Source organism: Henckelia pumila, chromosome 2 (genome assembly GCF_033568475.1).
Source record: "Henckelia pumila isolate YLH828 chromosome 2, ASM3356847v2, whole genome shotgun sequence".
NCBI lineage: Eukaryota > Viridiplantae > Streptophyta > Magnoliopsida > Lamiales > Gesneriaceae > Henckelia > Henckelia pumila.
Window position 1 is genome coordinate 141650020 of NC_133121.1, and position 72089 is coordinate 141722108.

Sequence of the window (72089 nt, forward strand, 5' to 3'; positions counted from 1 at the left end):
TGTCATCAACTTTTTCTTTAACACTAAAAAGCTTTTCTCACACTGATTAGACCATTCAAACTTCACACTTTTGCGAGTTAATGACGTTAGTGGCAGCGCTATCTTGGAGAAATCCTGAATGAATCTCCTATAGTAACCCGCTAATCCCAAGAAACTCCGTATCTCTATAGCATTCTTTGGAGTAACCCAATTTTTAATTGTTTCTATCTTTGCTGGATCAACCTCTATTCCCTTAGCCGAAACTATGTGACCCAAAAATGCAATCTGTTCCAGCCAAAATTCACACTTACTGAACTTAGCAAACAATTGTTTTTCTTTCAGAATCTGCAAGACTGTAGTTAGATGCTGACGATGCTCATCTGAACTACGAGAGTAAATCAGTATGTCATCTATGAATACTATGACAAACTGATCTAAGAAAGGCTGAAACACTCTGTTCATAAGATCCATGAATACTGCCGGTGCATTGGTAACTCCAAATGGCATGACTAAAAACTCGTAGTGGCCATAACGAGTCCTGAAAGCCGTCTTATGAATATCTTCATCTTTCACCTTTAATTGGTGATAACCTGATCTCAAATCGATCTTGGAGAATACTACTGCCCCTTGTAACTGATCAAACAAATCATCAATCCTTGGCAGTGGATATTTGTTCTTCACTGTTACTCGATTCAGTTCTCTATAATCGATGCACAGTCTCATAGACCCATCTTTCTTCTTGACAAACAATACCGGTGCACCCCAAGGCGATATACTCGGTCTAATAAAGCCTTTATTGAGTAGCTCTTGTAGTTGCTCCTTCAATTCTTTCATTTCAGTCGGTGCTAATCTGTATGGTGCTTTGGAAGCTGGTTGGGTTCCGGGCATTAATTCAATCCCAAATTCTACCTCCCTAGCTGGAGGTAATCCTGCAATATCATCAGGAAATACTTCTGGGAAATCTCTCACTACCTCGACGTCTTCAAGTTTCGATCGAGGTAATTCTTGGTGTTGGTGTTGTTTCCCCTACGTGATGTCATAGTCCTAAAGTCCAATATTATCCACACCGCTCAGTCACGATTCAAAACGTGAATATACTTTAACATATAACAAGCAAACATATATCTCATCGCATTATCATACACATAATTAGGGGTGGGCACGGGTCGGGTTTTTCGGGTTTCGGGTTATTCGGGTCGGGTACCCGATTAGTCGGGTAGTGTTTTACACTACCCGAAACCGAACCGAGATGGTCGGGTACCCGACTAGTCGGTTACCCGATTAAATCAGGTTCGGTTCGGTTCGGTTTCGGTTTTTCGCTTCAAAAAAAAATGAAAAAATAGATACAACCTACAGATTAATGTAATAAGAAAGAAACTCAAATGTTATCAAAATATATTATTTTTCAATGTTCACAATAACAAACTAAACAAGAAAATAATAAAATGACACAACAGAAATCAAAAGCATCAGTCTTTCTGTGAATAATTCATATTTGTTCAAATTCCTACAACAATATAGAGAGGCTTCTGATCTTCAATATCTTCCGATTCTTCCAAGATACCTGCTGCCTGCAAACCAAATCAGTGGAAGATACCACACGAAGCTACTAATGTAATGAACAAATTCCCTCAAACGATTTGAAATTATCATGTTGGCCGAAAATATTTTTCAGATTACACAAATATCTATCAAATATATAAAGATTCTAACACTTGAGCACACTTACCCGTTACCAGAGCAAGAAGCAAGCCGATAGAAGCAGAGGAAAAATGAACTCGAACAGTCGAAGTCCAGAAAACTCTTCAAGCCGATCAAAGCTGAGGAAAGACGAACTCGAAATCGATTGCTTTGGCCTTTGATTAAACTTTAGAAGCTGAGGATAAAATAAAGAACTCAATTGCTTTGAATAATTGAATCGATGAGTGAACACTCTCAAGATCCCATGGAAGAACGAGGGCAGGCTGGCAGCGGCGGCTCTCTTGAAGAGAGTCTCTTCTCACTTCTGCTACTAGGTTACAGACACTCTCCAAAAATAATCGGATAATGGCCCAAATAAAACCAAATAATAAAAGCCCATACCATTTTTATAAAATATATATAAATAGTCGGGTACCCGATCGGGTAGTACGGGTAGTGTTAAACTACCCGAAACCGAACCGACTAAATATATATCGGGTTCGGTTACTACCCGAACCCGACAAAAAACTCAAACTACCCGTTTTATCCACCCGATCGGTTTCGGGTCGGTTCGGGACCCGAAAAACCCGACCCGATTGCCCACCCCTACACATAATAACATAAGACACATAACTTACAGACATGAAGACGGAGCGTTGGAGTCGTGGCGAGTATGCATGAGTGTTTCAAGAAAACCCAGAGCGAACTGCTCTGATACCAAACTGTAACACCCTCAACCGATGAAGGTATTACCACACTAACATGACCATAAAACCTCTGTGCGGAAAAGAAAATTTTTGAAAGATGTATGCATACATCAAACCTTACTTAAAACATTTCAGAATAGTTTACAAACCAATTCATAACAATTTGAAACATAAAGCGTATTTTCTTCAATCAACATAACAACATTTAGTTCATTAACTTGACATAACACACTCATCACATAACACACTCATCACATAACACACTCATGCATCGCCCGCCGGTCCGACTCCTTGCTCTTCTTCATGCCCGGCATTGAACTCATCGACATATGCATAAATGTCATCCTCATTACCTGCACCATTTAAGTATAGTGAGTCTAAAGACTCAGCAAGAGTATGCAGTAAAAATCATGAGATTTCAATAATCATTTAAACTTAACATAGCATAACATAACATAACATAACATAAGCTTATCATTTGGCGACGAATTATGCGAAATTGTGGCAACCTTCATAATGGGCACATTCATCTTTTCTTGTTGATCAACAATCATATGGCATTACGCCTCATAACTTTCGTTCATTTCTTTTCGGAAGCTCCTCCGGAGCTCATCCCGGAGGACCTAACCCGTACATTGAGCCGTATTTGGGAGGGCTACTCCGGAGCCCAAACCGGAGCACCGTTCCCGTATTGCCACCACAAAGACACATAAGACATCAAAATATTTTCATGCATCAACATATTATATCTTCATAATTCAACATAGCATTATTCATTCATGCTTTATCATTTTCATTTCATCAACATATCCTTTCATCCATCATGAAGCATCATTGAAACATCATAATTTTCATCTTAACTTTTGTTTCATGAACATAAAACTTTACTCGATAACTTCGTGCATGTAATAAATGATAAAAATCATACTTTCATATTGAACATAGGTTTCATGAAAGAAACTTAGATATGTACATGCACCACATAACGTAATCGATCCACGTAAGTCGTTCTTTCCGTTCTTGACTTTAAACTTGAAACTTTTTGCATAAAAACTCTTAAATATATTTTAGAAGCCTTAATAGGTCATAACCATGTATTTAGGACCTTAAAATAACATAAATAAAGCTTCAAATCAGAAGGCCATGCGCGGGGGCGCTACTTTTCGGGCGCGGGCGCGCATACCCTGCTGATGGGTCTGCTTGTGCATTCTTAAACTCTATTTTGCAGTCGGAATTCGGAAAAGTGGTAAACATAAAAGTTTTATCCCTTGATCTTGGCTTTCTAATGCCGAAAACTTCACCTTAATTGAAATTTTCAATAAAAAGTTATACTCATTCTCCCAAGACTGGTCAGTGCAGAAAAATCAAACCAATCAATAAACTTTGGATTGATTTTGGCCAAACTTCAAAACCGATTTTGGAAAACTTCAAAACATGAAAGTTGCAGAAAAATTAGTTATCTTTCAAATAAAATTGGCCTCATCTAATTTGGATTACTACAAAAGAATTTACTCACAAAATTGCAACAAGTGTCGATAATCCGAGGCAACCCATCACATGCAACGTTTCAAAGCTTTAACTCAACTAACTCAACTCTTTAAAATTCAACACATACCTTCAAAATCAGTACTTTCCCAACTCTAAATCATAAGAATCTATCATCACACATTATTTATCAATAATTTCACAAGAACGACTTACATATCACGACTTATGCTTCACAATTTCAATCAAACATAGATCATGATTTTAAGCTCTAAAAAAATCATGCATAAACATTACATAAATCATAATTTTCATATCAAAATACATACATCTTGAATGGTGGTTTAAAATTGCTTTAAAAAAAACTTGCCTTGAATGGAGGAGGAGTTGATCCGGAACTTCGGAGACGAACTAACCACGAAGAGGAGCAAGATTGAAGTTTAACTTTGAAATTTCTTGAAGCAACCGTGTAGTGTTCAGAGAAGAAGAGAATAAGAATGAAAATAAAAGAAAGAAGAAGAAGATAGGCGTGAAGGAGGGCAATCATGGGGAGACAAGTCCATAAATAAGTGGGGAACGTGGTAGAAGAGTGTTGCTTTCAACACTTAATTCGCATCGTGGTGACTAATTAAAATGAAGTCTACCACTCTTTCTTGACTCGACTGATAAAAAATACTATCTCCCAACTCTTTTATTCAAATTATATCAATATTATACTTAAAATACTCGTGAAAATACGTTCTAACACTTCGTTCGTAAGTTAGCCTCGTCCCGAGAGTCTAGAATCAAACTCAACCTGAAATCATTTACTTAATCAAATTGTTAAACGTAAAATAAACATAATCATTAAATCATAACTTAAACAATTTAAGGCATAAAATCATTAAAAATTTATGTTTAAATAATCGTGAGCAATTTTAATGGATTTTTGGACTTTACACATTATCTGGCTTAACTTCTCAGATTGGATCATAATGTCTGCCTTAACTCCCCAGACTGGATCATAAATATCTGGCTCAACTCCCCAGATTGGATCATAGATATCTGTCTTAACTCCCCAGATTGGATATCTGACTTAACTCCCCAGTTTGGATCATGGTGTCTAATTTAACCCTACTAGACAAGGTCATAAAGAAAGAAAACACTATACAAAGGATTTCTTTAAAAAAACTTTCCACAGACAATAGAACACATAGATCAAAAGTATAAACCATCTAAATCCACATCAGTCAGATATCAAGAGAATACTCGGACCACTTACTGTTTTTTACTTGGTGACGAAGTCTACTTGACTGCAAGAAAGCTGACTAGAATCCTTCCAATCGAGACCTCACGTTTGTACTAGTAGAGAGATAGATAACCAGAGAAAAAAGTTTTTTAGCCGATATATTTTCTTACGTATCAGATCCTCCCAATGCTGGAAAAAATGAGTTTAAATACCTAGTAGGGTATTGGGCCGGGGAGATACTTGGGCTTGAGGGCATGGGCCTCACATCCCTCCCTCCTTAAAAGAAGTTTCGTCCTCGAAACTTGGCTTCGTGAAATCCTCAAAGAGATATGGGATTGGGAACGGGTAATCGGCACATCCTATTTAAACAAGATACATCAGGCACTAAATTAGGAGTTAATTAGGATTTAGTACCCATTTCATATGTTTCATTACCATTCAGTCCCTGTCAGAAATTTTATTTTTTTGCACTCCCTAATTCAGCAAAAAGTTTGTATTAACTCCCTGGGTCCACAAAGCATTTTCGAAGTGAAAAATTGGTATAGAAATTTAAAAATCAGGTACAAATATTTGAAATTTAAGTACCAATTATTTCAAATCTGATATAAAAACAAGTGTTCTTGGTATAAAGTTTTTTGTGTTATGTTTCATCTCTCTAAAATCGAAAATACAAATCATAATTTGATACTCAATTTGAGGCAGTTGATGGCATAAATATATAGATCCATACTCAAATTAAATATGTTTGTACTCAAATATTTTAAATTAGTACACATAAAATTGTTGATTTTCGTGATTCTTGAAATACTAATGTATGTACTGAATAATAATGAACAAATGCTTTAATATAAATATTTTGTACATAAACATGTATGTACAATATGTTTTTGATGTTAAAAAATTTGTTCGAATGTTATACTCAAAATCTTAATTTTTGTATCAGATCTAAAAGTGATAGTACTCAAACATCATATATTAGTACCATATATTTAACTTTTTATACCAATTTTTATATATGAAAATAAATGTGGGACCAGAAAGTCAAAACAAAAATTTATGACACAAAGACTGAATCTTAACTTGTTATTGAACTTAGGGACTGAATCCCAAAAAGCCCCTAAATTAGAGTTAATAAGGTGCATATAGTTTGTACTATTCGCTAGCCCAGGGATGATTGGAAGTAAGTTGCACACGTGGTTTTTTTAAAAAAAACAAAATTTAACTAATTAAATAGTCTTAATAATTTAAAACTTAATAAAATTATTCGCTCATTCCATAGTATAAAAAAAAACTGATTAATTAATTTGCCTAGCTATTTCCGAAAGTCAAAAAATAAGCCCTGTATTCATGCTCATAATTTATTTTATTTATTTATTGATTTATTATTATGGAACGTTTATGTACGTATTTGACTTGGTTCCTTAATCTTCATACAATAAAGGTTTGAAGTTACTAGAATAGAATAACTTAGTGTAAATATATTTACTTACATTTAACTAAATCAATATTTTAGATAAGATAAATTTGATCGATTCATTATCCATTTAATGATCAACGATATAGATTTTATTTTATTTTATTTGCAAAGATTTGGTTAGATTGAAAGTTTGAACCATCCTAATCCTAATCTTCCAAATCTAAATTTGAAACCCTACAAAATCAAATCTTAACTGCTCACCACTAATTCAAAATTATTATTATTATTTTCCATCAAGATCATGAACTTAAGCTATGATACCAATTAAATGTCACGCCCCGAGTCGTATGGCATGAATATTGGCAGTGTTTTTGCAATATACAGTTCAACTTAATTTTCAAAGAACACTAAACCTAAAATAAACCGGATTTATTTCCCAAAGATAACAAAACACAAGGTCTGACAATTCCTTAATACATAAATTCAGCAACTAACTTATTTCAAACTAATTAAAAGAAAAATTATTCAGAAATTTAAATAAATGTCTCAAACTCAGCAGACTCTTGGTTCTCAATTATATCCTCGTCTGAAAGAGATGTAGATATAAATAATACTGCTTATAATATTCAAAAAAATTACGAGTTCAAAATGTTAAACACATTATCTGGCTTAACTTCCCAGATTGGACCATAATGTCTGACTTAACTCCCCAGACTGGATCATAAATATCTGGCTCAACTCCCCAGATTGGATCATGATGTCTAGTTTAACCCTACTAGACAAGGTCATAAAGAAAGAAAACACTATACAAAGGATTTCTTTAAAAAAAAACTTTTCACGAACAATAGAACAGATAGATCAAAAGTATAAACTATCTAAATCCATATCAGTAAGATATCAAGAGAATACTCGGACCACTTACTGTTTTCTACTTGGTGACGAAGTCTACTTGACTGCAAGAAAGCTGACTAGAATCCTTCCAATCGAGACCTCACGTTTGTACTAGTAGAGAGATAGAGAACCAGAGAGAAAAATTTTCATCCCAATGCTGGAAGAAATGAGTTTAAATACCTAGTAGGGTATTGGGCCGAGGAGATAGTTGGGCTTGAGGGCGTGGGCCTCACATTAGGTGCGCTTTAGATAAACTCTTGGACTAACGCAATAGCCTGCAAACTACGCTAGTCAGGTAAATCACATTGGGCAAACCCTGTGTGACAGGCTAGTCCAAGAAAGTGTTGTTGGCAGGAAAAATAGAACTCCTGATCTTTGGCCAAGAGTTTACCTGTTCCACCAACTTGGATACCCTTGAGGATTAATTTTAACTATTTTCTTATATATATATATATATATATATAGTATATACTATTAAAATATGGAAATTTTTTAATTCGAAAAAAGTTGATCCCAAAAAATTCGTCGATACTATCTCTGTGACACCCGGAGCCAAAAAGTCCTAGGGCGGTACATGGTCCGCAATATGGGTGGTTAATACCTGAAAGATGGAAACCCCACCAAAGAATGGGCGACGGGTGACATGAATGAACCGATCCCGTGCCGGAATGAGAGGGGATTCTGAGACTGTGTAGGTATGGGACTACATAGTTAAGGAGAGCTTAAAAAGATTTCATATGTACTGCTCATATCAAGAAGGTGCATCTTCTTTTCGGAAGCTCATCACATAAGAACTTCAAAGTTAAGCGTGCTTGACTTGGGGCAATTATAGGATGGGTGACCCCCTGGGAAGTTTCTCAGGGTGCGTGTGAGTGAGGACATAAGCACGCTGAAAAGACCCGTCTTGATATTGTGGGTCGTTACAAATGGTATCAAAGCCTGGCCTCTCCCAGTACAGTGTGGTTCGGGGACGAACCAAGCGGAAGCTGGTGGGCATGTGACACCCGGAGCCAAAAAGTCCTAGGGCGGTACATGGTCCGCAATATGGGTGGTTAATACCTGAAAGATGGAAACCCCACCAAAGAATGGGCGACGGGTGACATGAATGAACCGATCCCGTGCCGGAATGAGAGGGGATTCTGAGACTGTGTAGGTATGGGACTACATAGTTAAGGAGAGCTTAAAAAGATTTCATATGTACTGCTCATATCAAGAAGGTGCATCTTCTTTTCGGAAGCTCATCACATAAGAACTTCAAAGTTAAGCGTGCTTGACTTGGGGCAATTATAGGATGGGTGACCCCCTGGGAAGTTTCTCAGGGTGCGTGTGAGTGAGGACATAAGCACGCTGAAAAGACCCGTCTTGATATTGTGCTACCATTGCAAGGAACCGGGACATATTATGCTGCATTGTCCCAAGAAGAATGCTGCTGGACGAGTCTTTGTGATGCAGGCAGAGGAAGCAGCACCGGATACTTTGCGCATCACGGGTAATGTTATTTAATGCATTAAATTTGTCATTTTTGGATTGCTCGATTGGGAACTACACGAGGAAACTTGTTCTTGCCTAGAGTTCGTTTCAATTTCGAGGACGAAATTCCATTTAAGGGGGAGAGAATTGTAACGCCCAGAAATTCGGCACGTAAATCCGCATGCATAACTAGGGGATTTAATAATTTTAAAATAATGTGAAAATGTGTTAAATTAATTTTATATGTTATTATATGAATTATGTGATTTATTGGCATGTTTTAAATATTGGTTCGGCATTTAAATCGGTATGATGTGATTTATGAATTAATCTTAGAAAGTTTATTTTATGATCGCGTAGTCGGGACCGTGGACGGACGAGATGCCAAAATATTTAGCCAAAAATATTTTATGAGTTTTATGAGCCTTAAAATAATATTTTAAGGTATTTTTCAAGAAAATTTTAGTATTTAATAATATATTTATTTAAGAATTTATTTTTAGCCAAAATAAGTCATTTTAATGACTTTTATTGATCTTTAAAAATCCTTTAATTCTATATTTCGTGATTTACTATTATATATCAGATTAGTAGATATTTTTAAAAGTTAAAAATATTATATTTAGGTTATATTATCTACCTAATCAATTTATATTGGTTATTATCCTATTTTCTACCTAATCTACCCAATATTAAACCCCAAATTTCTCCCTACCCTACGTCTCTCCCCACTCAGCCGACACCCTTTCTTCCTCACCACCATTCTCACGACTTTTGACAGAAAACACTAGCTCTTAGCCGATCTCTTCAAGGTTTTGGTGTTATTCGTCGTCCCGTCGTCCCGGCGAGCCCGATACGTGTCGATATCAACGTTTTGTTCAAATCTTCAACAAGGCACGTTTGATTTCCATTCTTGAACACCATTTAGATCATATTACATTGTTTTTAAGATGAATGATCAGATTATGCATGTGTTTACAGATTTGAATGAGATGATTCATTGTTCATGCACAGTTCACGTTTTTTGGTTGTGTGCTCACGTTTCATCATGTTTCTGAGTAAGGACGGTTCGAGGGGCTGGACCACTGGTTTGGGGTCTGATCTAGGGTCCTTAGGGTCGGTTTTGGATGGGTGGTTCACGGCTGGAAGGGCTGGAACCAAGGGAAAAGGGGCTGGGACAGCAGCTAGGCGGGCAGAGGGAGCTGTCTGGTTTAGGGGCCTTGACCGAGCCATGCAAGGCTTGGCTCGGGCCAGGCCTGGTCCGAGGGATGCACTTGGACCCTGGGGTGGTCCAGGTGCCGGAGCTCCGGCCGTTGGTGGCCGGATCTGGTCGGAACATGCAAAGTATCATGGGCTGTCCAGAAAAGGGGCCTGCGCAGCTTGCATGGGGTTTAGGGGCCTTGGCCGAGCCATGTAAGGCTTGGCTCGAGCCAGGCCTGGTCCAGGGGTTGCACCTAGACCTTGGGGTGGTCCAGGTGTCGGAGCTCCGGCCATGGGCGGCCGGAGCTGGTCAGAAAGTTAAGGGGAGTAAGGGCTGTTCCATGGGAGGGGCTGCGGGGGTTTCTTGGGATTTAGGGGCTGTGGCCGAGCCAAGCAGGGCTTGGCTCGAGCCAGGCCCTAGGCTGGGGTTGCACCTGGACCCTGGGGTGGTCCAGGCGCCGGAGCTCCGGCCAGGGGTGGCCGGAGTTGGGCTGTAGCAAAGGGGAAAAGGGTCATGGCCGTGAGGTGTAGGAAGTGAGAATGGGGAGTAAGTCACGTGTGTTCTTGGGCCGGGCTTGGGTCCTTGGATCCGGGTCCGGTTCGGGTCTAAATTTATGGGTCAAATAATTTTAGTCCGGGTCTAGATTTTTATTATTTGGGCTCGGGTGTTTTTATTTTAATTAAATGAGAGATTAATCTATAATTAATGGGTTTGGGTGTGATTAATTAATTAATTGGACTAGTTTAATGGGATTAAATAATTATGAAAGCGAGCCTATTAATTTGTCATGGACCGTGTGATCCATGAGAATTATTGGGCCAAGTGGAGTCGGGTTTAATAATTTTATCGGTCTACTTTATAATTAATGGTTAAATAATACTTTTATTAATTAAGTGTTAAGTTAATTAGTTAATGGGCTTAAAGTATATTTTAAGTGAGCCGTTAGTTTCTCTTGGGCTTGAGGGCCCAAGAAGCTTAATGGGCCAGGTCAGGTTGGGCTTTTGGGTTTTTGGGCCAGTCTAAGAATTTTTGAGTTTAAGTCTAGCGGTCAGCAGCTCGAACAAGTCCTTGGAAAAAATAAATGTCCGTAAATATATATTTAATTCATGCATGCATTTTTATTAGATATATAAGTATTATTTTTAAGAAAATAAATTAAATATATATTTACGGGCGAATTTTCATGAAAATAAAGAAGTATATGAGAATTTATATGTTCATGCATCATTAAGAATTTTTATGATAAGTTTAAATTGCATGTTAAGAAAAATATATTTTTATGAAAGTTGAAGTGAAGGTGGAAAGTGATGTGGTTGGAGGCCGGGATACCTGGGCCCGGTGACCTTCCTAATGATGTATAAGTATGATGAGCTTATGGATCCAGCTGAGAGGGCTGGTGAAGTGGCAGCACAGAGGTGGAAACCCCACCGCCGCGTACGTTGGTTTATAGATTGATCAATCGATTAGTATGATGCCACCGACATGGATACGACCTGTTGAGAACTAAGAAATGATGAAAAGTATTTAATGAGATTTATTAAATATGATGTTTATGTTTAGCATGACGATGAAGCATTATAATTATTTATTCATGTCTATATGCATATTTTTAAGAGCATGCACGTATAATTATTATTCACGTATTTTATATGATGTGTGCTTGTGTGTGGTTTCATTTTGTTATATAAGGATAGAACGTGCTGAGCCTCTAGGCTCACTAGATTTAAATGGTGCAGGTGAGCAGAATATTAATGAAGTTAATGTGTTTCCGACTGGCGGCGAGGGCGTATGAGTATCCAGGCGGCTAGTACCCGTGACCATCGCTCAATTATGAATTTTATGTTGAAACTAGAACATTTATTTCCGCATATGTTTTATTATTAAATTTTTAGTATTTATTTCATAAGTTTGCATGGATTCTTGTCAAAGGAATATTATTTAGGACTTTTATTATGATAATCTTATGGATTATTATTTAGTAATTTATGTTAGGTATTTATTTGCATGCATGTACTTTCGTTATTATTTATGTTTAAAGGGTAAATTTATATTAAATTAAGTAAAGTTATTTTTAAGTATTATATATATATGTATGGGCATATATATATATATATATATTCATATTCATTATTTTATTATCAAAGAGTTTTTTTTTAAAAAAAAAAAAGTCACTAGAAGTTCTAGGATGTTTCAATCTCATTCTGACACAAAAAAAACAAAACAAAAAAGCTGTCAATGGTAAGCTGAACCGCATTACCAAAAGATTGAAATTATTATTCAGTGAGGGTCCATTTTTTGTCAACTTTACCTTTTTCCCTACTGAGCACAGGGTTGGTCTAGCATTCTTGCAAGTGAGTGATACCAGATACCAAATAGCAAGTATCGATTGACGTAAAATTAATAATTATTAGATAAATAAATAATATGACGAATATAATGTGAGATTGGATAAGATAAGTTATACATAGATTAATAATACATTAAATCAAACAATGCTGAAGATGAAACATTAAAAATAAAATATTTCAATTTTAACTTTAGTATAATTTGAAGTAAAAAAAGAAATAAATTAATGTTTTTCTATAATGGAGTTAAAATTTTTTGAATTTAAAATTACAATTCAATCCTTCCCCGTACCACTATGAGTATATGTAATATGTATTTTCCAGCTCACAGGGTCATAGGCGAGTTGGTAAGGCCTGAGGTGACGTGGGAAGAAATTTTTCAGCGTTGCGGGTTCGATCCTCGTGTGGAGCATATTCCTTGCTGAAATATTATGGGGTATGCTCTGAGGATTGAGTCATGTGCTTCCTCCTTCAGGTCCCTGCCGCTCGTGCACATCTCTCGATTTACCCTCAAATGAGCCTCCACTAATGTGGAATGGGATACCTTTCGGAGTCAACATTTTTAAAATATGTATTTTCCAAAAAAAACAAAAAGTTATTATGCCTGCCTAATCAGCCAAATTTGGCCAGAAGAATCAATTGAGTTTAGGATCCCTTCAACAGTTCAACATAATAACAAATTCATCATTCGGCTCTCCGTTTTTTAATTTCTCATGGAAACTCTTCTCAGCGCATCTCCACTTCCTTTAGTTCCTTTTTTAAGGCCAAATTCATCATTCGGCTCTCCGTTTTTTTTCCATAAGATTTCTAAAACCCATGCAAGAAACGATCGTCAACTATGCCAAAGCAGCAAATTTTCTAGTTTTCTTGACTTGGAGCCGATATCCAAGCCTGAAACTTTAGACCTCGACGTCCCGTGGTTTGATCCTACCGTCAGGCGGCCTATCTTCGATGTGATCATAATAGGCGCCGGCCCAGCTGGTTTGCGGCTCGCTGAGCTGGTGTCCAGTCGTGGAATTAAGGTATGTTGTATTGATCCTTCCCCCCTTTCTATGTGGCCGAATAACTATGGTGTTTGGGTTGATGAATTCGAAAGTTTGGGGCTTGAAGATTGTTTGGATAAAACATGGCCAATGACTCGTGTTTATGTTAATGATCACAAGTCTAAGTATTTGGACCGCGCCTATGGTAGAGTCGGTCGGAAGGAGCTGAAATTCAGGTTGTTGTCTGGTTGCGTTACAAATGGTGTCAAATTTCATAAAGCCAAGGTTTGGAAGGTGGAGAATGAGGAATTTGAGTCCAGTGTTGCTTGTGATGATGGCTCCGAGTTAAAAGCAAGCTTAATTGTTGATGCTAGTGGCTTTACGAGTAGTTTTATAGAGTATGACAAGCCAAGAAACCAAGGTTATCAGATTGCTCATGGTATTTTGGCTGAAGTTGATCATCATCCATTTGATTTGGATAAGATGGTTTTAATGGATTGGAGGGATTCCCACCTTGGAAATGAGCCATACTTGCGTGCTAGCAATTCAAGGTTTCCAACTTTCTTGTATGTCATGCCTTTTGATTCAAACTTGGTATTCCTTGAGGAGACTTCCCTTGTTAGCCGGCCTGTGTTATCATACATGGAGGTGAAGAAACGAATGGTGGCGAGGCTGAGACATTTAGGCATACAAGTGAGGACTGTGATTGAGGATGAGAAGTGCTTGATCCCAATGGGTGGGCCTCTTCCACAGATTCCTCAGAGTGTGATGGCCATTGGTGGGAATTCAGGGATGGTGCATCCTGCAACTGGCTACACAGTGGCTCAGACAATGGCCCTCGCCCCCATGTTAGCAGATGTTATTTCCGAGTGCCTTGGTTCGACTAGAATGATAAGAGGGACACAGCTGTATCATAGAACGTGGAATGGGTTGTGGCCTGTGGAGAGGAGATGCACCAGGGAGTGCTATAATTTTGGTATGGAGACTTTATTGAAGCTTGATTTGAATGGGAATCGTAGATTTTTTGATGCTTTCTTTGAGCTTGATCCTCACTACTGGCATGGATTCCTCTCCGCAAGATTATCGCTTGGAGAGCTTATCAAGTTGGGTTTCTCCCTCTTTAATAGTGCCTCAAATCCTTCAAAATGGGACTTAGTAACGAAGTGCCCTGCGCCATTGGTGAAAATGATGGGCAGCATGGCCCTTGATACCATTTGATTATTTGCAGCTGTTTATATATACACATTTCAAACTATAAATTATTGATATTTATGGTGTTTTTAATTTAAAGCCACATGACTCGTGTTGATGGAAAATTTGGATATCCTTTGTGAGAAATATTCAACATCTTACTAAAGATACTTATTCATCATCTTACTAAAGATGCTTGGATGTTTCTATCATTGCTATTTATGCTATATTTTATCATCCTCTTTTTCTTTTTTAAAATCTTTATTCCGATATTTTCAGTTGATGTCATAATCTTACAAACTCCAGATTTGTTAAAATCATAATGACTGATAGAAATAGCAGCAGAGTTAGTTGAAAATGAGGAGATTTCAATGATCAAATTTATTTGAGTCAAACAAGCTGCCACAAAGCAGGAAAAGCGGAAGGAACTCAAACAACAACCTAATGCACCTAAGACAACATTTATCTGAACACGAAACCATGGTATTGTCAGATGCACTGTCAGAACTAATCAACACTTTAATTCATGTGTATGGCGGCGGCGGAGGTGGCGGGAAGCCGTACTGTGCTTTAGGTGGTTGTGGACTTGGAGGGTTTGGACTCGCTGGTGGATTGTAAGTAGGAATTGGCGGTGGACTTTGCTGTGGGCTTGGTGGAGGAGAGTAAACTGGAACTGGAGTTGGTATCGGTCTTGCAGGAGGACTGTATGTCGGAACCGGTGGTGGACTTTGCGGTGGGCTTGGTGGGGGATTATAGACTGGAACCGGTGTTGGTGGTGGACTTGTAGGAGGATTATATGTCGGAACCGGTGGTGGGCTTTGCGGTGGGCTTGGTGGGGGATTATAGACTGGAACTGGAGTTGGTGGTGGTGGACTTGGAGGAGGATTATATGTCGGAACAGGCGGTGGACTTTGCGGTGGGCTTGGTGGTGGGGGTGGTGGACTTGGAGGAGGATTATATGTCGGAACAGGCGGTGGGCTTGGTGGTGGGGGTGGTGGACTTGGAGGATTATATGTTGGAACAGGCGGTGGGCTTGGTGGTGGACTTGGAGAAGGATTATATGTCGGAACAGGCGGTGGGCTTGGTGGTGGGGGTGGTGGACTTGGAGGAGGATTATATGTTGGAACAGACGGTGGGCTTGGTGGTGGACTTGGAGGAGGATTATATGTCGGAACAGGCGGTGGGCTTGGTGGTGGGGGTGGTGGACTTGGAGGAGGATTATATGTCGGAACAGGCGGTGGGCTTGGTGGTGGGGGTGGTGGACTTGGAGGAGGATTATATGTTGGAACAGGCGGTGGGCTTGGCGGTGGGCTTGGTGGTGGACTTGGAGGAGGATTATATGTCGGAACAGGCGGTGGGCTTGGTGGTGGGGGTGGTGGACTTGGAGGAGGATTATATGTTGGAACAGGCGGTGGGCTTGGTGGTGGACTTGGAGGAGGATTATATGTTGGAACAGGCGGTGGGCTTGGTGGTGGGGGTGGTGGACTTGGCGGTGGACTTGGTGGTGGGCTTGGTGGTGGACTTGGAGGAGGATTATATGTTGGAACAGGCGGTGGGCTTGGTGGTGGGGGTGGTGGACTTGGAGGAGGATTATATGTTGGAACAGGCGGTGGGCTTGGTGGTGGACTTGGAGGAGGATTATATGTCGGAACAGGCGGTGGGCTTGGTGGTGGGGGTGGTGGACTTGGAGGAGGATTATATGTTGGAACAGGCGGTGGGCTTGGTGGTGGGGGTGGTGGGCTTGGTGGTGGACTTGGAGGAGGATTATATGTTGGAACAGGCGGTGGGCTTGGTGGTGGGGGTGGTGGACTTGGCGGTGGGCTTGGTGGTGGGCTTGGTGGTGGGGGTGGTGGACTTGGAGGAGGATTATATGTTGGAACAGGCGGTGGGCTTGGTGGTGGGGGTGGTGGACTTGGCGGTGGACTTGGTGGTGGGCTTGGTGGTGGGGGTGGTGGACTTGGAGGAGGATTATATGTCGGAACAGGCGGTGGGCTTGGTGGAGGAGAGTACACGGGAGTCGGAGGTGGTGGACTAAGAGAAGGCTGATAAATTGGAATTTGTGGGGGACTTGGTGGCTGATAAGTTGGGTACGGTGGTGTGGGCAATGGTTTAACATGTTTAGGAAGATGCTTGTGTTTAGGAAACAGAGGTGGCTGATAGCCTGGAACAGAGGGGTTTTGTCCTGGTGGAGTTGGCTGTGGTTGCATGGGGGGAGGACCCAATGAAGGAACATAAGCTGGTGGAATGTGCAGTAATGGTGGAAATGAGTGGGGAAAATGGTGATGGAAATGAGACCAACCAAAGCTGAAACAGAACTTATTCTTCCAGTCACAGTAAGTTGGAACTTGACCAAATGCGGCAACATTTTTCTCTATGATAACACCAGACAGGATCACTAACACTGCAAGAAATTTGAAGAAAATTTGCACTCCATTTTCTGTATTCACCATTCTCATGGTGGAAAATTGGATCTTCAGGTATTCTACTGTGCAAGACTACCTAAAACAAGAAACCACAGAAGTTTGTTGGCATCGCTGCTGAGCACCATGTTCCATTTCTATGATTCTTATAGGTGTTTAGGAAAGAATCTTTTGGAAATAGTTTTGATTCGTGTCAACAAAAAGCAGGTTGTATTGACTTGGAGTCTCTGCATGGTTTTGCATTTGTTTGAAAAGCAAGGGTTGATTGTTGAGGGAAAGTGTCATATGCATTTACTAGTTAGTTCGTTCCCATGCCGTAGTTTTGACTGAATCAGATTTATTGCAGATTACTGAAACTTCTACCTAATTTAGTGCCAGCAAAATTTACCATTTGATGCAAGATTCCAGCTTATCTTTCTCCTGAAGATACAATGGTTTACCATTTCATTCTGGGATTTAAAAATCCACAGAATTTAGTTAAAGGAGTTATGAGACTGATTCTCCTTACTTGAACCATGTCCGGAAAAGGTCAGTTGAGTAAGATACTTACGAACGGTCTTCATTTTGATTTAATGTGAAGGCATTTTTGGAACATATAAGTATTATAAAATGTTTTAAATCATGTAAATATGATAGAAGATTTTTTTTTCTTGAAAAGAAATATGATAGAAGTTATAATAACAAATGTAATAAATATATGCTTATAAATCTATTTGGCTAACCTATAAATTATTCATTGTTCTTTTCCGTGGAGCAAGTAGCAATAGCATCAACTACTCCACCAATTGAATAGACACAAGTTCCCTCAGTACTCTTAGTACAACATTTGATCACCCAAAACTAATCCATCAAACTATTCTCTCAATCCCTTCTATATAAGCTTCTCACCCCATGCAGCCATGATCCCATCCCTGAACATATAAACTTAAAAAATCGATGGCGGATTCGAGCAAGAGAGCCGAGGAAACAGCAATCCACATGCCAGCTCCTCCTGAATCCAAGTCCAAAAAACATGCTACTTACACCTCCATAACCAAGGCAACAGATCCTCCACATGTACGACGAGGATGGGGGAGAGGAGTTGCCATTTTCGACTTCATACTGAGGATCTGTGCTCTTGTTGCCGCGCTGGCTGCGGCCACCACCATGGGAACCACCGATCAAACTCTCCCTTTCTTCACTCAGTTCCTTCAGTTCCAAGCCCAATATAATGACTTCCCCACTTTCACGTTATTCTCTATATCTTTCCTCAGTTTCTGTCATGTCTTTTGTACTTGACAGTTCATATATATATATATAGATTGATCGAAACTGTGGCGACTTCTGCAGGTTTTTTGTGGTGGCAAATGCGATCGCTGCTGGATATTTGGTGTTGTCTATGCCTTTCTCCATTGTGGGCATTGTTCGGCCTCATGCAAGAGGAGTGAAGCTTCTCCTTATCATATTTGACACAGTAAGATCACAAATATGGACCAAATTAATTTATATCTTTCTTTCTTCACATGATCAAAATGATTAATCTTACAATCTTGCAGCTGCTGGTGACTTTTACAACGTCGGCGGCCTCCGCAGCTGCGGCCATTGTGTACCTAGCTCACAACGGGAATTCCAACAGCAACTGGCTTGCTGTCTGCCAACAGTTCAACAACTTCTGCCAGCGTGTTAGCGGAGCCGTGGTGGCTTCGTTTATCGCCTCCGTCATCTTCATATTCCTGGTGTTGCTCTCTGCTGTGGCTCTTAGCAGAAGCTGAGAGATGGAAGCTGGATTTTTAATTTAATGGAAACTATATTCCATTCAAGTGTTCTACGTGCATGTGGTGTTGTTCATGGTTTGGGTTTGCGTACTTGCTTTATCAGTGCTCATTTTCTTCTCTGGCTTTGACTGTGTGTTGGTTGGAGTCCTCGTGTAATTACATTTAATCATTATATACATAAATAAATTACCTTTTTTTTTTTTTTTTGAGAATGACCATATAAATAAAAGATTTTGGATATTAAAGAAACACCAAAGTCGGTAAATTAATAATTTGTTATTCATATCAAATCAACTAATAATTCAGCATAATTCAATACCTTGAACAATTAAATATGTAATTAATTAATTTTCTTTGATTGTATGCATGTACATCTAATTAGCAACACCGCACGGAGCTTTCGGGGCAAAAAAGAAACACAAAGAATTTAATTCGAAAAATTGTATTCTTTTGATGCAAAAAGTATTATTATTTATAATTGCAACTATGGACATGATTGACCCGTTTTATAAATAAAAATTCGTGAGAGATATATCGTCTCACAAAAAACCTACTCTTTTTTTATACAAAAAATTGTATTACATATTTGGTACTAGAGCCTAGCCTTGGTTCTAAAACTATCTTTTCACACATATTTGAATTTTTTGACTTGCTTACATTTTTCATATTTTATAAATTATAATTGTAAGCTTCGGGAAAAAAAAATATTTCATATTTTATAAATTATAATTGTAAGCTTCGGGAAAAAAAAAATATAATTGTACAACAAATCATCTTACTAAACATCATGTCATTATTTAATTTTGTAAAAATATCATAACCAAATTAAAATTTTCAAAAAAATATATGGATCTACATATACTATATTATTAAAGTCGATAACTTAGATAACTGACTTTAGTATCTTGATATATATGTTTTTGCTAACCCAAACTACTCTCTTCTCAAATTACAAAAAACACTATTTTTATTTAATTAAAAAATCATAGAAACCTATTTTAGTAAATATGTATCTTATCTAAAACTATCTCATAGTCATATATCCTAATAAATTCTATTTTTATCTTTATCTCAATAATAATAATAATAATAATAATAATATGGTCACAAAATAAAAAAATTTATAATCAAGAAACATTTCTAAAAAAATTTAATTTAATAGAACCTGTTTCAGTTGCTCATTTATTTTTGCTTCATTGTGTATTTGTATTTTTATGCTTTTTTTAAAAAAAATTACTATGTTATTATTATAACTAGTATTTCACTCGTGCGATGCATGAAATATTATTTTATATAATTAATGAATGAAATAGTAAGTACTAAGTATAAACATTTGAATAAATAGCTAAAAAATAAATAAACTAGATGAATTATTGATCGTAAAATTAGAAAATAATAAAAATTATTATACAAAATTTGAAAAACTTTCTTAAATACAACATTTGTAGTCGAATTTTTCTGGTTTCTATCATTATCGCATATCAAAACTTTTAGACTCGACTAAAAACGGGGTTCTTCGAAAGATGTCCTAAATGAAATAATGATTGACCCTCAATTTTGTTGATTTGTCATTGTGTATGATACAAAAAAATATGTTGTCGTTGTTGGAATGTAAAAGTAAGTATTCGATTAGACGGGGTCGATGTCATTCTCGAAATACGTACTTTATGACCAGCATTGATTTCTTGTTATGATTTTCCTTCTAAAACATTATTTTCGAATCTCATCACGATTAATCTAGTGTCATTGCATATCTAAGATAATGATATACGTTCCGCATCAACATAACCGAAGTCTCAATCTTCAAGTTTAGTTAACTTGTGATTTAATACCCCCATAACATTCAATCAAAATTTAAATTTTGAACAAAAAAATTGGTATATTATCAAATATAGAATTTATGAAATTTTCACATATATATGCATAAAAATTAACTAAAATTAAATAGTAATGATAACATCCGAACAAATTAAAATTTTGAACCAAAAATTAGTATATTATCATATATATGATTTATGAAAATTTTCACATATTTATGGACACAAAAAATTTGAAAATAAAAAATAGTGTAACATCCTATCAATTTTAAAATTTTGAATCGGAAATTAATACATTATCATATAACATTCACATATATGAACAACAAAAAATTAACTGAAAAAAAAAATATTAGTGATAACATCCCACCTAAATTCAAAATTTGAACAGAGAATTATTATATTCTCATATATATAACATTCAAGAAAATTTTAAATTTTGAACCGAAAATTGGTACATTTATATATATATAACATTTATGGAATGTTCACACATATACATATGGACACAAAAATATTAACTGGAAATAAAAATTAGTGATAACATCCGATAAAATTTCAAAATTTAAACCGAAAATTAGTTCATTGTCATATATATCATTTATGAAAATTTTCAACACAAAAAATAAATTGATATTAAGAGGGTGTTTGGCTGAGCTTATAAGCTCTATAAAACAGCTTATGAGCGGTCAAAATAAGCTGTTTGACAACTTATAAGTTTTTTTAAAAAAAAACCTGGGTGACCCTTGAAACGACCCTAACTCTATAATAAATAAATATGCGGAAATTTTTTCTTTTCTTTTTTTTTATTTACTTACTAAATAAAATATGTACATATATGCCCATACATATATGCACAGAATAAAAATATTTAAAATGAATAAACAATTAAATACTTAAATAAAAATGCATTCTTAAAAATATAATAAATATCTGAGTCAAACATTAATTAAAAATATACTGCATAAGTAAATAAAAGTTTGCATGCACTGAAAAAAATTAAATAAATATTCTAGACCCTCAATCACTGAAAATAATAAAAATGTATCATGCTGACAAGAACAATCACATGCATAGCGACTCAGAATATTTCACGGTCACGGGGCCACTGCATGCATGCTCATACGTCCTCGCCTCCGGTGGGTACAATGTCATCCTCAACGTACTCACCTGCACCATACCAGTGTAGTGAGCCTAGAGGCCCAACATGCTAACATAACAAGGGTTTAAAATAATTTAAACCAATTTAATACTAATACATACATATACATGAATGAGCATGCTTAAAAATTACATAACATAACTTACTTAAATAAACATATTACATAACATAATACATAACATTATTGAGCAATTTATTTTCTAACATAGCATGGTTGTATCCGTAGTGTAACCTTAAATCATACATTAAATACTGATCAGCGTGGAAACCTACGTACGTGGCCGGTGACGAATCACCTCTTAAATTGGCAGTAAACTGCCCTTCAATCATATGGGGACGAATCCCCCTTAAATTGTCACACTACTTCAACTTCCAACATAAAATATTTTTATTGCTCAACTTAAACATTAAATCATGCATAAAATATTATTTCATGAATGCATGTACTTGAATAAAATGTGTGTCCATCATATATATTTAATTTAAATTTCTTATTAACATATAAATATTAAAATAACTCAAATGCATAAAAATAATTAAATATATAATCAGGACACATGCAAATTTTCTCATGGATGGTCCTGGACTGCTGGCCCTACACTCAAGCCCATTATCTTAAATCTGGCCCATTAACATACTTAAGCCCATTATTTCAAACTTTAAGCCCAAATAATTATTCTAAGCCCAATTAAATTAATAAAGCCCATTAAAATTACACTAAGCCCAATAACACTTAAACTGGCCCATTGGGCCCAAAAACCCAAAGACTGGCCCATTAACTTTTATGGGCCCAAAAGCCCATAAAATAAATGGACTAACTTAATTAAAATTTTAAAAGTCCAAATAAAATTATTTGGGAGTCCAAATAATTTTATTTCAATTTATTTGACCCAAAAACACATAAATTTGTAAAATACTTTAAAAATAAAATACTCGAGCCCGGCCCACCAAACTCGGACCCGAACTCACTGACCCGACCCACTACCTAACCGACCCGACCCGGACCACTCAGACCCGACCCGGACACCTAAACTAGCCCAGCCCGATCCCCCTCCCCCCCTTGCCTCTCGGCCGTGAGCAGCAGGCCCTCTTGGCCTGCTGCCGGCCGGCTCCGGCCGCCCCTGGCCGGAGCGCCGCCGCCCGGACGTAGCCCACGTCCGGGCGGACCTAACCCAGTCGGGCCCCAGTCCCCATGCAGCCAGGAACCCTGAACCCGAAGCCCCTGAACCCGTAACCCTAAACTGTGACCATCTTGGGGCCGATTGATGTAGCTCGGTCATGGCTCCATTCCAGCCTGAACCGTCCGACTCCAACCGAACCTAAGGCTCCTTAGGACCCTCCTGAACCCTAGCCAACAGCCCTTGACCGATCTATATCAACAAAACGTGAACATGAAGCAAGGCCAGAAAAAAAAAATCGAACCCTTCAACTCTTTTCTAAAAAAATTTCGAAAGATTTAATGCATAAACCATCAACACAATATAGATATCTGATTGGCACGAAAAGTTGAAAGAAAATCATGCCTTTCACCGATTTGTAGCGTTAGAAACGTGTACGACGGACTTCGGGACGACGGGACGACAACGGGGTACCTTGGCCTTGCTTGGAACCTTCGAATTAATTGGCTATGGGGTCTTGGAGGTTGCTGGAGCGTTGGAGGGGATGATGAATAGTAGGAGTGGCGGCTAGGTGTGTGATCGGTAGGTTGAGGGATGGGTTTGGGTAGATTAGGTTTTTAATATATAAGGAAATAGGTTTTTAGGTTAATTAATAATACTAGAAAAATATCATATAAATTTAAACATCCTAAATACACGTTCAAATCATAAAATTAGATTAAAATTTATAAAATCCCGAAATTAAAAATTAGGGGAATTTTAAAGATAAGAAAAAGTCATTAAAATGGCTTAACTTTGAATAAAAAGGACTCCTAAAATTATATAAAGTTAAATACTTAAAATTTTGAGATAATAAAACTCAAAATAATATTTTAAGGCTCTAAAAGGCTCATAAAATAATTTGGATGGAAAGTTGTCATCTCGTCCGTCCACGGTCCCGTCTACGCAATCAAATAATTAAATATCCTAATTATGCAGGCGGATTTACGTAATTAAAAATACCGGGTGTTACAATTCTCCCCCCCTTAAATTGAATTTCGTCCTCGAAATTAAGGTACTTACCCGAACAACTCCGGGTAGCGAGTCCTCATGTCTGCCTCGGTCTCCCAAGTAGCTTCCTCCTCCGAGTGATTCAGCCACTGGACTCTGACCATCGGTATGACCCGCGTCCTAAGCCTCCGCTCCTCTCTAGCCAAAATCCGCACTGGTCTCTCCTCGTAAACAAGATCTGGTGGCAACTGTAAGGGCTCAAAATCCAACACATGCGACGGGTTGGAAACATATCTCCGAAGCATGGATACATGAAATACGTTGTGCACTGCCGCTAGCCCTGGAGGTAGAGCTAAACGATAGGCCAACGTGCCAACTCGCTCCAAGATCTCGAATGGCCCTATGTATCTCGGATTAAGCTTGCCTCTCCGCCCAAAACGCGCTACTCCCTTCATAGGTGACACCTTCAAGAATACGTGATCACCTACCGCGAACTCCAAATCGCGTCGTCTGGCATCCGCATAACTCTTCTGCCGACTCTGCGCTGTCCTCATCCTGTCTCGAATCTGCGTCACAATGTCAGCTGTCTGCTGCACAATCTCCGGACCCAACAAAATCCTCTCACCAACCTCATCCCAATGCACCGGAGATCTGCATCTCCTCCCATAAAGTGCTGCATATGGAGCCATACCTATAGACGACTGAAAGCTGTTGTTATAGGTAAACTCCACTAAAGGCAGTCTAGTCTCCCAAGATCCTCGAAAATCGATAACACAAGCTCTCAGAAGATCCTCGAGAACCTGGATCACTCTCTCAGACTGGCCATCTGTCTGGGGATGAAATGCTGTACTGAACAAAAGCCTAGTTCCCAAAGCTGTGTGCAGACTCTTCCAAAATGCTGAGGTGAATCTCGGATCTCTGTCTGACACAATAGACACTGGTATGCCATGCAGTCTAACAATCTCTCTGATGTAAAGCTCTGCATACTGTGTCAAGGTGTAGTTAGTCCTTACCGGCAAGAAATGAGCTGACTTGGTGAGTCTATCCACAATCACCCAAATCGCTGTACATCCTCTGGTACTCCTCGGTAAGCCAACTACAAAGTCCATCGTAATATTCTCCCACTTCCATTCCGGAATAGGGAGAGGTCTAAGAAGTCCTGCTGGACGCTGATGCTCTGCTTTGACTTGCTGACAAGTCAAGCACTCTGACACCACTCTCCCGATGTCACTCTTCATCCCGGGCCACCAATACAATAGCTGCAAGTCCTTGTACATCTTCGTACTTCCGGGGTGAATGGAGTACGGAGATGCGTGAGCCTCTGTCAAAATCTCAGCTCGCAACTGATCGACGTTCGGTACCCACATCCTACCACGGTACTGAACGATGCCATCCTCCACTGTATACAAGAGATTACCTCTAGCCTCATCTCTCTGTCTCCATCGCTGTAACTCCTCATCAGTGGACTGTCCCTCTCTAATCCGATCTCTCAAAACTGGCTGCACCGTCAACACTGACAAGCTCGGTGCATGGCCACTCGGATAGCACTCCAAACCAAATCTCTGAATCTCGGTCTGTAGTGGTAACTGCACAGTCAAACATGTTACCACTGATGACTTCCGACTCAAAGCATCGGCCACTACATTAGCTTTACCCGGATGGTAGCTAATGTCACAATCATAGTCCTTCACCAACTCCAACCATCTGCGCTGTCTCATGTTCAACTCCTTCTGGGTGAAGAAGTACTTGAGGCTCTTGTGATCGGTGAAAATCTTGCACTTCTCGCCGTAAAGATAGTGCCTCCAGATTTTCAAAGCGAAAACCACTGCTGCCAACTCCAAGTCATGCGTCGGGTAGTTCTGCTCATGAATCTTCAACTGTCTCGACGCATACGCAATAACCTTACCACACTGCATAAGCACTGCGCCTAAACCAAGTTTAGACGCGTCGGTGTAAACCACTAACTCCTCATGTGGTACTGTCATCGCTAACACTGGTGCTGTAGTGAGTGCTTCCTTCAGCTGATCGAAGCTCCTCTGACAGTCTGAACTCCATATAAACTTCGCATTCTTCTTGGTCAAGGAAGTCAAGGGTACTGCAATAGAGGAAAAACCCTTGATGAACTTCCTGTAGTATCCGGCCAAACCCAAGAAACTGCGAATCTCTGAAGCATTCTTCGGAATGCCCCAATTCTGCACTGCCTCCACCTTAGACTGATCGACTGCAACTCCATCTCTCGAAATAATGTGGCCAAGAAATGCCACCTGCTCAAGCCAAAACTCGCACTTGCTGAACTTGGCATACAACCGATGCTCCCTCAAAGTCTGCAATGCGGTCTGAAGGTGCTGTCTATGCTCCTCGATGCTCCTAGAATAGATCAAAATATCATCAATAAAGACTATGATGAACTGATCCAGATATGGCTGAAAGACTCGGTTCATGAGATCCATGAAAACCGCTGGAGCATTGGTCAACCCAAATGGCATCACCAAGAACTCGTAATGCCCATATCGTGTCCGGAAAGCAGTCTTGGACACATCTGCATCCCTAACACGCAACTGATGGTAACCAGATCGCAGATCGATCTTGGAGAACACTGAAGCTCCCTGCAACTGGTCAAACAAGTCCTCTATCCTCGGCAGTGGATACTTGTTCTTCACTGTGACTCTGTTAAGCTCTCGGTAATCGATGCACAGTCTCATACTGCCATCCTTCTTCTTCACAAACAACACCGGAGCTCCCCAAGGAGAAAAGCTAGGTCGAACAAATCCTTTCTCTAACAACTCCTGAATCTGCTCCTTCAACTCTTTCATCTCGGTAGGAGCAAGCCTGTACGGTGCCTTAGAGATAGGCACGGTGTCTGGCACTAAGTCAATACTGAACTCCACCTCTCTCACTGGTGGAATTCCGGCAACATCCTCCGGAAAGACATCCGGAAAGTCACGAACCACCTCTAACTCTGGTAATGATCTGCTAGATGGCTCTGAAGTCGTGACAATACTCGCTAGAAACCCCTGGCAACCCCGTCTCAACAACTTCTTCGCCTGAATATAGGATATCACTTGAGGAATATCACTGCTCTGAGATGCATGAAAAGTGAACGGGTCGCCCCCTGTAGGTCTCACTGACACTGATCTCCGACGAAAATCAATCGAAGCTCCATTGACTGTCAACCAGTCCATACCCAAAATAAGATCAAATCCACTCAAAGGCAAGACTACTACATCTGCTCCAATGGAGTGTCCCTGCAGCTCTAACTCCAATCCTCGAATAACCTTCGAGGTAGACATAATCTGCCCTGACGGCATAGTAACATCATTCCCACTGTCACTACTCTCAGGTGTAATGCCTACCCGCCTGATAAACTCCAGGGAGATAAACGAATGCGTAGCCCCTGAATCTAGCAACGCAAACGTGGAGTTGCCTCCAACTAGAATTCTCCCTGCACGCAGAAAATTCCCAACAGTTTCATACCACTTCTAATTTTTCCCAAACGAGTCACTACAAGTTCTTAATTCTAATCACAAGTAAAACATGCTTCCTATTCTAACATGCAGTTAAATGACCCAAATAACAAGAATTTCAAATCAATTACTAAATCTATAACCAAAGGAAAAACATTAAAATACTAGGGATAGGATGTACCGGTGATCAAGGAGGTGTCTGGATCGACCTCCTCAGCCTGCATCACGAACACCCTACCAGCGGTGTTCTTCTTCCTGGGACAGTTAGCAATCTGATGCCCCGGCTCTCTGCAGTGGAAGCAAACTCCTGCTCCCAATAGGCAAGGTCCCGAATGCATCTTCTGGCACTTCGGGCAAGTGGGATGAGCCATAGCATTAGGGGCCCCGCCCCTCTGCTGCTGCTGCGGCCTCTGCTGCTGATTCGGGCCCTTAGCCGGCCCTGTATACTGCTTCTTCGCAGGTGGCTGCGAAGATGGTCGCTGATATGCAGCCTGAAACTGCCTCTTCCCCTGCTGCTCTAGCTGGATCGCTCTTCGACCCTCCTCAGAACGCAAAGCCCGGCTGACTGCAGACTCATATGTAAAAACGTCTGCCATGCGTACATCGTGCCTGATCTCTGCCCTCAGGCCCTCAACAAACTGTCGCAGCTTCTCCTGCGGACTCTCAGCAATCATGGGCACGAAACGACAGCCCCTCTCAAACTGGCTGATGTACTCCACCACTGATCTGTCCCCCTGGCGGAGACTCATGAACTCCCGGATCATGCGGCTGCGCACGTCCTCAGTGAAATATTTGGCGTAGAAGATACGCCTAAACTCAGCCCATGTCAGAGTCGGTAGATGGACTCCTCTAACTGCCCCCTCCCACCATGAGGCTGCATCGCCTCGCATCATATAAGCACAGCTCACCCTGTCGGCGTCTGTGATCCCCATGTAGTCAAAGATGGACTCAAGTGAGCGAATCCATCCCTCAGCCACCAACGGATCGGTGGTCCCCAAGAACTCCTTAGGCCCCTTCTTCTGGAACCTCTCCGCGACGTCCTCCTCGTGGGACAGTCTGGGACGGGCTGCCTGCTGCTCCAGCAAGGCAGTAATACCCGCCATCATAGTGGCACTGGCCTGCTCCAGTGCTGTAATAGGGTGCTGCTGAGGTGGCGGTGGAGGTGGAGGTGGATGTGGAGGTCTCCCACGTCGATTCACCTGTCTGGGAGGCATTCTGCACCACCACATATTTATTTACGTAAATCGCCATGCATAACTAAGTGTTTTGAAATTAATACTAACTTAAATTCTAGAAATTAAATCATGCTATAAACATTTAAAACTTACAGACCGGTAGCGTGGATTTCTGAGCTCGCATAGCAGTGAGGCCCCTCCGAGGACCGTGCTCTGATACCAACTGAAACGACCCTAACTCTATAATAAATAAATATGCGGAAATTTTTTCTTTTCTTTTTTTTTATTTACTTACTAAATAAAATATGTACATATATGCCCATACATATATGCACAGAATAAAAATATTTAAAATGAATAAACAATTAAATACTTAAATAAAAATGCATTCTTAAAAATATAATAAATATCTGAGTCAAACATTAATTAAAAATATACTGCATAAGTAAATAAAAGTTTGCATGCACTGAAAAAAATTAAATAAATATTCTAGACCCTCAATCACTGAAAATAATAAAAATGTATCATGCTGACAAGAACAATCACATGCATAGCGACTCAGAATATTTCACGGTCACGGGGCCACTGCATGCATGCTCATACGTCCTCGCCTCCGGTGGGTACAATGTCATCCTCAACGTACTCACCTGCACCATACCAGTGTAGTGAGCCTAGAGGCCCAACATGCTAACATAACAAGGGTTTAAAATAATTTAAACCAATTTAATACTAATACATACATATACATGAATGAGCATGCTTAAAAATTACATAACATAACTTACTTAAATAAACATATTACATAACATAATACATAACATTATTGAGCAATTTATTTTCTAACATAGCATGGTTGTATCCGTAGTGTAACCTTAAATCATACATTAAATACTGATCAGCGTGGAAACCTACGTACGTGGCCGGTGACGAATCACCTCTTAAATTGGCAGTAAACTGCCCTTCAATCATATGGGGACGAATCCCCCTTAAATTGTCACACTACTTCAACTTCCAACATAAAATATTTTTATTGCTCAACTTAAACATTAAATCATGCATAAAATATTATTTCATGAATGCATGTACTTGAATAAAATGTGTGTCCATCATATATATTTAATTTAAATTTCTTATTAACATATAAATATTAAAATAACTCAAATGCATAAAAATAATTAAATATATAATCAGGACACATGCAAATTTTCTCATGGATGGTCCTGGACTGCTGGCCCTACACTCAAGCCCATTATCTTAAATCTGGCCCATTAACATACTTAAGCCCATTATTTCAAACTTTAAGCCCAAATAATTATTCTAAGCCCAATTAAATTAATAAAGCCCATTAAAATTACACTAAGCCCAATAACACTTAAACTGGCCCATTGGGCCCAAAAACCCAAAGACTGGCCCATTAACTTTTATGGGCCCAAAAGCCCATAAAATAAATGGACTAACTTAATTAAAATTTTAAAAGTCCAAATAAAATTATTTGGGAGTCCAAATAATTTTATTTCAATTTATTTGACCCAAAAACACATAAATTTGTAAAATACTTTAAAAATAAAATACTCGAGCCCGGCCCACCAAACTCGGACCCGAACTCACTGAACCGACCCACTACCTAACCGACCCGACCCGGACCACTCAGACCCGACCCGGACACCTAAACTAGCCCAGCCCGATCCCCCTCCCCCCCTTGCCTCTCGGCCGTGAGCAGCAGGCCCTCTTGGCCTGCTGCCGGCCGGCTCCGGCCGCCCCTGGCCGGAGCGCCGCCGCCCGGACGTAGCCCACGTCCGGGCGGACCTAACCCAGTCGGGCCCCAGTCCCCATGCAGCCAGGAACCCTGAACCCGAAGCCCCTGAACCCGTAACCCTAAACTGTGACCATCTTGGGGCCGATTGATGTAGCTCGGTCATGGCTCCATTCCAGCCTGAACCGTCCGACTCCAACCGAACCTAAGGCTCCTTAGGACCCTCCTGAACCCTAGCCAACAGCCCTTGACCGATCTATATCAACAAAACGTGAACATGAAGCAAGGCCAGAAAAAAAAAATCGAACCCTTCAACTCTTTTCTAAAAAAATTTCGAAAGATTTAATGCATAAACCATCAACACAATATAGATATCTGATTGGCACGAAAAGTTGAAAGAAAATCATGCCTTTCACCGATTTGTAGCGTTAGAAACGTGTACGACGGACTTCGGGACGACGGGACGACAACGGGGTACCTTGGCCTTGCTTGGAACCTTCGAATTAATTGGCTATGGGGTCTTGGAGGTTGCTGGAGCGTTGGAGGGGATGATGAATAGTAGGAGTGGCGGCTAGGTGTGTGATCGGTAGGTTGAGGGATGGGTTTGGGTAGATTAGGTTTTTAATATATAAGGAAATAGGTTTTTAGGTTAATTAATAATACTAGAAAAATATCATATAAATTTAAACATCCTAAATACACGTTCAAATCATAAAATTAGATTAAAATTTATAAAATCCCGAAATTAAAAATTAGGGGAATTTTAAAGATAAGAAAAAGTCATTAAAATGGCTTAACTTTGAATAAAAAGGACTCCTAAAATTATATAAAGTTAAATACTTAAAATTTTGAGATAATAAAACTCAAAATAATATTTTAAGGCTCTAAAAAGGCTCATAAAATAATTTGGATGGAAAGTTGTCATCTCGTCCGTCCACGGTCCCGTCTACGCAATCAAATAATTAAATATCCTAATTATGCAGGCGGATTTACGTAATTAAAAATACCGGGTGTTACAACCCTAGTTTTTTTAAAAAAAATTTATTTTAAAATTTTACTTCTCCAAAAAAGCCTTTTATATTTCCTTAATCACCGCCATGTCCTCTACTTATTAATCATTAAATATTTTCAAAAAAATGAATTTCAAAGAATATCAATTTTCCTAAATTAAAATATGAATTTTTTTTATTTTTTTGTCATATAGGTTTAATATTTATGATAAAATTTTTAAACTATTTTAAATAACATTATAGTATTAGACCATTTTTTTATAATTTTGACAATAAAAAAATCTTATAATGTCAAACACATCATCTTTAGTTAGTTAAAATAAGTTAATCCAAACACTTTAACAATTTATTTTAACAGTTCATCGTGTATTTGTATTTTTATGCTTTTTTTAAAAATATTACTATGTTGTCATTATAATTACTGAAATAAAATTTATGAACTTCCGATTTCTCGTGATCAATTTTGGCTATGTTTGTTGCTGGGTTCGTAGGTGCATCGGTTGGTTGACTGAAAATCAAGGAATTTGAAGTTGCAAGAATGCGGAGGGGTTAAGTTTCGTAATTTAGAAATATTTAATTTAATTAGTTACATTACTTTACATTCTTCTATAATTTTTTTGATCAACGGATATACCAATTGCTGCAAGGACATTTTTTTTAAAATTATATATGTTGATTGACACCGTAATTTTTTCTTATCACAACAATTTCTGTGAGACGGTTTCATAGTTCAAATTTATGATATTTCTTACGGGTCAAATATTTTAGACGAATTTTGGGTCGCGCATAAAAAAAATATTATTTTTTATGTCAAATATTTTATTTTGTACTATAAATATGAACAAGATTGACACATTTTACGGATAAAAATCCAATAGACCGTATCATAATAGATTTACTATTTATTAATTGATGTAAACATATAAAATGATGCTTGTAATGTTATTTTGTGTTACTTGTATGTATCTCGGCTCAAAGATTGTGTTAACTATTTTAGCATATATAATGTTAATTTTCCCCCCTTTTACTAAATAATGTTTTTACGTATTTATTTAGTTTCAAAAAATAAATTTCGTATTTATTTTGTAATTATAAAATATTTATAATATTAATTCTTATGTGGTTTCATATCATCATATTAAGAGTGTGTTTGACTAAGTTTATTAAAAACAACTTATATAGAGCCCGTTTGGATTTTGTAGAGATTTTTTAAAATAAGTGCTTTTAAAAGCTACAATTTTTGGCTTTTAAAAAAGCTCTAATTTTGACTTTAAAAAGTGCTTATTTAAGCACTTTTTTGGTCAACCAAACACCTTGTTAACTGAAAAGCACTTAAAAAAGTGCTTTTTTGGTCTGGCTTTTGAAACCAAACGGGACCATAATCTTTAAGAGTTTATAAGCTGGTTTAGGAGTGTATAAGGTGTCACGATTTATTTTAAAAATAAGTTGTTAAAGTGTTTGAATGAACTTATTTTAAACATATTAAAGATGTTGATGTGTCTGACATTATAAGATATTTTTATTGTCAAAATTAATTACAAAAAATGATATAATACTATGAATGTTATTTAAAAATTGTTTTAAATTTTATCATAAATATTAAAACTATATTACAAAAAAATAAAAATATTTCATATTTTAATTTAGAAAATTGATATTATTTGGAAATTTCGTTTTAAAAAAATATTTAATATTTAATAAGTGAAGAATATGGCAGGAATTTATGGAAATATAGAAGGTTATTTTGGCGAAGTATAATTTTAAAATAAAATCTTTTTTTAAAAAAACTAGGGTCATCCTATTTTTTTTTTTTTAAATAAAAATAGCTTATAAGCTGTCAAACAACTTATTTTGACCGCTTATAAGTTATTTGACTAAATTATTGTCAAACAAATTATAACAGTTTATAAGCTCCAAAACAGTTTATAAGCTCAGCCACACACCCTCTAAGACGTAAACAAGTACTTTAAAAATAAATATATTACTATGAAAACAATATATAATATATTTATTGTTAGACGTAACTTTTAATTGACTTGTTTTGATTATTTTGGTATGTAGATATTATTTAGATTATTAGGTGTTTTGGTTTGTTTGGATTAGTAATGATTAGTTGTTGATGATAAATATTTTTATCTTGGTATTATCATGTGATACATGATAAAAAATAATCTTATGTTTTTACTGATCTTTATAACAATCTATTATGTGCATTAGTATGTATAATAGCTGAGAAAGTGTCATGGAGTAAGTTATCAAGAGTTTAAGGGAATATAAATTTGATATTGATAAGTATGAATATAAAATCTTGTGAATCTATCTCTTGAAACAGACCGATGAGATATCTGCAAAATGTTCAACTATATTATGAGCATAATATATCATTGAGGATGTCGGGGGTTTTTTAGATGAAAAAAAACATGTTGTGTTATACTAAGTGTTTCGACATCCTCTGAGATAAGTAAAGATAAGTACCACGAAAATACATTTTGAGTTGTGGCCACAAGCTTGATCGTGGTACAAGCTTACAAGTGAAGGTTGTGATTCATTCTTCTAGAGAGGAAGGTGATGTTCTCAGAAGAGAACGGTCCGCGACGTTGAAGGAATTTCAAGTAAAGCGGATCAAAGACAATTGATGCTCGCCAAATGAATTTGCTCATTTCATTAAGGCGTCATGAATAAGAGGGAGTCTTGTATGCTTTGAATAAGTCATTTAGTTGATTGTAACACTTTTTATACTTTAGTGAATTCATTTGACATCTGGACGTGACATTGTAGATATTTCGACCGAACTACATTAAAATCTTGTGTCGTTATTTTTTTTATTCCGATGCTTGCTTATCCTAGAAATAACGCCAATAAAAACACAAACTATAAATTAAACACGAGTTTCATTTACATTACATGTAACATATGTGCACTCATGGACGGATCCAAGAATTAGAGTTAAGGAAGACTTGAACATAATATAATAAATTATATATTATTACCATAAAATATAAAAAAAATTATATACAATATTTTTGAAACTCATTTGATAATTTTATGAATTTAGACTTTAGTGTAATATGACAAATGACAATAAATACGATTTTTTTTCCAATCCACATAATTTATTTTGATCAAGCATTGAATAATTGATCAAAACTAAAAAAAAAATAATTAAATTTTCATTATTTAAGAATTACGATTTTTAACTCTAGTTCAATCATGAAAATTCTTATTTTTTTGTATATATTTGTATCACACAAACTTAAAATATTTAAAATTAATCTAAAACAAATAGATTTCGTATGTGTGTACTCAAGATTTGAGAGACCAAAATCATGAGAGTTTTTTTTACCAAAAAATTTCAGAGAAACGATGCTTATATTATAAATGTAAAAATTTTACAACATTATTAATCATTTAAAGGTGTGCATATATATATATGCATTAGAGATTAGAGTATTGACCTATTGATGGAAATCTTGTACAAACCAAAAATACTAATAGACCTTACATGAATTTGTTTTTTATTCAATTATTCACACGAACATTTTGAATAAAAAAAACAGCAAGAGATTTTCTTTGTGTAGTTTATAATTACCCGACTATATCAATATAGTCGAGATTTTAAGTAAGTTGGAATTCCGACAATAGAAATATGGGGGTAAAAACTAGAAAATCTATGGATTTTGGCTATCCATATTTTATTTATTTATTATCTATTTAAGCGTCATTTAAATTTTTAACTTGTGATTGCGACAAAACTGGAAGCATATAAAATACGTGTAACGATAAAATAATTTTTTTTTTTGTGTTCATACACGTATAACTTGATAATCTTGCCAAAAAAAGAAAAAGAAAAAGAAATTAATATTTTAAATATCATAATTTGTTTTTTCACGATGTAGGAATTCAAAGACGCTGTCATTCGGAATGCACTAGATAAACCTCTAGAACAACAACATAATAATTTGTACAACACGTTAATCAAATAAACCATATCAGATAAACTATGTGTGATAGACGTAGATTTAAATTTAAATATCATAATTGTTGGAGTTTATTCAAATGGGATTCCTAATCATAGACTTGATGTATTTTGGTTTTATATATATATATATTTTGGGGGAAAAAGTAAAAAGGAAAAATGAAAAACAAAGGAGGGGAAATAAGAATCACAGCTTTTTGTTGCAATGCTCCACCGATCCCATCCGCCCACACGTGTAACTAACCGGTCTTTGACACGTGGAAAAGAGGAAGAAATTAAAAAAAATAATAATAATAATTTGACAGTCACGTGGCCTTTTTCCCCTCCATCGAAACTCAGACTGCGATTTTCTCTCCAAAACTTTCCCATTTCTCTATACACACACTCTCCCGTATACATACATATATGTATCTCCTTGGCCCACGCCGGGGGTTTTTCTTTGCCGTCTTGTATCGCCGCCTCCAAAGTTAAAGCCCTGCATACTGCTCCATTCAGGTGATTCGGGGGGTTTACTGGATTCCGGTCAACTCTCATGTCGCCTTTTTACTGAATTTTTTCATTTCATTCGATTCGATTCTTAGGTTTTGTGTGTGTTTGTAGGCGTCTGCCTTATGGTTGATGTTTTACTTTTATTGAATTTGCTGATTCTTCTCCGGGATTATAGAATCTTGAACTCTGTTTTACTTGCGGGAAAGCTCTTTCTTTTTTTCTTTTTTTTTTTAAACTTTGATTTGGATGTCTATATTCTTGCATCTGTTTCGCGTCTGATGTTTCAGTTTTTGTGAAAAATTTGTGACTTTTTTCAATTTTAATGTAGCGCCATGGGAATCCGCCCGATATCTTTCTAAGATTTCGTTTTCTTGGTTATCATTTCTGAAGGTATGCTGTTTATTGTCAAGCTTGAGAATTGGTAATCACAATTTAAAATTTTTGCTGATGTTTTTTTCTGGGCTTTTAGTTTATAGATAGATTTTGGCCTTCCTTTACTCTTTTTGTTTATATGGCATATGTTATTTTTCTTGTCTGTAATTTGCACTTTTGAGATTGTCGAGTTAAGTTTGTAATGGGAGCTTTATCACAGGTAAATTCCGGTTATTAATCTCAGATAGAGTTTAGTTGTTCAAGATTAAAAGATTAAGAATTCAAGGTCTCATGAGAATTGTTAGGGGAATGCAGAAATTATTTCAGGAGTCTCAGATAGTAGAGGGAGGTGTGAAGAACAAATCACTCAGTCAAGGTGTTGGTGTGGCTGCCCCCAAGGCCAGAACACGTGGCAAATTGAAACCCACAATTTTCTATCTCTAATTTGGGTGGAAGTAGAGGAATAAACTGCCCACGCGGAATTCGAATTAGGGCAATAATGACTCGTATTTTAGTCCAGCGAGGTTCTTCTGGCTCGTCATCTAACCAGAACAGACCATCAACTTCCGTCCCTGTGCCTGGTCCCTTGTCTACTTCAGCTTCACTGCAGGAGCAGGTCATTAGTTCTACACCGGTTGCTCCAGCTCTGAAAGATGATGATTTGGTGGAAGGGCAAGATAAGATTGTACTGGAAGAGTCAGCAGAGTCCTGTGACATTTGTGACGGCGAAAACAAGGAAAAGAAAAGTGAAAATCTGTCTCCACGTAGTTTGAACCCTGTTCTGAATGAAAATTCGGAAAATATTGCCAACAATCGTGAGATTTGCCGTGTTGATGATTCTGTGGGTTCTGGGAAGATGTTAAAAGGGTCCAACGAAGATGCGGTCACAGAAGGAAAAACTGATGCAACAACTGGAGGTTCTTTCCAGATGGTTTCTCGTAGTCTGTATCCACCTCCACCTCCCGGCCCACCCCCGAGGTCTTCTTCTGGAAACTTTAATTCTTGGATATATGCATCTAGTGATTCAAATGCTGTGCGGATAGGCTCGTCTAGGGGAGGAGCAGGTCGGCCTGGTGTGTCAAGCGTGTCATCTCCAACTGAGTCTCGTCCATCTTCTCCTCGATCTCATTGTGAGGGTGAAGGGTATAATAGCTCTGATGAGCAGCACACATGCTTTAGTTCCTCTTATGATAATGCAGTGAGTTTGCCCTGGTTTCATTTATTTTCTATATAGTTGTAAACTTTATTGTCTTTGGTTTATTCAGTTTATTAAAAGAATATTGCATAACTTGTTTTTCCCCCTAAATATTTACGAAGAATCAAGTAAATTATTCTTATGTTAAAAACCTTGTTGCGGAGTTAGTTTTGTTGTAGATCGGTGCTGTATAAGGGAAGTTTGTCATATTTATTGCAGGAGAGAGAGCACCAGTTTGAGACTGAATTAAGACGGGTTAAAGGGTTGGAAGTGAGAAAAATGCTGGAGGATGGAAATTGTCTTTTTCGTGCTGTTGCCGATCAAGTATATGGTGATTCTGAACAGTATGATTTGGTTAGGCAGATGTGCATTGACTACATGGTATGAGATAAGTAAAATTGGCTATAACTGTCAAAAATGTTTTTTTGTATATTAACTTTGTTCTTTCCCCTACAAGTAGGAATTTAAATTTTCATCTTATTTATCTTTTGCATTAAAAAAACATCTTGATATATATTTTGCATTTAAAAAATGGCTGCATAAAATTCATGTATTTTTAAGAGGGCATTCTTTCCTTGTACTTGAAGTTCCTCCAATAAAAAATTTCTTTTTTTTTCAGGAGCGAGAAAGAGATCACTTCTCTCAGTTTATCACAGAAGGTTTCACTACCTACTGTAAGAGGAAGAGAAGAAATGAGGTAAACAGAACTGAAGCTTCTTAAAAAACTGTCATGTCAGGACTTCAAGAAAACGTTTTGGCTGCTAAATTTGTAATCCATCTGGTTTTCTTTTTAAGAAATATTGCTAGTCAATCTCGTCATATGTTATTGGTCACGCAACATCGAGAGGCCAAACCCAAATTAAGAGGGAGTTGATGGATTGTAAGCTTGCACTTGTATTGATTAGGATTGAAGTGACGAGCAGGATTGCTTGTTTATTTGAAATTTTTGTTGAGACTGTGATATTAGTAATTATGGTCTTAGTTTTAATTATCAAAATCGATAAAAGATTGTGAAAGATAAACACAAGAATACACAAGATTTAGAACATCCATGTGTCAAATACCTAAAATATTTTTAAATAATAATTAGGTTTCACATATATATTAATATGTAGGTATGAGGATTGTCAGATTTCAGTTGTGTGCAAACAATGAATTTGCTTTTGTTTCCTTGTTTAAATTACTGACCATATGGTTGGAAGCAATCATACTTGTTTGACTACTGAGAAAAAGGGAGTGGGGAACGGATTCTTGAATTAGAATGAAAATTGAATATCTCACCTGCTCTCTGTCATTTATGGTACGGTGAATCTGCAGTCTTAAGTTTCACGTCATACATGTGGCATGTTGTGCTTTTATCATGGATCATAGTCCTCAGGCATCCTGGTGGTTGTTGAACTGCTTTTAGCAAAGTTTGTTAATAAGAAGCCTCCACTTGTGTTTTCCATCACCATGTTTTCTCACTTCCGAACAAGCGGAGATTTAAAGGGAAGAGTAGTATCAGGCTGAGAGTCGTTATTTAAGACTTTATAGTTCTTTCCGGTCATTATACTTATTATGTACATTTATATTTTTTGCAGGTTTACGGAAACAATATGGAAATTCAAGCTCTGTCCGAAATGTACAATCGGCCTATCCACATATATTCTTACAGCACAGGTGTTTTACCTGTATAAGATTGTTCTTTACAGCATTCACTTGTCCCTTCTGGTCTTTCTTCCATTTGAATGACATAATCTTTTGATAGAACCCATTAACATATTCCATGGAAGCTATAATACGGACACGCCCCCAATACGGCTGAGTTACCATCGTGGAAACCACTATAACTCCCTTGTTGATCCACGTCGGCTGAACATTGGTGCTGGACTTGGATTTAGCAGTCTGCAGGGGGTGAGAGTGCATATTAATGCAAATCTTTTTTAGCATAGGATTTGATTGAATCCATCTAGTGAACACTGATATTTGTTGTTGTTCTTTAGGTTCGTATTAAAGCGTGTTATGACCCTTGTCGTTATGTTCTTCGGGATATATTTTTTATTAACAATATTTTGGTTTATATGACAGGATAACATTGACAAGGATCAGGTCAAAGCAGCTATCAAAGCTCAGCAGGATCAACAGATTGATAATGTAAGTTTATTTCCTGTTTGCAAAACAAAGGATGTAATGTATGCCAACCAAGATGAAAGGCTTGCTTTGTTAGGCACTCGTAGCAGAGGGACGCTTCTACTCAGATCTTGAGCTCACCGAACAAGAAATTGAACGAATGGTGATGGAAACTTCCAGGGCCGAGTATCTTTCAGATAACAAGTTCAAGCAACTGCTACCTCATAAGGAATCATCAACTTCTAGAGCTGAACCATCATCTTCTGCAGCTAGTAAGAATTCCATTATACCTATCCATCTACCATTCGTTGTAACCATGATTCTCTAGCTGCTATCCTTGCAGCTAATGTTAGTTCATCAAGATGCAATACTGCTGTAAATTTTTATTTCACCCGTCACGGAATTACACACTTCACTCGGTTGTTTTTCATCTTTTTGAATTTCAGGGTCATTCTCAGGAAGTGACGCACAGCAGCAGGAAGTGGGGCTCAAGTTTGGCTTGCCAGGCTCCGTCCAAAATGACAGCTTGCAGATTATGTTGTCTATGGGATTCAGCTATTTGCAGGTGATCGAAGCTTACAGTATTTTCGGGGATGATGTTGACTCGATGGTCTGTTACTTGATCGAAACCAGCAGCAGTGGAAGATGGAAAGGCAAGGCTACCAAATGATGAAAATCTGCGGACTCTCGACACATCCAATTTCATCGACTACACTACCACTTTGTAGATTTTAACCTTTGCTGTCTGAATACGAGGAAACTCAATAAATGGGCATTTGAATTTTCACATTTCTTACTTCACGCGTATAATTTTGTGGATGTATCTCAAGCTAATATTTGTCTTCAATTCTCTCGAGATGTTTCAAGATCCAAGAATTTCGAGAAACAACCAAATGAAGTTTGAGCTGTTTTCTTCATAAAATCGTTTCTACTTTGAACTAAATTAATCAATGCCTAATCAATCAACAATAGCAGAATTTTGGAACCATGACGTTTTTTTGTATGTTAGAGATATTTAGGAATTTTTTTTTATTTTTATTTTTTTAACTCAGATTTATTGGGTCACTAAGAAAGAAAAGGATTTCCATTTCTATAAATCTTCCGATTGGATTACAAAATATTTAAATATCATGTGAAAATTTTTCGGTAGATTTATAAATTTTTGAACAGATTTTTTGTGAGAGAGGCTTATCGAATAATATAGATAAAATTGAGTTATGAGACAATTTTTATACGAGTTTTTAGGAAACGTTCAAATATTTGATAACATTGGTTGTGGCAAACAGAAGGGCAATGTAGGGAATATGCACGACATAATCCTTGTCAATAGCAAAAAAAGGCTGCCCACACAGTCCGTCGGGTTTATATGTATCTCTTGGGGAAACTATTGAGATCAGGAAGCTGCTTAAATTCTACTCTCCCAGAGGGTTTCTCTGTCTACACACACGTATAGTAAGAAAAGAGTGGGGGAGAAAGCGCCTTAATCCATGTCTCAAAACGGGAGATTGACGCCGAATCTAGATGAGAAGAGCACCAAGGTCTTGAATCTGACGGTGCTGCAGAGAATCGATCCCTTCGTCGAGGAAATTCTCATCACTGCCGCTCACGTCACCTTCTACGAATTCAACATCGATACCAGCCAATGGGTATGCGTGCATAGATGTGTGTGTGTGAATTTTCGCGTTATCGATTGGGTTTGATTTCTTTGGGTGGGTAGTGATGCTGATTAGTCCTTTATTTTGGCTTTTATTAGAGTCGGAAGGATGTGGAAGGTTCTCTCTTTGTGGTTAAAAGGTGAGGGCTTGATTGGGCTTCTGAAGACTTTAGCTTTTTCGTTTATTTTATTGAGATAGAAGAAGATATTGGTTATTTGGTGAATTTTTAACTTCAGAATATTGTTTTGTGGCTGGGGTGGTGAAATATGTGAATTTTTTTTTATTTGCTTCAGGAATACTCAACCACGTTTCCAGTTTATAGTCATGAATAGGCGGAATACCGGTATGTCTCTCAACTCTTCTTATTCTGATTTTCTCTTAAAACGTGAGACCTGTGACATTGATGACGTATTGTTGCTTTTTGATTGCCGAACATTGTCATTGCTTGGCCACAATTACATTATAGATCAGCTTAATATTGTCTAAAACGTTAAAAATTTGACAATGTTGAGATACTTGAATCTTGTCTTTAGTTTCATTCTGATCATGATACTCGAAGAACACTAAAATCTACACTAAAGTGTGGTTTTGTTCATGGTTGGTAGACCATGCTAGATGTGGTGGGATCTTTTAAGCAGGTCCGTCTGGACTCTGGATCAATTGATTGTCTCGTTCTCTTCATGTGAGGGATGCCCGTTATTAAATGCACTATACATATCTACAGTTGGTCTTAAGTATAACTTCACACATGGTCTTCTTTTATATTTTCTTTTGGTTGGGTATGAAGCGTGATCCAAATTGTTTTGGTAGTGATATCATGTACTGAGGAGGGCATTATTTCGAAATATCAGCAGCATGTTAGACCACACAGATTCATTTTACATCACATTGCTGTAAAAAATATGCATTATGCACAGTGTCATAATTGGAATTTGGATAGAGTGCTTAAAAAAATACGCACTATGTTAGTCAATTTGGAAAATATTCTACAACCTGAAAAACTCACTAATAGAAGGCATAAAGATCAGGCGAATGATGAAAAAGGCGTGTGGGATATCTTCCTTGAAGAACCTCTGAGGCTGCAAGTTTTAAGTTGCTTCATTCTTAATTATTGAAAAGTAAAAAGTTTCAGGAAAAGGAAAGCGATTGGCGCTTACTGTTAGGTGAAATATTTGGAATAAGATGACATAAGATCATCAAGCATCTGCATAACAAGTCTCACCTTTTTTAATCTTCCAAAGGTTGGGATATCCACTTATCTTCAAATATGTTGCATGAGTTATTAGGTTAACATTGTTAATGTGTCAGAGAAGCATCTCATGCTGCAGTTTATTACTTAATGTGACACCTATATTTGTCCATCTATATTTGAGATCTATCATCTCTTTTTGTAATCAGATAATCTGGTTGAGAATCTCTTGGGAGATTTTGAGTATGAAGTGCAGGTTCCATATCTATTATATCGAAATGCTTCGCAAGAGGTAAATGGAATATGGTTTTACAATGCTCGTGAGTGTGAAGAAGTTGCAAATCTATTTAACAGGTGGGTATATAATAATAATAAAGTGTAATTCCTATTCGTCTTTTCTTATTTGTCCTCACAAGATAATTTGGTAAGTGGCCTGAATTTTAATGAGCTTATGGACCCCTATAGATGCAGCTGATTGATCTTTTGGTGGTTTTCTGTATTTTTTGAAAAAAAATTTCTTGTTATTTTGTGCATGATTGGCAAGAAACTGATAGTTGTCACTGGAATAAGTGAATCAAATGGGCTGGAATGATACGAATACTTAAAGATTTGCTGCCATATAATCAATTCTAGGGTGCCATTGATATTGGCAGTTTATATTCATTGAATGCCCATAGGTGGGTTAGTGATTCCTGCAAATATTTAAATTATCTACAAAATGCCTGATAAGAATTAGAGTAGTGCCCTTGTGCAACATGGTCCATGTCGCAAAATTCTTTTGTGCGAGAGTTTTTTTTGGCTCCTGGGTGAAATTATGGGTTGATTATAAGAGGAATACTGCCTCTTTAGGGGTTCATCACCTGTTCCCGTGTAAAATTCTCCATTTACATTTCTATGGTAGCATTGATGAGGGAAAACGGTAGAAGTAATGTTTAAAGTTTATTTTTCGTTTGTTTTTGCTAGAAATTTGATGGTTTCTTTTATTCTTGTCTTTTTTGTCTGCGTTGTTGCAAGTTGTGATTCTGGTACTTAATCCCATGGTTTTATGATTAGGATACTCAATGCATATTCCAAGGTGCCTACGAAGTCTAAGGTTTCCTCTAGTAAAAGGTAATTGTCTGTTTATTTTTATTTAGTTTATGGATACACTTGAATTTGAGGGAACCAAATTTTATGTAGTTCAAAAACCTGTGTGGTCACTAAATATCCAATTGAATTTTTTGAACAGAACTACAATTATGATCTGTTTATACAACTGGGTTGTTATTGAGTCTGGCTTATTCCCTATGGTTGGCACAATACCATCTTTGGATCTGCTTAACAAAGGAGTAATTTATGTTGAAAGTTAATTCTGGGACTGTGACAAGACTCTTAACAGGATCATGTATTCTATTCATTGGGGCTTCTATTTACTTCCATCCCGTCCCAGTCCATTCCTAATTTTCACCTCAATTATGACTTTCTGCTGAACTCCTTTTTGTGAGTAATATACCAGAATTTCATTGGTAGAAATGAAATGTTTCGGTCTTATTACTACTTACAAGGATATAAAACACCAATAAATATGAAAGGTTTAATACTTTACTTCAACTAAATAAGAGGTTGCAGGAGAATTTTTTTTCAAACCTGAGAAGCCCAGGACAGGCTGCTTTGAAATATGTGAAGTGGAGATTTTTGTGCGTGCTAAAATTTTTTGGGGCGAATGAAGGAAATGAACTAGGGGGAGGTCCTTTCTGGCATTATTGAGAAGGTTAAATGATATAATAGGGTTGGGTTCTGGGTTCAGGGTTCTGTTGAAAGGAACAGTCATTTTCTTGAATCTAAATTAGGGAATGCTTGCAAAAGATTATGATTTGTAGTAGGGATTAAATTTATAGATTATGAAGAAGTGGAAAAAAAAATCAAAAGTGAGTAATGTTTGTAAATAAAGTGAAAAACCAAAAATCAAAAGTAGTGTTTCGTAAGTAAGTGATTCTAGTGCTAACTTTTTACCAGAATCACTTTTGTAGTAGTGAAATCAGCATCCTACCGGCTTTTGGATTTCAATTAAATTGAGTAGAAAGTACTAACTCGGAATCTGGGTTTAAGAAACGCACAAATCTGATTTTTTTGAGCCAAAGCCAAGAAATTTTTTTTAAGTGATTGCAAGCACTCCCTTAATTTTTATCAAGGGTTTCAAATCTTGGTAGTGCTTTAACGTCTGAAATCTTTTGTTTGGATCATTGTGTTGTATGCCTTGAGAGTGGTGTTCTATCTTGTGAATCTACTCTTGAACTTTTTAGTATCTGGAATCAAATAGCATGTTTTGTTCATTGAAAAAGAAATATAAAACGGTATTGTTTGTTGCAGTGAGTTTGAAGAACTGGAAGCAGTTCCAACACTTTCTGTAATGGATGGCCCTCTAGAGCCATCAGCTTCGACCACCTCCAATTTTAATGATGTCCCTGATGATCCTTCCTTTGTAAACTTCTTCAGTGTATGATTTTTCTCCTTTTTAAATTTTCTAATGTTTGCTGATTTTTTGTAGATGGCTATATGAGCAAATGAACATTTCAAGTCAGATACTTGAACTGCTATTAAAGTTTGTGTTGCATTCATTCTTCTCGTGGTGCATCTATTTGAACTTAATTGTCTACATTTTTGGAACTAGAAGGCTGTCATTGCAAAAGTTTCAAACAAAATTGTGCAATTCAGCTGGTTTTGTGCTTCCTGGTTTGATCGAGGAGTTGAGAAATGCTTCTTTGTTAAAAAAATCCGAGGGTCATTCACATCAAAAGTTACCAATAAAATATATTAGTTTATGTGGCTTTGTGCTTTTTGTTGCGATTGACAAATGAAAGTTGCATTTTTCCATCCAATGTGTCTAGACACTCACGAACATGGGAGAGAACCTGGAAAACATTAATTCTAGTTCTCGGGCTTATCGTTATTTGTGAGCTTTTAGTTCTCAATGATCTTTGGTCTATTATGAAGTACATTAAGATCTCTAATCAGGGTCATGTTTTCTGAAGTTCTCATAAAATTTCAAAGTTCATTTCCTACTTTTTTTTTTATTTTGGCTAGATCCGCATCTATCTATATTTAAATGAGCAATTATACTAATAAGTTGGCAAGAAGCCAGTCAATTGTATGATAGGGATAGTATAAGTTGACCAACCTTAAACTCTTGAGGAGTGGACTCGTGCTGGAAAATTTGAGATTTGTCATTCTTTTGTTTCGAGTCGTGCTGGGACTAGTGTTCAATTTCAATTTGATTCATTCTAATTTCTTAGCAGACTGTTTACGACTCTTGCATCAGTAATATAATCATTTGGCATGACATAAACTTGACAAGCTAAAGTTAAAACTTAAATGTTTTGCAGACTGCTATGAATGTTGGACCCGCTTCAAATGCAGCAATATCTGGGCAGCCATACCATTCCTCAGTACCTGTGATTACTACCTCTCGTCCACAAGTTGTTGCTCTGCCCACTATAGCAACTGCTCAGGCTCCCTCTGCCTTGTCTACTTCTACTCCTATATTGTCGATTCTGGACTCGTCTGAAGCCAATGCCACAATGAAGCGTTCAACCGACCTCGTGAAGCCATCATCATTTTTTGGCCCACCACCTTCTTCTCCTCAACTTATTATCATGCCTCCGGTTTCTTCAGCTATACCTACTGCACCTCCATTGAATCCCCCTACTAATCTACAACGACCTTATGGGGTGCCTCTACTCCAGCCATTTCCACCACCAACTCCACCGTCGTCCCTGACTCCAGCTCCTCTTCCTACACCAAATTATGGGCCTACTATAAGCAGAGAAAAAGTCCAGGAAGCACTTCAAATGCTTGTTCAGGTATTCAAATCTCGATAGCTTTTCCTTCAATTTTCATCATTAAACGTCATTTTTACCTATTCTGCGTCCATTTGCGTGTACAGGACAATCAATTTATAGACATGGTTTACCGAGCAGTGCTGAATGCTCATCAGACATGAGAATAGTTTGGAAAATATGTGGTGAATCGTTTCCTACTTTATACCTTTTGGTGAGAAAATATTCGTAGGTTTCTGTCAAATGACGTTGTGTACTTGACCTCCTGTATAATGTTTGTGTTAATTTTTTAGTTGATTTCAATTTCAAGAATGGTTCAATATGCTTGTATTTTGTTGGTTTGTTGGGCTATGGAAGAGGTCATCGTTTACAGTTTTACTAAATACCTTGGTTGCTATCACAATAGTACACCTTCTTGATTTTTGTTGATGAAATTTAATCTTGAACCAAGAAAAAACATATAAAATTAACTACTAAAATTTTAGCATCATGTTAATTTTATTCCATTGTACTCGTCAAATCGAGGCATGCATTTATTAATGGATTGCATAGATTTCCTCCAACATGCGTCGGTACCCAAGCCAGCTATGGCTGGAGTGCAAAACCTGCTGCGGCCATGTAGGTAAGCGGAAGAAACCCGAATACTGTCTTAACGAAACGCAAGTTCGACACGAGGCCCTTGGCCGGAAGTGCTGCATCGCAGCTTGAGAGTGGCGTCAGAACAAATAATCGGCAATTGGAGACGATTGAATTGACGGTTGCGTTGGGTCGAGGGATCAACACCACCAAATACGCCCCGTTTGAGTTGGTTGTCCCGTTCACTGGTGCCAACGCCACCACATCTACCGAGCATGCAACCTGCAAGGCGGCGTCTGCGGGCAAAATGGGTGTTAAGCTTGTAGCATGCGCCATGTATATACAATTGCAAGGGTTTTTGTATTTATTCTCTATATGGGAATTTTTATACTAAAATAAAAAAAAGAGGATTTTATTTTCAAGATGAGATTAATCATAATGCAATATTCTGCTAGTATATAAAAACAGACGTGAGGGGACTGACTTGCAAACACTGGAGTGGCACTTGCATTGGGGCCGAGAGTGACATTGCCATTTGTGGTGCAATACAGAGTTCCATTGACATGTATTATTCCAATTGTACTTTGGGCATCTGCAAAACATGTTGATAGTATTGCAAGTAAGAGGAAAATCAAGACATTTTTAATGGCCATATTGTAAAGAAATTGGGAACAAGTTGGTGCTTTGAATTTGCTTAGCTTTTTTTTTTTTTTAATATGGATTGCAAAAATTTATGTTTTAATTTATAGATTCGAATTTCTTCGCTTTTTGGTCTAATTCTTGAGTATAATGAAATGATCTCGATCAAAGTACGACCCACGGATCGCATTATTGCGGTCAGTCAAAGCACGCAATTTTGATGGAGGTGAAAGACATCAAGACTATAGTGTTAATGTTCATTCCCATTATCTTAAATGCATAATATTAAACTATATGCATAATATCGAACATAGTTTATTTTTATTTTCGAAATCATTAAATCAATAAGGAATAAATTTTTGAATATTAAAAAAATATTGATGAATGATGATGATAAACTTTATAATTACACATCCAAATCGTAAGTTCTATCACGATTGAAATATATTTATATATTCTCTTCGATATTTAAACATGTATTATTTTTAATAATCAACTCTTTCTGGGTAATAATAGACTTTTCACATATGGCATGTAAATCCATCCTTCAATTTTTTGTTCGGATTGAAACACAGCATTTTTTACCAAGTCAAAATTATTCGAAAATAATTTTTGTGCCAAATTTTCCAACTTTCTGGAGACTTTATACGGTCATATGCCTCAATGTCAGAAGTCAAAAGTCTAAGGGGGAATTGCTGTAAAATCCCCGATAGCAAATATAAATGTTCTCTCAGTCTCTATGTCAATGAAATTGTTTTTATACTCTATGACATAACCTATGTATTTGTTTCAACTCCCTAATGTTAATTTTTACCATTTTGCCCTTCTTCTCTCTCCAATCATACTTCAACCTTCTTCTTCCCTCGTATTCTTCCAACAAAATTCTTCATTTCAGGTACTTAATTTTTATTTTTTTTTTAAAAAAACTCATTGTAGAAATCTAAGCAAATTTTCACACATAATTCCTCTATTACCTTCAATTTTTTTTTTTTTTTGCTCTTCTTGTAATGGTGATTATTCAATCAAGAAGACCAAATTTTTTTAGAGTTTATAAAACTGGATCGGAGTTGGATTTCTTCCAACCTTGTGAGTGGGAATTACAGAAATCGCAGGCTAAATCTTTTATTTTGCCGCTGCTACATCGTCAATCATTCTCCTTCCCTTTTTTTTTTTTTTTTTTTTCATTTTCTGCTTTTTTCTATATTTAATTTATTGCCTACTCTATTTTTGAACGCCGGAAGGTTTTTGATTTTTAAAATTGGAAGTTGGAAGATATATTTTGTTTATGATCGGAATTAATTTTTAACATAAACTTATACATAATTTGTCAAAAATAAATTAACTTGTGCGTGAACCTACGATATAATTGAATGAAGATATAACGAAATTTGGTGGCAAAATAATAATTTACAATGCATAAACTTGTAAGCTATTGATGATGATCTTAAGAATAAAATTGAAATTTTGTGGTATAATATTGACACTTTGAAGACAAAATATTTAGATGATGGTCTTGAAGCTTCAAATTTTGTGGTAATCAAGCATCTTGTCATACCACGAACAAAATGCCATTTCTTACATAAACCGCCAAGTTTTTGATTTTTAGCATTGATTATTAATTTCTGGTCATTTTTCATATTCACAACCGTTAAGGCCTCAAATGACTAATCAACAGAAAATTTTAATAAAATTAGAATTTAGTGAAATTAATCTGGAAAACACACTCTATGACAACCAACATTAAACTTTATTGGAGGACAAATTATTATTCATAAGTCATGCAAATTTTTTGCTTTTTGCTTTTTATTTTTTAGACGAGGATTTACTTGTTTGATCAGGGAGTCTGACATAATACATGAATAACAAGAGCACACATGTGACCTAATTCAGCATAAATTATTTTACTTATCAGGATAAAATTTTGGACTACTAATATCGACCTTGCAAATGAAAATAAATTAGGTTCAAATTTTCTTGGATTCGGAATCATTTTATATTAATTTGGAACAATCTTGGACATTTGTGACACAAATAGAGAAGTAATTGGATATGAGAGACTCATTCTTTGCACCAATGCGAAGATGTAATATTTTGGTGCATAACACTTAATTATGATGTCGATGATGATTTTTCATTGTCGTAAGAGTTTTTGCTAATGTCATGTGCACTACTTTGACAAATGTGAAAGATGAATGCATAGTTCATTATTGAATGAGATCACATATGATGATATTATTCATTGTACAATGATTACAATTGCATAACTAGATATCATTATAAACTTTAAAAATTATTAAATACAATATTTAGACATTGATTATTTTAATTAGTAAGATGAAACTTATATTTGAATTCCACTATTAAAATAACATGTCTGATCATGTTGTTTGGCACAACACATGAACAATAAGAGTACAAATGTGGCATTATTCAGCATAAATTGTTTTACTTATCGGGATAAAATTTTAGACCATCAAGACCAACCTTGCCAAGTGAAAATAAATTAGGATCAAATTGTCCCGGATTCGGAATCATTCCACGTTAATTTGGAACAATCTCGAACATTTACGGCATAAACAAAGAAACAATTGGGTATGAGAGAGACTCATTCTCTGCACTCACACACGAAGATGTTATGATTTTGTGCATAACACATATTATAATATTTATAATAAGTTTTCATTGTCATATGAATTGTCGTCAAATCACATTGGTGTTGGTCATACAATATCATGTGCACTACTTTGACAAATATAGAGGATGAATGCATTGTTCATTATTAAATGAGATCACATATATATGGTGATATTATTCATTGTACAATGACTATAATTGCATAACTAGATGTCATTATAAAGTTTATAAATTATTAAATATAATATTTAGACATGATTAGCTTAATTAGTAAGATAAAAATTATATTTGAACTCCACTATTAAAAGAGCATGTCTGATCATGTTGTTTGGCACAAAACATGAACAATAAGAGTACAAATGTGGGATAATTTATCATGAATTGTTCTACTTACCAGGATGAAATTTTAGGTCACCAAGACCAACCTTTTCAAGTGAAAATAAATTAGGATCAAATTTTCTAGGATTCGGAATCATTCTATATTAATTTAGAACAATCTCGAACATTTAGGGCATAAATAAAGAAATAATTGGGTATGAAAGAGACTCATTATCTCTACAGACACACGAAGATGTTATGATTTTGTGCATAATGCATATTATAATGTTTATAATAAGTTTTCATTGTCATATGAATTGTCGTCAAATCACATTGGTGTTGGTCATATAATATCATGTGCATTACTTTGACAAATATAGAAGATGAATGCATTGTTCATTATTGAATGAGATCACATACATATATGGTGATATTATTCATTGTACAATGACTATAATTGTATAACTAGATGTCATTATAAAATTTATAAATTATTAAATATAATATTAGACATGATTATCTTAATTAGTAAGATGAAAATTATATTTGAACTCCACTATTAAAAGAGCATGTCTGATCATGTTGTTTGGCACAATACATGAACAATAAGAGTACAAATGTGGCATAATTCATCATGAATTGTTCTACTTATCAGGATAAAATTTTAGGTCACCAAGACCAACCTTTCCAAGTGAAAATAAATTAGGATCAAACTTTTCAGGATTCGGAATCATTCTACATTAATTTAGAACAATCTCGAACATTTAGTGCATAAATGAAGAAACAATTGAGTATGAGAGAAACTCATTATCTCTACAGACATACGAAGATGTTATGATTTTGTGCATAATGCATATTATAATGTTTATAATAAGTTTTCATTGTCGTATGAATTGTCGTCAAATTACATTGGTGTTGGTCATGTAATATCATGTGTACTACTTTGGCAATTGTTTAAGATGAATGCAGTGTTCATTATTGAATGGGATCATATATGGTGATATTATTCATTGTACAATGACTACAATTGCAAAACTATATGTCATTATAAACTTTAAAATTTGTTAAATATAATATTTAGACATTGATTAGCTTAATTAGTAAGATGAAACATATATTTGACGTCCACTATTAAAAGAGAATGTATGATCATATTGTTTGGCACAACACATAAACAATAAGAGTACAAATACGACATAATTCAGCATAAATTATTCTACTTATCGGGATAAAATTTTAGCCACCAAGACCAACCTTGCCAAGTGAAAATAAATTAGGATCAAATTGTCCAGGATTCAGAATCATTTCATATTAATTTGGAAAAATCTCGAATATTTACGGCATAAACAAAGAAACAATTGGGTATGAGAGAGACTCATTCTCTGCACACACAAGAAGATTTTATTTATGTTTTTATTGTCGAATGAATTGTCGTTCAAGTACATTTGCACGCCTATCATGGGGTCTAGCACAACACATTAACAAAAAGAATATACATGGGGCCTAATTCTGTATAAATTGTTATATTTGCTGGGATAAAAGAGACTACCACTTAGTACCAAATTCGTCAATTAGTACCAAATTAATACTAATTAGTAAATATCAATTAGTATACCTGAAATTTAAATTTTATAACAAATTCTGTATTCGAATAATAGTTTGACTATTGATACATGTATATCAACTTGTCATTCATAAATGAACCAATAAAAGAATTTTTGAAACAACAAAATTTCATAAACATATTGCATCTAATTCCTACAACCTCAATAAAAAATAGCATGTACCAAAATCTAACATAATATATTACTCATGTGTCTAGCATCATTCTCAACCACAACAATAAATTCTAGCAACAAAAAGTCTAAATAAACCATAATTACAAAATAATTTTACTTGATAGATAAAAATGATTCCCAACAAATAGTTTCTCTACTGTCTTGATAATCTCTGGATCTCTGATAGTACCATCATAATCAATCTTAGTCTTTTTTATATGTGTCATGAATATCCTGTCTCACCAACATCTTGTCTTTTCACACGTTGCAGTAGTCTAACTCTACCCTATAATCTCTTTGCAAGTTGCTCTGAATAGTAGAAGGATTATAAGAGATCTCACATCTCAATTTTTATTTCACCACATTCGCGATCTAATATGTATCAGCTCTACGATTTCATTTGCTATATAGCTTTTTTCAACGCATGTATCCAATTTGTGATCCTTAATTGTGTGTCTTGCTCATGAACACTTATCAATTTAATATAAAATTAAAAATATCAATAAGAAACAATAATTATAAAATCTCATATACAAGGTACATAATGTAAATAATATTAGTACTAAAACATTGATCAAATATACAAAACAATAATATCAAAACATAGTTTCAATCTTAATATATGTAACATAAACCGTGATTAAAAAAAAACTCAATATGACGACACACACACACAGATATATTACCTCTAAAAAAAAATGTTGAGATGTTAATGTTTGCTCTCTGCCCTCAATTCGATCATTGTGAGTTTCATTCACATATAAAGATTAATCATAATAAGAAAATTATCGTCATCTTTAGAAATACGAGCATCTTATGATGTTGTGCTATGTATTGCATAATCATGAATTCCAAAGAAATATCTGCACGTATTCTGTCGAGGCTCAAAAATATATCTATCAAAATACACTCATATATTATATATTGAGATCACAAACATATGCTTTTTGTATTTATAACAACAAAAAAATGCAAGGTTGTAAGAACCACTTACATATTTTATTTTCAACATAATCAATAAAAACATAACATTCAATTCAATAAGATAAAAAATAAAGATCGTGACTTTATTCATAACTCATTCTGCAACAACAAATATCACAAACTCACACTTTTAAATAGCAGATTCGAATACTATAAAGACTTTCCATATAATCTTTATAATTCAGTACTAAACTATAAAAATTGGCAACAAAATTGTTATAATCAAGAACAATAACAAATTTCAGATAATCAATCTATACTAGTTGAGATGAACCGCAAACCCACTGGAAACGTAAAACCTAAATATTGGCCATCAAATCTGTATAATTCAAATGATGTACGAAACTTCAACATAACAACTACACAATAAACACAAACCTCAAAAAATCACTCAATTGAAAAAGATTAAAAAAAGAAACAATCATCAAGATGAAATTACATCTATTTTTTTTAAAATTTTCCAGCAATAAAAAAATAAATAATACCTCGAAGTTGTTGTTTGGATGTCGGTTATTCACAAAGATTTTTAAAATCCGATGCCTCTTCACTTTAAACTCCTTTCGCCTCATTTTTTGGCACCAAAATTCGACGCAAATTTATAGATCGTTGCTGGTTTAGCCATGAAGGGTCAAGTAGAATGAGGTTGGGGAGACGGAAGATTGGAAGGAGAGAGAATTGTATTAAAAAAATATTTATTGTTCAATTGGGCATTGATGAGTTTCAATAACATTTGAGGACAATTTAGTAGTTTCAGCTCAATTAGGGAGCTCAAATAATTGTCAGTGTTTTGTCAGGGAGTTGGAAAAAAAGAATTCTGATGCAGGGACTGACAACAAAGTTCAAGTTTCTATAAGGGATTTATTGACCATTTCCCAAAAGTCTAACACATGATATCATTAGTTAAAAAATAAAAATAATAATAATAATAATAATAGGAAAACTTTCGAAAATTAGTAATTTAGTCTTGTATGTTGCTTTTTTTTTTTTTTTAAATATTGGATGTTGTCATGTTTTGGAAAAATTACAGTAAATTGAATTTTGTTTTGGAATTCATCGTGTGTGGTCGGAAATTGAAAGAGCTGCTGAGTTTTGTTTAGTTGGTATAAAATGTTGTTGACATGACATCTATTAATTATCATGTGACATAAGTTCGGTTATATATAAGCAAAATTAACTTTAAAAAACCTAAAATATAAAAGAAATTTCTTTTGGACTTTATTATTTAAGATGGACAGAATACGATTTGGATCCAAGATTTTGGGGTCAACTGCTTCAATTAAGTTTTTGTTTGCATCAAGTTTTGTTTGATTCACATTATTTTATTTTATATGTAGATTTGTTATAATTAATTTTGCTATGTGGGACTCAACTTATGCCACATCATAATTAATAGGGGTCAGGTAAGCGACATATTATGCTAACTAAGTAAAACCCGGCAACTCTCTAGAGTTCCTGCGACACGGGATGAAATAAAAAAACAAATCTAATTTATTGTACTTTTTTTCAAAACATTATTGATAGGATCGGGTTTGGGGGGTGATCGATTATGTAAATCGATTTGCACTGTAGCAGTTGACCCCTTAATCTTCAAAATAGAATTCACTTGAGATTGGTCAACTGAATCATTTTTTCGTATGTCTATGTTAATCAATCAAATTGAAAAGTGCGAAATGAGCTCGAATAACAGATTAGAACATAGATCAAATAGAATCGTGAGTAGGTAGTGATAGACTGAAAAGCAAAAGATACAAGATTTTGTTTATGGATGTTCGTAGATTTCAAATACTCCTCGTCACTCATTCTTCCACCTCGGATGGATTCACTCTAAAAAACTTTGACTATTATAACAACTTTGCAACAGTCAACTCCAAGACTAGAACTTACACACAATTGTATATTCCAGAACTCCTAGACACTCAAAAACTCAGCCCACGACTGATTCTTGTTACAACGAGGTTCGCAGCACCTCAACTAATAAATTACAGATACAACACTTGTTATAACTCAACACTTAACAACAAATGTTCCTCACTTATCTGATATATTTAAAGCATGTTTTCTCGACTGAGTGGATAAACAGAAGGAATTCAGTTTACCTCTGATAGCTTGAATGCGTATGCAAGAATTCTTAATGAGTCCGACAGGCCCGGACCTTTAGTGTTAAATTTGAGGCAAGTGCCTCGGGCCCCAAAATTTTTGGGGCACCAAAATTTTAAAAAATTACTAATATAGTATATATAATTAATTCAAAATCTCATCCCATGAATAATAATTAATGGATAGTAGCCTGTGATGAAGATTTGAAGTCTCACTGTCCATTTATCTTTTTATCTCTCGTAAACATTCAGCAAGAATCGATAATCAATCCAAAATATCTATCTAGAAAGTTTCCGCTAAAAATCATATCCCCACTATTCTATGATAATCAAGCTTGCTATCACTCGATCTCTATTTATCGATTCGTTTTAGGATATTTTTCAACACTTGAATGCATAATTTTTGTGATCCATCAGAAGTTGTATTTACCAAAATAGGGTTTTTCAAGTTGAAGTTGTGCGAAACTCATCTCCGATCAACTATGTTATATGAAAGATAATTGACTAATTAAATATGCATCAATCAAGAAAAGTAGTGTTTGATAACACTTATTATGCAAAATTAATCAATATTTTCGCTTCTAAAACTAAGAGATGATCAATATTCATGTGAATATGTACTGGTTCAAAACATGAATTTCACTTTTTTTGGATGATCTTGGCTTTATTAGTATTTTTTTATGACATATTTTTATCTATTTTTAATTTTATTTGTAGAAGTCATGTTATTTATACTATCATGTTTATCGATAAAAAAAATATGAATGTTAAGCTTTAATGGCACCAATTTTTTTATGCTTGCCTCAGACCTCAAAAAACTCAGGTCCGGCACTGGAGTCCGATGGTTCTTAAAAGTCCTGAATGTGTATTTATACTTGGCGGGCAATGGATCTTTCAAATTCAAATCAATGGTCGTTATCTTGTCTTTTTCGCAGACATTCTCTGACAACATCGTACACTATTGTGCTCTGTTTATGCGGTGTCTGGTCTGGTACGAAAAATTTTATCCATAAGAGTAGGATGATTCAGTTTAGGTCATGCGCACTTTGGATGATTCAGTGTAGCGTTGTTGGGAGCAGTTTACCTTTTATATGGATTCATTCAATTTAGCTTTCTAAACTGAATGTAGTTTAGCCATGTAAAGATAATTCATTTGCTCGGCTGCTAAATGTTACTTGATGACTTGATGGTTGAGGTTCTTCTCTTGGTCAAATTTAACTCAGTTTATGTATGTAGTTTAGCTCTGAAACTTCAGTTTAGCTACGAAGAGTCATTCAGTTTACGTTTCCTTGCTTACGATTAGGGGTGTGCATTTTGACCGAACCGAACCTACGAAATCCGAACTGAACATAGAACTGAATTTAACGGTTCATTTTGGTTCGGTTTTCGGTTTTAATTGAAATTCAATTTTTAATTATTTTTGTAATTTTTTTATATTTATTATTATTTATTTTATTAATAAAAAATAAAAAATGATTTAAAAATGCAAAAATGAATTAAAAATTTAAAAAGAAAAAAATGGTTTTCGGTTCGGTTCGGTTCGGTTAACCAGGAGAAAAAATCAAACTGAACCGAAAATCCAAAAAACCATTTTCAGTTCGGTTTTTGGTTCAAATCGATTTTTGGTTAAGGCTCGGTTCGGGCGGTTAACCGATTCGTGAACACCCATATTTAGGATTAGTTGCACTAAGATGTACACTAAGTTTTGTCAATTATCAAAACCTCGAATGTTCTAACAATGATCGACAACATAAATGACCAAAAAAAGAGGCCAATATACAAGACCAGATTGCTAATTTTCCCTGAAAACTACTATGAGAATGTCACTTATGCATTTTGTGAGAAGAAGCTCGTACCCGACCCAACATATGAAAAAAATGGTTTTTTATATCAAAAGTATTATTTTTTACTTAATTAGATTTGTGAGATCGTTCCAATATCTCGGTAGAGATATACTCAGTAATAATTAGGGGTGAATTTTTGGTATACCGTAAAAAAAATATTGGTATGAAAAAAATTCATACCGATACCGATATCGAAATTCTGAAATTTTGGTATGGAAAAAATTCATACTAATACCGTATAGATAACGAAAAATTTTTTGATATACCAAAAAAATGTATATATATCGAAAAAATTTCGATACGGTATACCGAAAAGTCAGGTATTTTGGTTCGGTATCCTAGCCCTAGTAATAATGTGCAAGATTGGGATGATTTAGTGATGATATCTCAAAATATTTCTTAAAATAGAATAAAAAAAAGTATTAGAAAGTCGTATATACAATGAGTCAATGACATTTGTATGGATTTTGGAGCATCCTCTGCTGCTTGGTAAATAATGAGCTGTTAATCACATTTTCTAGCTCGCCGGCAGGCCACAAAAAGTTGAAAATCAATTATTCATAATTTACAGCCTTTAATTTTCGTTTAATTGATTTATGTTTTTTTTTTCAAAAAAGAAAACCATTCATCATAAGTATAGGACAAAGTCACAATATACAATGTTATAAAACCACATAATATACAATCAACTCATTTGAAACTCGATTCATAGTGGATGACTTCACTAGCGAGCCGATGTACTCCTTATTCGCCGATTCACGAATGTATTGCAAAGATTTTTTTTAAAAAAAACATTTAATTTGAGATCGAAGCAGACTATATTTCTAAGATAATTGCCCATTAGGTTCTAGATTCTTTTTATTTTTAATCACAAATTATTTGGAAATCAAATAGCCATTAATTTTTCATTTCTCAAATGCAATAAGAAGAAAACAATGGCGTAAAGATGGACTCTCGAGTCTCGAGTCGTCTCGACAATGGAGCCCTTCCCGTTCGTGACAATGTATTTGGTTAATCACCGGGGAAGTTTTGATTTATTCCAAATTACGCTTATAGTATTATCTAATGGTGCAGTATGTGTCTTAGTACTCTTATATGATTTTTTTTACGATGTTCAATATTGTTAGAAAAATGTGGAATACTCTAATAATATTAGAGTTAAGCCTCTAATAAAATGTTAATAGGAAAATATGAAAACATTTTATTTAAGGTAAGCCTCTGTTATAAAATTGTTGTTGGAAATAAAAGGTAAATTACCTCATAATATAACAAAGCTTTTAGGTAAAATAAATTTAAAAAAAAACAGCACTCTTATTATGATTTCCCGGAAATGCAAATTGAAATAAACGATTTTTGTATGACGTACAAGAAATTGAAATCAAATATTATTTACGATTTAATCGATCCGATGTGAATTTATTTTGTATATATAAGCAAACTCCTAACCCGACACAAGTACTAATAACAGTTGTTTTGTCATTAAGACATTAGGCAAATGCCAAACCAACATGAATGTTGATGAAAAATATATGTAGATTAGGCAAATGTCAAACCAACGCAAGTACTATTATATCCAATTATGCAAAGTACACGTCTCATGTTTCATAATAAATATTCAAACATTTAAATAATCGATACAAGTAACAATTATTATTATTCTCTTTTGATAAACCTTACTTCAACATAACAATCTTTAACTAAATCCTAACAAGATATTATCTTTCTTGAAAAATTATAGGTCGCTACTTTTATATCAATGAGTCAACCCTCATTTCACCCGTTGAAAGTGCAAAATTGAATATATTGGATTATGTTTTGCTACACAATTCATCTGGTCTCAAATGTCAAACGATCTTAATTATTGAGGAAGTCGAAGAGGAGACAATTAGCCTGATCCATGAAAATGAAGATGATTGACAAATTTGAGTTATCCGAAATATGAGATGCATGGAAAGAACATTAACTCAACAATGAAGATGTACCACAACTCATGATAGAACATTATTATAGTAGTTGTGCTTTAGTTTTAAACACAATTTCTGTGACGCCCGGGGCTGATGAGGCAGGGAGTGATCGCCGGTGCCAAGAGGTTGCACGGACAATGAGCGGCTCCTGGTAGGCTTCTAGGCGGAGGGAGACATGAATGAACCGATCCCGTGCCGGAATGAGAGGGGATTCTGAGACTGTGTAGGTATGGGACTACATAGTTGAGCAGGGCTTAAAAGATTTCATATTTACTATTCATATCAAGAAGGTGCATCTTCTTTTCGGGAGCTCATCACATAAGAACTCCAAAGTTAAGCGTGCTTGACTTGGGGTAATTATAGGATGGGTGACCCCCTGGGAAGTTTCTCAGGGTGCGTGTGAGTGAGGACATAAGCACGCTGAAAAGACACGTCTTGATACAGTGGGTCGTTACAATTTCATTTCTAAAACACGTATTATATATTAGTCACTTACACTAGCATATAAGTTTCTCTGATTTAGATACACAAGTACATATTATGTTGCAAATTGCAATGATGCATGGATTATACCCAAGTTGTGTTATTATCATGTGTTATGTTATATTTACCATATCATACTTCATTATGTTCATCATTTATTAAACTACTAACTTTATTTTATATTTTACAGGAATAAAATCTACGGAGTCTGTGGCAATTAAGCTCCATGCACAAATTTTGGTGACAAAAAACAAGAAAGCAGAAAAGACTCGACGACGTACTTGAGAGTATGCGTGAGGAAAAGTTTTTTTCAAGAATTAAGACACTAGCCGTCCCGCCCCTGCAAATAGATCGATGAATTCCCAACCCGTCCAAATAAAATGCCGTCAAACGATGGATTGTGATGGATTGCAAGTCGGTTCGCCCTGTCAACTCATTTAAACAACTCTAAGGTAGTGTTTCGAAATATTTTTAAGAAGTATGTTTGTGGTTTTTCTTCACAAAATTTCGTACATATTGCAAGTCGGTCCGCTCTGCCAACTCATTTTAATAGTTCTAAGTAGTGTTTTTTTTTTTTTTTTTGAAAATAGCTCTAAGTAGTGTTTAAGAATGTTTCTATGAAACACTTTTGAATTTTTTTTCCTTCACAAAATTAAATTTATAAAAATTAAAAAAAAAACTTGAAAGTGTTTCCTAAAAATATATTCTCAAAATTATCTTAAGTCCCATGTATATGTTGTGTGACGCCCTGAAATTTAAATGATCGACCTGAACACATGCATGACATTTTGCTTGATTTATTTTTAAAGATTTAAAAGTTTAAATTTTATGTTTTAGATTTTAATGATTTTATTTTTAACGTTTAACTGTTATTTTTGAGGTTTTAATTTTAGGAGATGATCTTTGGAGGCATTCCGATAAAGAGTTAACCGGACACGGTAAGAAGTTTAATTTATATTTTATTTATTTTGTAAACTAATTAATGGATTGTATAGTGATATATATATATAGAGAGAGTTATTTTATGGTGCCCAACACTGTATGCCCACTTCATGCCCACCATGTACAATAGATGAGTTGACCGGCACAATAGATGAGTTGACTTGTAGTGACCCTTACCCGGATCACCTACTAAACAGAACTTATGCATGCAATTAACTTAATTAAACAGATATCAGAATGAAACTGCGGAAACCAATAACATTATACAATCCCAAGAAAAGGAATCTGTAATTATCCAATAATATACAACCAAATCGAATAGCTGTATAAACTCAAACAACAGTAATAAAGCCTAGACGAAGCTCCAGCTAGCCAACCACTGACTAGCCCCTCCTGGATCCACCCTCCTCGTCCAATCGCAAACCTGCCCCATGGAATAGGGTGTCCAGAAAATACAGAGTACGAGACGTGAGCATAAAACGCTCAGTGCGAGAGTATGAGTATACATGCATGCAAAGTGAACTCCCTATAGACTCGAGGTCAAGGATCAGATAACAGAGATAGACCGGGCCCTGGTATGTAGCACGCTGTGCCGTCGCTTCAGGAGGTGGCTCCCATACCGAGATAACCGTGGAAACGCCGGACCCAAATCGATGGAAGTCCATCCACTAACAGGATAGGGTACAACCCTACTACAGACATCTCGAAGGAGATACAGCAAGATGCAAATGAATGCAGCATAATATCATGGCATATAAATCATGCAGTCATATAATACATGCATACTCAGTCAGGATATCTCGAACAGTACTTTCGTACCTCAAAACAGTGCAAGCTCTACCAACTCTAAGTCCACGCCTATAGTCTGCTCTACACTGCCAAATGATACTACTATCATTAAAGTGCTCTAAAAGCCTTAACTAAGCTATTGCATAATCCTAAATATTTTTAGGAGCTCAAAGCTATACCTTCGTCCGTCGTTAGCCCTTTGATGTCGATGCCTCCAGAACTTGGGCACAACTCCGCTACGACTACCGAACGTCTAGACGACTTCCGGTTCAAGCCTAGGAAGGCTAGAACAACTCGAATATGACTAGAAATAGAGAGGAAATCCGAAATTGGCAAGGAGAAATGAATCCTCGGCCTTCTATTTATAGACAACGATCGGAGCCTCCGATCCTCGATCGGAACGTCCGAACTTCGATCGAAACGTCCGATCCTGCCATCGGAGCTTCCAAAGATCCTGATCTACCACGTGTCAAAATATCACTTGTTGACTCCGGATAGGGGTGATCGGAGCCTCCGGTCCTGATCGGAGCTTCCGATCCAGCCACACGTCATGGATGACGTAATATCATCGGTGCCTCCGATCCTCATCGGAGCTTCCGATCCCGATCGGAGCTTCCGATCGTCCCTTCGGAGCTTCCGATCCGTCCAATCCCCAATTTATTTAATTAGCATTAATCCTTTAATTACTCAATTAGGGCACGGGCTACTACATTCTCCCCCACTTAAGATATTTCGTCCTCGAAATCAGATCTTAAGTACCGAATGCAAATACAGAAGTCAGAAACATTCTTTATTCAAATCAAACGTTTACAGAGTTTGCAACTGAATACAACTTAAAGAATGAAATCAAAACAACTCAGGATGGTCTTTACGCATCCTGTCCTCAAGCTCCCAAGTAGCTTCCTCAGTGCCTCGGCGCTGCCACTAAACTAAAACCAAAGGAATGACTTTGTTCCGTAAAACCTTATCCTTATAATCAAGGATGCGAAGAGGTTTCTCAACATAAGTCAAATCCTTGTCTACCTGAACCTCAGATCGCTGCAGAATATGAGATTCATCCGCCACATACCGTCGCAACAGAGATACGTGGAACACGTCGTGAATGCTGGATAGATGCGGTGGCAAAGCTAGTCGATAAGCCAAATCGCCAATACTCTCCAAGATCTCAAACGGACCGATAAATCTGGGAGACAACTTGCCCTTAAGGCCAAATCTGAGAATCTTGCGGAAAGGTGACACTCTCAGAAACACTTTCTCCCCGACCTCGAACTGCAAAGGCCTACGCTTGATATTAGCATAACTGGCCTGACGATCCTGTGCAGTCTTAATCCGTTTCTTGATCTGATCAACAATGTCTATCGCGTGCTGGATAAACTCCGGTCCCTCAGCCTGTCTCTCCCCCACTTCTTCCCAGAAGAGTGGAGTACGACAACGTCGCCCATACAACGCCTCAAAAGGTGCCATCCCAATACTAGTGTGATAGCTGTTGTTGTAAGCAAACTCGATCAACGGCAAATGATCCTGCCAGGCTGAACCAAAATCCATGACGCACGCTCTAAGCATATCCTCTAACGTACGGATAGTGCGCTCTGACTGACCATCAGTCTCTGGATGATAGGCTGTACTCAAACTGAGAGTAGTATCCATCGCACGCTGAACACTCCCCCAGAATCTAGAAGTAAACCTGGGGTCCCGATCGCTGACAATGCTCACAGGCACTCCATGAAGTCGGACGATCTCCTGAATGTACATCCGTGCCATACGATCCACATTGTACTCCCGGCTATAGGCAATGAAATGCGCTGACTTGGTGAGTCGGTCCACCACAACCCAGATAGCATCACAGTTCCTCGGGGATACCGGCAAATGGGTCACAAAGTCCATAGTGATAAACTCCCATTTCCATTCAGGAATAGGCAGACTGTGAAGCAATCCTCCAGGTCGTCGGTGCTCTGCCTTGACCTGTTGACACACCAAACATCTCGAAACAAACTGATAAACACTGCGTTTCATTCCCTTCCACCAGAAACGAGTACGTAGATCCTTGTACATCTTGTTGCTCCCAGGATGAATACTCAACTTAGTGCGATGTGTCTGAGATAAAATCTCCTCTCGCAACTCTTCATCCTGTGGAATCACAAGTCTACCAGACAAACACAGAAAGCCGTCTGACTGATAATGAAATCCAGACGAGCTACCCTCGTTAGCTAGACGAGCTAAACGCTGGGTCTTTGAATCAGACATCTGAGCATCTCGGATCCGCGAATACAAGGCTGGCTCAGATAATATCGCAAACATCTGGATACTCTGCATACCTTTCTTATGCTTGAAGGTAAAACCTGAAGTACAACAGTCACTGATCGCACTAGGCATCGAACAAGTCTTAAGTGCGGATAGTCGCACCTTGCGACTCAAAGCATCAGCGGTGAGATTAGCAGCTCCCGGATGGTACTTAATCTCGCAATCATAGTCCTTAAGCAAGTCCATCCAACGTCTCTGTCTCATGTTCAATTCTGCCTGAGTGAACAAATACTTGAGACTCTTATGGTCGGTGAAGATCTCAAATTTCTCGCCATACAGATAATGACGCCAGATCTTCAAAGCGAACACAATGGCTGCTAACTCCAAATCATGGACTGGGTAGTTGTACTCGTGAAGCTTCAGCTGTCTAGAAGCGTATGCGATCACATGCCCATTCTGAGTCAGGACACAGCCTAACCCCTGAAGAGAAGCATCCGTGTAAACTACATACCCTCCAGATCCTGACGGTAATGCTAACACCGGAGCAGAAGTCAACCGCCGTTGAAGCTCACGGAAATTCTCCTCACACTCGGAGGACCACTCGAAATCCACACCCTTGCGGGTAAGCTGCGTCAACGGTCGAGCTAACTGAGAGAAGTTCAGAATGAAGCGACGATAATATCCTGCTAGACCCAGAAAACTACGGATCTCAGCAACTGTCGTCGGACGCGACCAATTAAGTACCGCTTCAATCTTGCTTGGATCCACAGAAATCCCCTCCCTGGATATGATATGGCCGAGAAAGACCACTCTATCCATCCAGAACTCACACTTGCTCAGCTTAGCGTACAACTGCTCATCTCGAAGAGTCTGTAGTACCAACCGCAAGTGAGAAACATGCTCTTTCGTATTACGCGAATACACCAAGATGTCGTCAATAAAGACCACGACAAACTTGTCCAAATACTCCCTGAAGACACGGTTCATCAAATCCATGAATATAGCCGGCGCATTAGTCAAACCAAATGGCATCACCAGGAACTCGTAATGCCCATAGCGAGTACGGAATGCAGTCTTGGCTACGTCCTGATCACGGACTCTCAACTGATGATACCCAGATCTCAAGTCAATCTTGGAGTAAATTGATGTGCCCTGCAGCTGGTCAAACAAGTCATCAACACGAGGCAACGGATACTTGTTCTTCACAGTTACTCGATTCAGCTGCCGATAGTCAATGCACAGCCGCATCGACCCATCCTTCTTCTTCACGAAGAGAACAGGAGCTCCCCAAGGAGATACACTAGGACGAATGTACCCCTTGTCCAAAAGATCCTGTAGCTGATTCTTTAACTCACGCATCTCTGACGGAGCCAGACGATACGGTGCTCTAGAGATAGGCGAAGTACCCGGCATCAACTCTATGCCAAACTCGACTTCCCTAGCAGGAGAAAAACCCGGAATCTCATCAGGAAACACATCTGGAAATTCATCCACAACAGGAATGCTCTCTATCCCAATACTCTCAGCGGACAAATCAACTGCATAGATAAGGTAGCCTTCCCCGCCAGTCTCTAGAGCTCGACAGGCTCTCAAAGCTGATACCAAAGGCATCGGGGGTCGCGCTCCCTCACCATAAAAAAACCAACTCTCACTCCCTTCCGGATGAAAGCGTACTAATCTCTGATAGCAGTCCACTGAAGCTCGATAGGTAGTCAGCACATCTATTTCCAGAATGCAATCAAAGTCGTCCATCGCCAGGACCATGAGATTCGCCAACAGAATGTTCCCTTCGAACTCTAAAGGGCAACCCATCACTAGACGCTTAGCCAAAGCAGATTGGCCCGTCGGAGTAGAAACAGACATCACTACGTCTAGTGCAATGCATGGTAACTTATGCCTCTTAACAAAACGTGCAGAAATGAAGGAATGAGATGCACCAGTGTCAATAAGTACAAGAGCAGGTATACCATAAAGCATAAATGTACCTGCGATGACTTTCTCATTCTCCTCCACAGCCTGATCATGTCTCAGGGCAAACACCTGGCCAGAAGCTCGTGGCCTCAAATGAGAACTCCCAGCAGACTGTCCCTGCGACCTCTGCTGTACGGTAGCCTGAGAACCCGATCCTGTACCAGAACCAGAACCGCCTCCCCCAGACAGTGGACAATCCCTCCGGATATGACCAGTATCTCCACAACGGAAACAAGCTCCAGAAGCTCTGCGGCACTTGTCGGATGGATGGTTCTTCCCACAGTGATCACACTTGTCCTTCTTACCGAAACGGACAATACCTCCAGAACCAGAGGAAGAAAAAGATCCAGACTTCTTGAAAGTTTGGGCACGGGGACCCAAAGAACTAGCAGGTCTCGACTGAGAGAAAGACCTGTTCCGCCGAATGCTGTCCTCTGCCTGATGACAACGGCTCACCAAACCCTCGTAGGACATGTCGTCACCAACCGCCACACGGTCATGGATCTCAGGGTTAAGGCCCTGAAGGAACAGATTATACTTCATCTCTGAGCTATCAGCAATCTCGGGGCAATAGGATAGCAGATCAAAGAACCTCTGCTGATACTCATCGATAGACATGGCTCCCTGTCGCAGACTCAGTAGCTCGCCTGCCTTCGACTGACGGAGTGCAGGAGGAAAATACCGCTTTTGGAAAGCTGTGCGGAACTCGGCCCAGGTGGCCACTCCTCTTGCCGCAACAAAAGGTGCAGAAGTAAACCTCCACCACCTGCGCGCACGCCCATCCAGAAGATAGCCAAGGGTCTCCACCTTCTGCTCATCGGTGCATTGGAAAGTCTGAAAAGTCGTCTCCATGCGGTCTAACCAGTTCTCCGCATCCTCCGGAGACTCACCTCCAACTAAGGGCTTAGGACCCATAGCTAAGAATCGACGCACAGTGAAACGCTCGTCGTCATGATGACGATGACGCCGTTCTCGACGAGGCTCCCGGTCGGCATCACCCCAACGCCCACCAACACTGCCATGAGAACTCTGGTCGTCACGATTTGACATCTACAAAAATACCTCAAGATGAAACTAAATCCCAAGAAATCTTTTGCATGCTCTGATACCATAAATGTAGTGACCCTTACCCGGATCACCTACTAAACAGAACTTATGCATGCAATTAACTTAATTAAACAGATATCAGAATGAAACTGCGGAAACCAATAACATTATACAATCCCAAGAAAAGGAATCTGTAATTATCCAATAATATACAACCAAATCGAATAGCTGTATAAACCCAAACAACAGTAATAAAGCCTAGACGAAGCTCCAGCTAGCCAACCACTGACTAGCCCCTCCTGGATCCACCCTCCTCGTCCAATCGCAAACCTGCCCCATGGAATAGGGTGTCCAGAAAATACAGAGTACGAGACGTGAGCATAAAACGCTCAGTGCGAGAGTATGAGTATACATGCATGCAAAGTGAACTCCCTATAGACTCAAGGTCAAGGATCAGATAACAGAGACAGACCGGGCCCTGGTATGTAGCACGCTGTGCCGTCGCTTCAGGAGGTGGCTCCCATACCGAGATAACCGTGGAAACGCCGGACCCAAATCGATGGAAGTTCATCCACTAACAGGATAGGGTACAACCCTACTACAGACATCTCGAAGGAGATACAGCAAGATGCAAATGAATGCAGCATAATATCATGGCATATAAATCATGCAGTCATATAATACATGCATACTCAGTCAGGATATCTCGAACAGTACTTTCGTACCTCAAAACAGTGCAAGCTCTACCAACTCTAGGTCCACGCCTATAGTCTGCTCTACACTGCCAAATGATACTACTATCATTAAAGTGCTCTAAAAGCCTTAACTAAGCTATTGCATACTCCTAAATATTTTTAGGAGCTCAAAGCTATACCTTCGTCCGTCGTTAGCCCTTTGATGTCGATGCCTCCAGAACTTGGGCACAACTCCGCTACGACTACCGAACGTCTAGACGACTCCCGATTCAAGCCTAGGAAGGCTAGAACAACTCGAATATGACTAGAAATAGAGAGGAAATCCGGAATTGGCAAGGAGAAATGAATCATCGGCCTTCTATTTATAGACAACGATCGGAGCCTCCGATCCTCGATCGGAACGTCCGATCCTGCCATCGGAGCTTCCGAAGATCCTGATCTGCCACGTGTCAAAATATCACTTGTTGACTCCGGATAGGGGTGATCGGAGCCTCCAGTCCTGATCGGAGCTTCCGATCCAGCCACACGTCATGGATGACGTAATATCATCGGTGCCTCCGATCCTCATCGGAGCTTCCGATCCCGATCGGAGCTTCCGATCCGTCCAATCCCCAATTTATTTAATTAGCATTAATCCTTTAATTACTCAATTAGGGCACGGGCTACTACATGACTTGTACATGGTGGGCATGAAGTGAGCATATAGAACAGGGCACCATAAAAGAACTCATATATAGAGTTATTTTATGGTGCCCAACACTATATGCCCACTTCATGTCCACCATGTACAATAGATGAGTTGACCGGTACAATAGATGAGTTGACTTGTACATGGTGGGCTGAATAAAAATTAATTTGATATACGAACTATTGGTTAAATGTCAAATTGGTATACGAACTTTTGTTAATGGCTTATTTGGTACATGTCCACCTGATTTTGACCAAATTATTTTGAAGAAAAGGATATATTTGTCTTTTGATAGTATAAATTAATTAATGTAATAATATTATTTTGTTTTAAATTAAGTCAGATTCATCGTTTTTGTCCGTCAGAAAAACCGATAACGACTTCAATTTATTCTTAGTCGTGTTCTCTTATAAATTATTATGTTTAAATAAACTTTTATTTTTTTATTTGTTGATTAAAAAACATGTGACACGTTATGACGTTGTTTAATTAGTGATTTAAAGAATTTTTATTATAAATATAATTTTAAATTTTAAATTAATTTTTGGTAGAGCTTAACTAATGTTTTTATTAAAATAATATATTCAATAAATGTTTACATATTTAAAATATTAAAAATATTTTATCATAATCACTATTTATTTAATATTTTTTTCAAAAATATTAATGAAAAAATTATGTATACAAAAATCAGAATTTTAGCTTTAAAATAATTATTTATTTTATTTGATATCAATTTATTTATTTACAATTATTTAGATATAAACTTAATATAATTTATCTAATCCTTCTCGTTGAAATATATAATCTATTTAATATATATAAAAATTATGTATAAATAAAATTTTTAATCAAATCAATTTTTACATCTAAAATATAATATACAAATACATCGAATTAAAATTAAAAATCAAATGTGTATTTTTTGTAATAAAGGGCAAATTAGATATTTTACATAAATGTCACCGAAAATTGACCGAAATCCGATGGACATATATCAATTAAGTCATTAACAAAAGTTCGTGTACCAATTTGACATTTAACCAATAGTTCGTGTACCAAATTAATTTTTACTCGACTGTGCCTTTTGAGTTATTAGAATTAGAAAACAGAATAGATTATATATATTATTGGACCGCGCTTGTGAATAATTAAAACAAGACAATAAAATAAAAGATAAGAAAAAAAAAAGAGAGAAAATAAAGGAAAAAAAACATGAGGAACGAGAGAGGAGAGAAACGTGAAGCGAGGGGCCGCTAGGGCTAAGATCTTGGGTTCTACTAGCTTTTTAATCAATTTTGATCCTGTTTCGGGTACACTACGTTCGCAAAATCATTTCCGAATCGTCTTTACTACGGTATAAGGCAAGTAAAAACTCGTTCTTTTTATGTATCGTTGAAGCCATATAGTTTTTTAATGGATTTGATTATGTTTTTAACGATCCTTAAAATATTTAGCTTCCAACATAATAATAAATTCATAAACAGTTCTTCTCAAAAAAAGTAAAAATTCATAAACAGTTCTAAATTTGCGAAACTTTATGGTCTTGGATGGGCTCGCCAGACTGCAGCACATCATTCATCCTCACCTGCATCGATGAAGCTTAGTGAGCTTTAAAGACCCAGCAAATAATATCAAAAATAACAAATACATATAGAACTTTAAAACTTTCAATATCATTAAATCTTTAAAATCCTCAACCTGAACACAAGCAAACAAGCACACACATGCATACAAACCTCCACATTTCTTTAAAAATTTTAAACCTCTTCATTGTACTCATAAAACACCTCAATAAAATAACACCTCAAATACTTTAAACCTCAAAATTAACATCTCAACATTTTCTTTCTTTTGCCCTGTGGTTCAGAAACCAACTCTTCTTTTATAATAGACGCTTGATCAAGCTAATACAAGGAATTTTTCTGTCAATCTCATTTGGCGGGACATTATGACCTGAAAACCTTATTAACATGCCGTCAACCTCAATTGTAACTTCATCACAAGTTATAAAATAGTTTACCCTTGTCTTTTCAAAAAAAAAATCAACACAACACACACCAAAATAACATATCCCAAAATACACACACTCCACACGCATACACACATATGAACACACACCAGCACACAAATACACAAACTCACACACACACAATACACACACACCGGTATACGCACACGCACACACGAATATATGCAATATGTGTGTACAGTACACGTATACATACTGTATACACGCAATACACACACTAAATTTTCTTATATTTATACATAAATCATCAAATTTCGTCTGGATCATTTAAAACATCATCAAATCACCTTAAAAATTATATGGTGTCAACGATATATTAAAAAACGGGTTTTTACTTGCCTTATACCATCGTAAAAACGATTCAAAAATGATTCTGCGATCAAAGCATATCCGAAACACGATTGAAACTAATCAAAGAGCGAGTAAAACCCAAGATGTAAGTCCTAGCCGCCCCTCCCTTCACGTTTCTCTCCTCTCTAGCTCGTTCTTTCTGCGTTTTTTTTTTTTTTACCTTTCTTTTCTCACGCTTTTCTTCTCTTTTTTTATTGTTTTGTTTAATTATTATCAAGCCCGGTCCAATAATATATATGCTTTATACTAATTAAAATAAGCCAAAGGGCTCAATTTCACTCCCTATGGCTAACTCCAACTCATATCCTCTATTCTTCAAAATAGAGATCAGTGAGCTCTATTTTTAAAAACCTTCTCCAATTCATATCCTCTAAATATTACCAAATACTCTAATTTTATATATTTTTTCTTTTACAACACACATATATAATTTAATAATTACATAATATATATTTCAACTAAATTAAGTCGATTGGCTGATTCAATTAAAAATCGTGTAATATATTAATAATTACATATTATATTATTAAACACAAAAGATTAAAATTTATTCGACTCGATTTAAAAAAAAACATTTATTTGGTCGTTAAATTGCAAATAACACAAAACAACTAGTCATATAAATATATAAAATATTTACATACATGAAAAGGGTGTGCTTCTAAGTATAGTAGCATGCACATATAACAAAACATGTGACAAATTCAAATTACAAGTTTTAAAAAAATCGTAATTTTATAATAAAAATAATCTTTAAACTATAGAACTAAATAAATGTTTGAGATAATAATTTTATTTTATATAACTAAATTAAATAAAAAAACATTGAAACTAATTACAATAATTTAAAAATAAAATAAAATGGATCAAAAACGTAAGAACCTTTTTGGAATTTTGGAAGATGACATTTTCGTAATTAATGTCATCTTCCAACTAAATTTTTATATGTTGGATCACTGTAGCACTCTCCGAAATGAGAATGCTTTTAAAAATGGGTTGGAGATGCCCTGATATAAATATATATCTCACTAGACAACTCATTAGTTTATAAAATAAATATAACATAAATTAAACTTTTTATCGTGTATATCTTCACTAAAATGCTTTCAAAAATCATCCCATAAAATTAAAACCTCAAAAATAACAGTTAAATATTAAAAATAAAATAATTAAAGTATAACACATAAAATTTATAATTTTAAATCTTAAAAAATTGGTATTTAATAATGACTTCATCTTACTTTTACCAGCATCATACTTGGTTGTTCGTAGACGTGAAATTACCATATGGTGCGCAATTTATCTATAAATCAAGCAAATTTCATGTATGTGATCGAGTCAATCACTTAAATTTCGTGTGTAAATAAATTGCGCACCATATAGTAATTTCACGTCGAGGAATAGCCAAGTATAATGCGGGTAAAGTAAAATGAAAGTTCCTCAAAAAAAAAAAAAAGCAAGATGAAAGTCATTATCAAATACCAACAAATAGATTCTCAAAAAAAAAACCCCACAAATAAAGTAATAATATAATAATTAAACAATTAATTAAAAATATGCATGAGATTAGGCCAAGAATTTTGATGAGAATGAATTAACGTAGTCCAGTTGGTGTTATCCAAATTGGACCACTTTTCGTACAAATCATAACGCAACACGTGAAACATCAACACGTGCCCTAATTAGAAGCTGCCCACCAAATATCTCTTATCTCCAATGAGTCATCACATTTTTTTCCACCGTTTCACACAAAGACACAAATCCCACTTTGAAGATTTTGCCATTTAATTATTAATAATATCTGATTAACTTTTATCATTTTTTTTTAAAAAAAACCTGTCATTTCTAAATCATAATCTACAATAACTAATGTTTTTTTTCCAATTTTTTTAAACACATCTTTTCTCTTTTGTTACTTCAATGGAGATGAATGTCCGTTACAATTAAGTTATACTCATATATCTGAATATATCTTAT

General features: G+C 36.6%; 5 protein-coding genes and 1 long non-coding RNA gene across 9 annotated transcripts; 4 read left to right on the forward strand and 2 right to left on the reverse strand.

Moving 5' to 3' along the window:
* Nucleotides 1–4830: 4830 nt before the first annotated feature.
* Nucleotides 4831–7534, reverse strand: LOC140885364 (uncharacterized). Its single transcript, XR_012150891.1, has 3 exons — nucleotides 7419–7534; nucleotides 5292–5438; nucleotides 4831–5192 (listed from the first exon to the last, which is right to left on the reverse strand). It is a non-coding gene; the product is annotated as an uncharacterized lncRNA (long non-coding RNA).
* A 5554-nt stretch (nucleotides 7535–13088) lies between these two features.
* On the forward strand, nucleotides 13089–15363 carry LOC140881044 (capsanthin/capsorubin synthase, chromoplastic-like). Its single transcript, XM_073286026.1, has one exon. The coding sequence runs from the start codon at nucleotides 13117–13119 to the stop codon at nucleotides 14602–14604; it is 1488 nt and encodes a 495-aa protein (XP_073142127.1). The 5' UTR covers nucleotides 13089–13116; the 3' UTR covers nucleotides 14605–15363.
* A 2345-nt stretch (nucleotides 15364–17708) lies between these two features.
* On the forward strand, nucleotides 17709–18944 carry LOC140883664 (casparian strip membrane protein 3-like). The gene is made up of 3 exons (XM_073290220.1): nucleotides 17709–18226; nucleotides 18327–18450; nucleotides 18533–18944. The coding sequence occupies exons 1-3, from the start codon at nucleotides 17934–17936 to the stop codon at nucleotides 18746–18748; spliced, it is 633 nt and encodes a 210-aa protein (XP_073146321.1). The 5' UTR covers nucleotides 17709–17933; the 3' UTR covers nucleotides 18749–18944.
* A 2744-nt stretch (nucleotides 18945–21688) lies between these two features.
* On the reverse strand, nucleotides 21689–28192 carry LOC140878566 (uncharacterized). The gene is made up of 2 exons (XM_073282175.1): nucleotides 27484–28192; nucleotides 21689–21738 (listed from the first exon to the last, which is right to left on the reverse strand). Exons 1-2 carry the CDS (start codon nucleotides 28190–28192, stop codon nucleotides 21689–21691), a joined length of 759 nt encoding a protein of 252 aa, XP_073138276.1.
* A 7359-nt stretch (nucleotides 28193–35551) lies between these two features.
* On the forward strand, nucleotides 35552–40256 carry LOC140881043 (OVARIAN TUMOR DOMAIN-containing deubiquitinating enzyme 6-like). 4 transcript variants are annotated; one of them, XM_073286021.1, is made up of 10 exons: nucleotides 35552–35711; nucleotides 36034–36095; nucleotides 36298–37275; nucleotides 37492–37653; nucleotides 37892–37969; nucleotides 38853–38931; nucleotides 39020–39165; nucleotides 39340–39405; nucleotides 39479–39653; nucleotides 39828–40256. In XM_073286021.1, the coding sequence occupies exons 3-10, from the start codon at nucleotides 36577–36579 to the stop codon at nucleotides 40049–40051; spliced, it is 1629 nt and encodes a 542-aa protein (XP_073142122.1). In that variant the 5' UTR covers nucleotides 35552–35711; nucleotides 36034–36095; nucleotides 36298–36576; the 3' UTR covers nucleotides 40052–40256. The 4 variants fall into 4 exon arrangements, with proteins under 4 accessions (XP_073142122.1, XP_073142125.1, XP_073142123.1 ...); XM_073286024.1 differs by having other exon boundaries at nucleotides 36393–37275; XM_073286022.1 differs by lacking the exon at nucleotides 36034–36095.
* Nucleotides 40257–40768: 512 nt separating this feature from the next.
* LOC140880387 (mRNA-decapping enzyme-like protein) lies at nucleotides 40769–46362 on the forward strand. Its single transcript, XM_073284758.1, has 8 exons — nucleotides 40769–41027; nucleotides 41135–41175; nucleotides 41330–41379; nucleotides 42435–42579; nucleotides 43279–43335; nucleotides 44575–44701; nucleotides 45588–46064; nucleotides 46148–46362. The coding sequence occupies exons 1-8, from the start codon at nucleotides 40869–40871 to the stop codon at nucleotides 46202–46204; spliced, it is 1113 nt and encodes a 370-aa protein (XP_073140859.1). The 5' UTR covers nucleotides 40769–40868; the 3' UTR covers nucleotides 46205–46362.
* Nucleotides 46363–72089: the final 25727 nt, after the last annotated feature.

Coding starts and splice junctions, on each gene's coding strand:
- LOC140881044 (XM_073286026.1), top strand. CDS start 13,117: ATGGAAACTCTTCTCAGCGCATCTCCACTTCCTTTAGTTCCTTTTTTA.
- LOC140883664 (XM_073290220.1), top strand. CDS start 17,934: ATGGCGGATTCGAGCAAGAGAGCCGAGGAAACAGCAATCCACATGCCA. Junction 18,227..18,326: donor AATGACTTCCCCACTTTCAC/GTTATTCTCTAT, acceptor CGACTTCTGCAG/GTTTTTTGTGGTGGCAAATG. Junction 18,451..18,532: donor TCCTTATCATATTTGACACA/GTAAGATCACAA, acceptor ACAATCTTGCAG/CTGCTGGTGACTTTTACAAC.
- LOC140878566 (XM_073282175.1), bottom strand. CDS start 28,192: ATGCGAGGCGATGCAGCCTCATGGTGGGAGGGGGCAGTTAGAGGAGTC. Junction 21,739..27,483: donor AGACACCTCCTTGATCACCG/GTACATCCTATC, acceptor GGTATGGTGCAG/GTGAGTACGTTGAGGATGAC.
- LOC140881043 (XM_073286021.1), top strand. CDS start 36,577: ATGACTCGTATTTTAGTCCAGCGAGGTTCTTCTGGCTCGTCATCTAAC. Junction 37,654..37,891: donor AGATGTGCATTGACTACATG/GTATGAGATAAG, acceptor TTTTTTTTTCAG/GAGCGAGAAAGAGATCACTT. Junction 37,970..38,852: donor AGAGGAAGAGAAGAAATGAG/GTAAACAGAACT, acceptor TATTTTTTGCAG/GTTTACGGAAACAATATGGA.
- LOC140880387 (XM_073284758.1), top strand. CDS start 40,869: ATGTCTCAAAACGGGAGATTGACGCCGAATCTAGATGAGAAGAGCACC. Junction 41,176..41,329: donor TCTCTCTTTGTGGTTAAAAG/GTGAGGGCTTGA, acceptor TATTTGCTTCAG/GAATACTCAACCACGTTTCC. Junction 41,380..42,434: donor CATGAATAGGCGGAATACCG/GTATGTCTCTCA, acceptor TTTTGTAATCAG/ATAATCTGGTTGAGAATCTC.